At 37.0% G+C, this 72,089-nt stretch overlaps 1 protein-coding gene across 1 annotated transcript; it reads right to left on the bottom strand.

The window, feature by feature from the left end:
* Positions 1-24,708: 24,708 nt before the first annotated feature.
* On the bottom strand, positions 24,709-26,733 carry LOC149220298 (uncharacterized). Its single transcript, XM_089382782.1, has 3 exons — positions 25,417-26,733; positions 25,231-25,323; positions 24,709-25,058 (listed from the first exon to the last, which is right to left on the bottom strand). Exons 1-3 carry the CDS (start codon positions 25,543-25,545, stop codon positions 24,861-24,863), a joined length of 420 nt encoding a protein of 139 aa, XP_089238908.1. The 5' UTR covers positions 25,546-26,733; the 3' UTR covers positions 24,709-24,860.
* Between the last annotated feature and the right edge of the window lie 45,356 nt (positions 26,734-72,089).

Consider the following 72,089-nt stretch of genomic DNA (forward strand, 5'->3'; position numbering starts at 1 on the left):
AGGTTAACAGAGCCCGAAAAACAAATAAAAGTATACACCTTGGTTAAAATAACCTATTTAAAGCATGATAAAAACTTGTTAACAATTGTTGAACTGCTCAAAACACCACAATAAGGATTAAACATACCTATTTCATAGTAAAAATGAAGTATATCTAGGTCACAACATTAAATATGAATAAACTAATGCAAGAAATTAACATAAATACTCAAAATGACTATTCATTTTCACCATTTCACGTTTACCTTCAACAATGATAACTTTGAGCTATTTTTCCCTCAATCTTCTACAACTAATTATGGCCAATTCAATGGATCATTCTGAGTACCAGAGATTTTAGGTAGGAGATAAAACCCTTCTCTTTCTTTTCATGGTCCATTTTTGAGATTTAATGCAATTTTTTTGAGGTTTTGAGGGCCATGGGGTTATCAAAGAATATGCCCAAGGACCAACACACCCCCTTAGTATCGAAATCTGCGTTGTACCTAGCCAGAATAAAACTCTTGGGAGAGGTGGAATGCCCTATCATGCACTATTGACATGTGTTGGGTGTGGAATGCTAACTTTTTTATTATTTTTCCCTCAATTTTTGTCAAGTTTTTTGCATGAGAAGGAACCTAATGAATCTCTAGTTAATGTTTCAGGTGTTCATTAGCACAAAATGGAATTCATTTGGAGAGAAAGATAACATGAGGAACATGAGTTAAATGCATCAAATGATCCTGCTACCATCTAGGCACTGAAATACTATGGATTGATAAAATTCTTCTGGCTTCTAGGTATGACACAACAGATGGAATTTTTGAAATATCTTGTTCATTCGTGGGATGTTCAGGCAGAAGCATTCAAGTTTGGGGAACATCTACTTGAGATAAAGGTAGATGATATCTACTTCTTGATTGTTTTATCCAAGAGGTGTGCCCCCATCTCTCTCCTAGGTGGGAGAAGTGGTGCGAAGACAGTGAAATATTATATCGCTACCTATTGTAGACATGGTGCCCACCCAAATGGGGATGGAAATATCAACATAAAAGACGTAACCCAATCACCCTTGAGAAAGGCCATGTTCACTATTGCAAGATTGGTAGGTAGCTCAACACTTCACGTACCAAGTAGATCGTACATGTAGTACAGGGTGGAGTGTCTAGAGCTAACATTTTTCAACTGAAGTGAGGAGGTTTTGGTCAATATGAAAGAACAATTTACTAACATAAGAGAGGGGAAGTTAAATAACTTTGGATATGGTTTGATCTTAGTCACTTTTTCTCTAGAATGACTACCAATACTTCAACCTCAGTAGATCATACTCAATCCTATTGATATGAGGGCCCCACAGATGAGTAGGTGGATTGATAATATGTTCCGACATGCATGTCCATCAATGATCAACCTCTCACCAGCCTTATTTGGGTGGTTTCATTGACATTTCATCATGATTAACGACTATCCTTATGTAGGGATGGATTTTTTGTGATGATCCCAAGCTTGTGCTACCTGAGGGTGAGAAATGGGATGCTTGAGGTAAAATATTTTTACCATTTAATTTTTTGAAAGTTTTACAATTTTTTTGTGTTTTTTTGTGTGTTTGTTTGTTTGTTTTTTTTTTTTTTTTTTTTATGTTTACTGAGACTAAACTATTGATGTTTTCATGCAGATATTGGATTAAATTGAACAATGCATGCTTCATATCTTCTTCGATCAAAGAGACAACTAGATAAGGAGGCAGTGGAACTAGTACAGGTCACTGCAGTAGGATGGGATGTGCTACAGGAACTTGAGGTAGCTGAGATCCTATCAAAGGTAGAGTGCCACTTGGAGAAACCAACAAATGGAATTGATGAGATCGTGGTTGATCATATTCTAATGTGACTTCAGTGATATACTATCAGAGTACCTAGTCGTATTGGTTTATTACTGCGCAAGATATCTCGTGTAGTGTCATTCTATGATGAGCACTATTGATTTGTCTACTTAGATCTTTGCATGTAGTTTTTATATGGGCGATGTAGCCATATGTGTCTCAAGGAACAAATTTTTGTAAAACAAAACTTAATATATATATATATATAGAGAGAGAGAGAGAGAGAGAGAGATATTTTCAGTGCTTCCTAGTTTCTATTACGCTTTCAATATGATGTGATTTGAATTGAAGCTTCTTTACATTCGTTGAAAATGTCTATCTAAAACATAATTAGCAAGGGAATTTTCTAATGTGTTTAGATTTCCAGAAATATGTTGATATCACACTCCCAAAACCATGTGAAGGATGTTGGAAGTAATGCTTCCATGTAATGAGTGAGTTGTCATTGTGAGTACCTAGGTGCCGATCTAGAAGTAGTCAGTTTCCTATGTGTAAGTTGTAATAGCTATCTAGATGTGTCATTGTCAGTGATCTAGATACTATAAATATGTAATCCTGGAAATCAATAAAAGACAAGGTGTGTGATTTGTTTTGTGTGTACATTTTTTCTCACTCTCTTCAAATTTTTGACATGGTATCAGAGCCTGTTCTAGATTGACTCCTTTGTAAATAAATTAGGGTAGGAGATTATGTTGTGTGAAGTGTTTGTATGGATTTGTAGATCTGTTTGTTCTATTGTTCTAGGTGGCATAAAGCATTTCATTACGATCGTGTTTGGTTACATTTCATCTCTACTCGGTATATATAGTTAAAGACATTAATCTGTTATGAAACCAGCTCATAAAAAGATAGAAAAGATAGATCAACGCCTTAGAATTCAGCCTCTTTGAGGGGGCAACCTCCTTTACATTACACAAATGAATGATTCTTTGATGATTCAAATGACAAAACCTCCTTTCTATATATAGGAGTCTAAGGAGTCACAATATAACCCACCCAACCTAACAATAATAATATAAAGGCACAAAAATAACAATAGAGGGATTCTATGGGGCACAATAATAATAATATGGGGACAATAGGGGCACAACAATATTAATAAGGGATACAACTACAATAGTAATTGGGTAATCACTAGTATTATAGGGACCTAACATGCCCCTCTCCTTCAAAAAAGTGTTGTCCTCAATGCTTGAGTAGTTCTAGATGCTTCTGTATAAAATTCTCATCCTCCCATGTGGAATCTTCAGCGGATAAGCTCTTCCACTTGATGAGATACTCCAAAATTGATCGATTTCATAGCTGTCGAGTTCTTGTTTCCGTGACTACTTCCGGTTCCAATATAATTTTCCCTTCCTCATCAAGTTCTGGCATTGTTTGAACTGGGAGCTTGTCGCCTATAACCTTCTTTAAACATGAAACATGGAAAACGGGGTGCACTCGAGAAGCTGCGAGAAGCTCCAATTTGTATGCCATAGTACCAATCTTTTGCAACACCTTGTACAGACCATAATACTTTGGTGATAATTTATTATCCTTCTTAGCTTGCTTGAGGGACATTTGTTTATATGGTTGTAGCCATAGGATTACTCAATCGCCTACATCAAAACTTCTTTCGTTGTGATGTTGATCTGCCTGTTGTTTCATTCTATTCTACGCCAACACGAGGTTATCCTTTAAGAGTTGGAGGACTTGTTGTTGATTCTCGATGTGATGTTCCACTGCTTGAACCTTAGAATTTTATCTTAAATATGATGTGATGGAGAGTGGTTGATATCCATAAAGTGCCATAAATGGGGTCATTTTTGTTATTGTATGGAAGGAAGTGTTATACCACCATTCAACCACAGGCAACCATTTGACCCATTATGTCTGTTTATTAGAGACAAAGCAACGAATATATCCTTCCAAACATTTGTTTACTATCTTAGTTTTCCCATCAGATTGAGGATGATAAGATGAGTTATGAGCTAACTGAGTACCAAGACAAGAAAATAATTCTACCCAAAAATTTCCAGTGAAAATGGGATCTCTCTCACTTACAATAATCTTTGGGTTTCCATGTAGCTTTTGAATTGTTTCCATAAATGCAGTAGAAATTGTACTAGCTTTAAATGGATGTGATAATGCACAAAAGTGTGCATAGTTGGTAAGTCTGTCAACTACCACCATGATGACACTCTTTCCCTCAGACTTGGGTAAACCTATGATAAAATCCATTGAAACCTCCTCCCAACATTGGCTTGTAATGGATAAAGGTTGTAATAGACCTGGGGTCTTAATTGTTTCAGATTTATTTTGTTGGCAAACCAAACATTCCAGCACAAACTTTTGAATATCCAATTTAAGGCCATCCCAAAAAAATTCCTTCTTAACCTTGTGGTAAGCTTTTAAAAATCCTGAGTGCCCTCCTAAGGGAGAAGTGTGCAATTCCATAAGAATATTTTGTTTGAGTTGGGAATTTTTACAGAGGTATAAGTGATCTCTGTACCATAACGAATCATTTTGCTAGCTAAATGTATCAGATGTATTGGAATCTTGTTGTAACTTTCGAATAAGTGCCCACACTTCTTCATAATTCTTCTATTCCTCCCTTTCTTAGTTTATCCAATCTGGTTGGATAATAGAAATGACACACAACAATGCTTCCACATCCTCATCCTTTCTTGAGAGTGCATCTACCACCACATTTTGCTTCCCTTTTTTGTAGATGATTTCAAAGTCATAACCCAACATCTTTGTGACCCACTTTTGTTGCTCTTTAGAGGATAATCTTTGTTCTAAAAAGTATTTAAGGCTATCATGATCCGTTTTTACCTTGAAGTGTCTTCCCATTAGGTAGGGTCGCCATTTCTTAAGTGCATGTAGTATTGCCAACATTTCCTTCTCATAAATAGCTTTGTGTAAAAACTTTCCCTTGATTGGACAACTTTCAAAAGCAATGGGTCTTTCATTTTACAATAAAACAACACCAATTCCATTTCCTAAAGCATCACATTCCACAATAAAAGTTTTTGTGAAGTCCGGTGTAGCTAAGATCGGTGCTTGGCACATTGCCTCTTTAAGATGTTTGAAGGCCTTTGTTGCTTCTGGAGTCCAAGAAAATGCATCTTTCTTTAATAATGTTGTTAGAGGTGCTGCTATTCTCCCATAATTCTTAACAAACTTGCGATAATACCCTGTCAACCCGAGAAATCCTCACAGATGCTTTATGGATGTGGGGATTTTCCATTCCTTAATGGCTTTAATTTTGCTAGGGTTTACCTTAACTCCTTCATGAGATACAATATGACCCAGATATTCCACCTCTTGTACTCCAAAGAAACATTTGGGTCTTTTTGCATATAATTGTTTCTCCTCCAATATTTGTAGCACCCTGTCAACATGTTCAACATGATCCTTCCAAGACTTCTTGTAGATTAGTATATCATCAAAAAATACTAACACAAATTTTCTAAGGAAGGGTTTGAAATTGGAATTCATCAAACCTTGAAATGTAGAAGGTGCATTGGTAAGGCCAAAAGGCATGACCAAAAATTCATAATGACCCTCATGAGTTATAAATGTTGTTTTCAGAATGTCTTTAGTCTTCATTTTGATTTGATGATATCCTGAACGAAGATCCAACTTGGTGAAGTAAATTGATCCATGCAATTCATCTAGTAATTCATCAATGACAGGAATGGGAAACTTAGCTTTAATAGTGAGCTTGTTGAGATCCCTATAATCTAAACACATGCGCCATGATCCATCCTTCTTATGCACCAATACTACTGGAGCAGAGAAAGAACTTTGACTAGGTTGAATTATACCAGCCTCTAGAATTTCTGCAACCATACATTCAATTTCACTCTTTTGGGCATAGGGATATCTGTACAGCCTGATGTTTGGAGTAACACTTCCTGGAATCAGATGAATAGCATGATCATGATCACAAATAGGCAGGAGACCTTTGGGAGTCTCAAATACCTTGGAATTATTGTCCAAGACTTTTTGGAGATCCGGAGAAATAGATGATTTCAATGTGGAAACATCTAGCGAACATAATTGTGCAATTACACCTCTTTGTTCCTTTTCTAGAAGCTTTGTCATACCGTTAGAGCTGATTATCTTTCTCGGTTTCCCTACAATAACCCTTAATTCAACTTCCTTTCCTTCCGCAGAAAATTTCATGAAAAGTTCTTGAAAATTAAAGGCTATTGTACCCAAGGATTGTAGCCATTAGACTCCTAGTACAACATCAACATCTCCCATTGGAATGGAAAGCATTGGAGTAATCAATACATATTTTCCCATGGATAGTTTGATATTATGGCACTTTCCAGAGAAATTTATCATTCCTCCATTTGCAACCATCACTTGACACTCTGGTGCTGGATATAGGAAGCAATTCAATTCTCTTTTGTATCTTACAATGAATAAAATTGTGGGTATTTCCTGAATCAATCAACACTATCACCTTTTTCTTCTTGATTTGTCCATCTATTTTGATGGTTTGAGGAGTGGTAATTCTAGCCAATGCATTACAAGATATGATCTGATTCATTTCTTCTTTATCTAGGCTTTGTTCCTGGAGTATATCCTCTTCTTTTGACCTTTCTTGCTCCTTTTTTTCTTCCTCTTCACAATCTATGTAGAATAGTTTCTTCTCAGCACACTTATGACCTTTAGTGTATTTGCTATCACAATTGTAACAAAGCCCTTTTGCTCTTTTTTCTTCCAATTGTTGTGGTGTCAACCTTATAGGTTTTGGAAGACTAGGGGCAATAACACTTCCATCTATATTGTTGTGAGTGGTATGCTTCCTGGTTGCCATAATTTTGCTTTCCATTTTTCTTGCTAACCTGAATACCTTCTCTAATGAATCAGGTTCCCAAAGGTGAACATCATGTTGGATATTATCCTTTAAAGTCCCTATGAACACATCAATCCTATGCTCCTCTGGAATATTTTTACCCTTATGTTCAATTTTTGGAACTCCTCAATGTGCTCCATTATTGAACCCTTTTGTTTGAGACTTATCAATTGGCTAAAAAAAGTGTTGATTTTTGTATCCTCATAATGTGCTGTCAATTCTTCCATAAAAATTGCCCAAGTGATAATTTGTTTATGAGAGAAAAGCCATTGATACCATACAAACTGATTTGGTTCCAAATATAAAGTTGCAATACGTACCTTTTGTGTGTTTTGCACATTATTGAGATCGAAAAATTGCTCCATCTGTAATATCCATGTTGCGGGATCCTTTCCATCAAACTTCCTCATATTTATTTTTGGAATATGGTGGGTCTTCAATCCAACATTAGAGTCTATGAAATCATGATTAACATTTCTTTTGTTTGCATCATGAGTTTCCTTTACTACCTTTTCACCATTAGTAACTATTTCTTGTAGAAAATTTGTCAAATCTGTCTTCAAATCTGCCATGCATGTCTTCAAATCTGTCTTTAAATCTATCTTCAAATCATCCATCTTAGCTTCCACACCATTCATCTTAGCTTCCACACCCTTTATCTTAGATTCCACACCATTTATCTTAGCTTCTGTTAGCTTTTGTGAGAGTTACATTTGTTGCACTTGGTCTTGTAGTTTTGATATATCATGTAGCATTTCTTCCTCTTCTTCATGAGTCATGCTAGAGCTTTCAGGTTACTTACCAGGTGTTTTCATTTTCTTTCCTTGGGGCATCAGTTACCGATAATAATTCTCTACTATGCCCTTTGAATTCCTTCAAAGTAAATTTTCAAACCAAGCTTAAGCAAAAATTTAAAAAAATCTACACACCATTTTTCACTTTGTAGGAGCTCCATATTGCCTCTGTTGTATCTCTATAATTTCGGATCATCCAGCTCTAAAATTGCGATCTGTAGTAGCCCTCTGTGTCCTTTTTCCAATGCCACCAGTTTGATCCAAATTGGATTCTCCAAGGAAGAGTTATGCTAAATCTCCCACAGTGACCTAATTATAGACTAGTTCAGTAGAGTGAACTTGTATGACGTGCTACGTGTCCATGTTTCGACCTTTGGATCTGAAAAATATATAATAGAAACTACAGTCCCTATTTCTATAACTTCTTATGAAATTCCAATCCAATGCTGAAAGAGAAAGTTATGAAAATTTTTCCCAGGTCACCTGTTTGGAATGTAATTCAGAAGTCTGCAAAAAGACCAACTTCCTCAGATCATATCTCCGCAAATATAGCACAAAAAGCTCTAAAATTTAGATTCGAGGTTTAGTGCAATTTCATCTCAAATGGGTTTTCTTTTTCACTTCTGAAACATCACAGAAAAAAAGTTATAGCAAAAATGCCACGATGACCTATTTGGAGTAGCAAAACCCTAGAATCCAAAGCTCTAATACCAAATGTTATGAAACCAGCTCACAAAAGGATAGAAAAGATAGATCAATGCCTTAGAATTCAACCTCTTCAAGAGGGAAACCTCCTTTACATTATACAAATGAATGATTCTTTGATGATTCAAATGACAAAACCTCCTTTCTATATATAGGAGTCTAAGGAGTCCTAATATAACCCAACCGACCTAACAATAATAATATAAAGGCACAAAAATAACAATAGAGGGATTCTATGGGGCACAGTAATAACAATATGGGGAAAATAGGGGCACAACGATATTAATAAGAGATACAACTACAATAGTAATGGGGTAATCACTAGTATTATAGGGACCTAACATAATCCCAGATTAGAGCCGCGGATTCAGAGAAGAAAACTCACCAAGTGTTGCAGAGTATTTTTGCACGTGAAGGAGCCTGTCGAGACGCATTTTGTATCTAGTGCACCATTAGATCAAAATTCCATAGGCTTTAGATCTAGATATAATTTCGCATTAGATTCATATAGTTGTGAAGCATTTCCTATTGAATATTAGAGGAGGAACAACATATGTTTCCTTATTCGAGTCAACGATCTCTAAACAGATGTGAACTAGCACCTACCATCACTTGATGCACACAATAAACTTGGTAATCTAATATGAAGTTGCTTGTTTCACATCAGTTTTTCAAAGTCAGAACCCTTAGTGTATGGATTGCAGTGTTCTAAATAAAGAACCAAAAAAATGGCTTATGTGATAGCTTCTTTACAGGCAGAAGGGTGCTTTGCTAGATTTGTGTGAATTATGAGAACGCACTCTGATATTGCATCCTTGGTGTTGTGATTGCCGGGATGGTTATATCTTGTTGTCAAAGGAAAGATTTGGCAGTGTCCAATCATCATATATTCGATGATGACATTTTCCAATCAGCTTCTCTCAGTTGGATGTTTCACAACCAATTCCTCATGTCTGCAACAATTTGCACTTTGATGTCAATGGTTATGCTGATTGTATGGAGGCTTGATCTCATTGGAGGGTGTAAATTGTAGTGGGCATGAGAGTGAATGGAATAATTAAATATTGTATTGACTTCATGGTGCATTCATTAACTTCAAAGGTTTGATTTTATTAAAGGAATATAATCTGTAAACCTTTGTTTTGTTTGTTTATGAAGACTAATGTGCGCATGGTTTAATGAGACATAAGGGATTAAAGATTAAAGTTTTTTTATGGTAAGTTTTTTTGTGGTGAATTTTTTTTGCGGTGCGTGAAATAAAGTTGTGGTGATTAGTTGGTATGTATTAAAAAAAAAAAGGTTGTTCCTAAAATAAGATACAGAACCACAAAGAATAGGCCAATTATTCAATAGGCTAATGTGACCCGTCATGCTTCGAGAGTATTAGTCACAGGTAGTTCTTAATAAGGTCAAGCTGGTGTGACCCATCATGCTCTGAGACTGTTAGTACAGGTTATATTATCATTACAAGTTGTAGAATTATCTGCTAAAGACATTCTGTATCAAGAATTCTATCCTAGATAATTGATGAAGGATGTGGAGGACAGTGGATTCATAGATGGTGGCAATTCCATAGGATGGTTCAGTATCAAGACTGACCCGTTGTGCTCCAAGAGGTTGAGAAGCATCAATTCTACAAATCTCATCAATGATGGTCAGAGGCAGTTACATTTTAACTGGAGGTCAAGTGATAGCTCAAAGATGTGGTGGTGAAACAACGGTGTTTGCAAGATGCCAGAGTGGATGTGGGTGTTGATGATGACCATATCAGAAAAATGTGGAAAAGATTTATTTATTGTTGTAATGTGGGTTTTTATATTTTCTACATGTAAGAATTAAGGGAGGGTGTTCTGAGTAATGCTTCCATGTAATGAGTGAGTTTTCATTGTGAGTCCCTAGGTGTCAATCTAGAAGTGGTCAGTTTCCTATGTGTAAGTTGTAATAGATATCTAGATGTGTCATTTTCAGTGATCTAGATACTATAAATATGTAACCCTTGAGATCAATAAAAGACAACGTGTGTGATTTTTCTTGTGTGTTCAATTTATCTCGTTCTCTTTAGATTTATGACAAAGGATGGCAGATTTCTCACTGAATAGATATTTGCAAGTTGTAGTACTATGAGTTGTGAGTCGAGCCTGATGACTAAATGGAAAATACCATGTAAATAGCATTAGATAATAGCTCCACCACTATGCTATACTCAACAATGTTGTTAGGAGAGTGACCAATCCAAATCCATTGCATACTCACTAGCTTGCCATTTGGAGCAAAGATGTCCCATGCTACAAAAGATAGGTTCCAAGTACTATAACTAGCACCATCGCATAACCAATATATAGTTCGATAGAGGTCGACATATGAAAACCAAACGTAAAAGAGATCAATAGAAACCATGGGAAACTCTGAAGAACACACTGCAAACACACTTAACACACCTATGACAATATGTACACAGTGTACCATGCATGGGATCAAGCATAGAATTTTTTGAGGTACATCCCATTCTAGGCCAGTGCCAGTGGAACTCCAACTAAGTCTACTAACTCATAGGCCCCCTTTTCAAGGACTCTCTTAACAATGTATGCACTTAGCCACATCGGTTGGAAATTTCCTGGACCTAACTTATCAGCCCCCTAGTCATATAAGAGAAGTAGGTCTCCTTCTGAGAAGACATGAGGCTTGACACTCTTGCCATATTACGCCTTTATGCATATTTTATGAGATTCATTGGCTAAATCAGCATCACATCAAGTCTCATCCAAACGAGTCAAATGTAAAATAAGATCCTCCTCTCCAGAAGTAGTAGGAAGAAGTATGACAACTAGTTTTAATGATGGAATTTCACATTCGATGGGGAGGATTTCTTCCATACCATAGACCAACTAGAAGGGTGTGAGTCTAGTAGCAGTCGTAACTGAGGTTTGGTATGCCCATAAGGAAGCATAAAGAAGAAAGTGTCAATCCAATTTGTGGACCCCTACCATGCATTAAAACATATTCTTAAGAACTTTGTTAATATCCTCAACCTGTCTATTAGCCTGAGGAAAGTAGAGAGTGGAACTTTCATGTGAAAGTACCAACTTAGCAGTTAGTTCAATCATCATATGATTCTGAAAATGAATTCCATGATCCATAACTATTTCTTGCGTGACACCAAACCTACCAATAATGTGATTGAAGAAAATGTGTGTAGTTGTTTCGCTCGTGTTGTTATATGTAGGCATCGCCTCAGCCCACTTAGTAAAGTAGCCAACAACAACAATGATATATCCATGCCACCCATCCGAGTGCAGGTTACATGTCATAAAGTCCATACCCCATTTCGCAAAGGGACCAACAGCTACAATGGGATGTAATGGAGTAGGTGGAGCATGAACCTTACAATCATAGATCTAGAACACATGACACTTATGGATGACAGAAATGCAATACTAAAATATAGTAGGCCAAAAGTAACTGACGCGTAAGATATTTTGCGTGGTAGCGTAACTAGATAGATGTTTGCCACATGCCCTCGAGTGGCATTTATTCAAGACTTTGTTGACCTCCTCAAGGGTGAGGCACCTCTGTAAAATTATATGGATACAACGAAGGTAAAGGGTGTCACTCATAATAATGTAATTTTTGGATTAGTATTAAATACCTCGCTTCTCAGAGCGAGAGGTATTGGGCTAGAAAGTATGAGTCTAGAGATAAATCAGAAAATATTTGTACGATGGGTCAGATGAAGAAATAAGAAATAATGACTCATCATGGATGGAATCTTCAGATGTAGATTCTGAATCAGGGGAAGGGAGATCTTACATTAGCTCGATGAAAAATAGGGATTTCTTCAACTTGGACTTGATGAACTGCAGGTTGAACTCTTGGGTAATAACGATCCACTTAGAGTATTTCCCCCCAGCAATTGACGTGAAAATATATATGTCATACAATTGAAATCCAAAATGACCGTAGTTTTCCAAAGCAAGATGTTATGGTGAAATCTTTGGACATCTTGAACGACTACCAAGGAAAACTTTTCTACGTGAGTATATATGAATTCAATGTCATTAACGTTCTGACTTAGATAATAAATTGGATGTTCTATCCCTACATCATCTTCTTGGACAAATACCATTGCTATAATAGAAATGGTATCAGCGAGATACAAGAAATAATCGCATTAATAGTCGGGGGGGGAGAGAAGCCCAAACAAGTACATCATTCAAAGCATCAAACTTTTTTTGTGGAACGTCCTTCCAGTGGAAGGGGACACCCTTTTTCAGCAAGTGAGTGAATCCTTTTTTTAGCTCGGCGTAATTAGGAGCGAACCTCCGTAGCAAGTTAGAATTCCCTTGAAGTCTTTGTAATTGAATAAGAGAAGAAGGCACAGGGAAGTCAACGATGGCCCACACTTTCAAAGGATCAATACGAATTCCTTCTTTCAAAATGAAAAAACCCAGGAGTCGACCAAAACCAACATAGAGCATACATTTCTTTTTAGAGTTGGCCTCATGAATGGAGGAAAAATTTGTAAAGGGCTCGATAAAATTAGGCAAATATACCTCACTTATATTATCCTCTATGGAATCTGGTAAGGAGGAATGGTGGTTATGTTTTTCCCATAGCCCCTGAACTGGCATCATGATCTCCATGACACTCTCATAAGTACATAATTTGCGAGACAAAGGATCAAAAGACATGCAATAATCCAGTGATTGATCTACCCAATTAATCGAAGAAAATGTGGTAGTCACACAAGCCGAATATATGGCTTTGTAATATAGCTCAACAGGGCTAAGCAACATTCGGTCACCAAAAAATTAGATGTTAGTTTCATCAGGTACAATCGAGCGATCAGCTAGGGTAGTAGAATATGATATCATGTTAATATAAGAAACTGAAGATGAGATGTCAGGAAGGAATGGAGGAGGGAGAGAATCCTTCAACAATCCAAATTTGACATGTTGATAGGAATGTAAAGTTTCCCATACAAGACGAACACTTCCAGTAACATGAGAATCAAAGGCAAAAAAGGTGAATCAACCTATGGCTATGATCTCACCTTTATGGTCGAAATAACAACATCCATGGCATAAACTCACGTATGTCCCAGTATAATATTATAATCGAGATGTTCATTAAAAAATTTGACTTCTATGGAAATGGTTTTTCCCCCAAGTTCTACTTGGAGGTAATTTAGGATCCCATAAGGTTTGTAAGTTCTTCCATCAATATCTTTCAATGTGGAGGTTTATTGACTCAGTTGAGGAAAACCAATTTCCTTCTAGCAAGACAAGGACATAATATAGGTCACATCTCCCCTATCCACAATAGAGTGATGAATGTTCTTACCATGGATGATGACTTGGATTATAAAGGCTAACTAAGCTAGAAGTTGAGCAGTATAGTTTTCATGAGAGAAAACCACTAGGTTGGAATCTAATGGATCGAAACACCTGATAGCTAACAATAAGGCCTTATTTTTGGCGAGGTTGTTTTGGAACACCTCAAGAGTTGACATAGTTGATGGAGACTAAGCCAAGTATTCAATTATGTAATAATTTTAGGCATCTCTTGAATGAGGGTTGAAATCAGACTTATGAATAATGCCCTTCAGAGGCTTGATAGTCAATTTTGCAAGAATTAAAGGTGGAGTAGGATCAGATAAGGGTGATGTTGAACTGACAGGTTGATCAGTAGCCTGACTATTCGATCGATTCACATTACCATAGTCCTTGTTCTGAGTGGCCACCATAACATCAAATTTTAGCTTTGAGGAGGAAAGAATCAAATTTGTGTTAAAGAAAGAAGGGTCCCGAGCAACCATATGAGTCTCCTAATTTGGAAACAGGTTGGTCAACATGACTAGAGAAGTGGAGGATTTGAGAAACTAATTCACTTTAGTGTGGTGTGGACAATCATGTTTAAAGTGATCATCATTGCAAATTAAGAAAGGGTATCAAGGCTTTTGTTTCTCATCAGATGACTAATTTGTTTGTTTTTCCTACGGAGAGGAGTCTTTCTTATTGCTTCCAAGTTGTTGTTGAGACTTACCTTTATCAGATGAAACGACATTGATCTTGGAAGAAGAAGCCGCAGGACATTGGGATTGAGGATTTTAAGCAAATGCAGTAAGAGAAATATGTAAGCCCTCCTCCCACATCCACCTAAGAAATTGCTCAGCTGGGGTAAACATCTAACAAGAATCCACTATGATATGATTCAACCTCCTAAGTCATGTTAAGGAAGTGGAAACAAGGGAAATAAACCATACATACATTCAACATTAGCCTTAGGGCCCTCAGGAACTAGTCCAACCTTTTTGCCAACCAACCCCTGGGTCCCACTAAGATTTTGGACCACTTAACCTTTGGATGATCTCATGCTATGGGCGTCGTAGAAACTTAGTACACTATCATAGGCCTGCAATCCAGTGTCCAAGGAATATTTTTCACAGTGTTTTGTCAACATCCCCAGGTTTTGAGCCACTTTTTCAAGCCCATAAGCCAGGACATTTCCCAGAATTGAGTGACATCTTCAAAACAGTAAAATAACAAAGAAATGAAAGTACAAATGCAATTACTTGAATAAGACTTTGACTGGGCCCCTACTATCCATAATAGGAATTTTGTCAAACATATCATGAATATGTAATCTACATATGTAAATAATAGATCTGAGTGTAAGGGTGTCATACTTAGTTGAGAATCACTAAGAAACGTTGATGCATCAACACATCAATTACCATTTCATCCATTAGGTCATATATAGATTATTCATTCATTTACCAGTAAAAGCATGATGAAATCCATACATAGATACTGTCATAAAGCATATATATAACCAACATAATAGTAGCATAACTACCAATGAAATCACGACCATATAAACCACATATAACCAATATAATACTCATAGAATTACAAGGATAAATAACCTCATATTGATCACACTAAATCCAACCCAGGATGGGACTTCCACATTCCATCCGACCGTAGAATGGCTGAGCCAAATCTCTCTTCATCCCTTCACCCCCGTGCCATATTCCAAGCATGAATGTGGGATCTCATTGAACCCATAAACCAAAAACCATCTAGGGTTTCCAAAGGCCATCCACCTTAAGCCATCAAACAATGATTCCATTTCATGGTTGGACATCAAAAAGCCATCATCAGATTAGTCTCTATCCAAGCCTTCCAGGGTTTCCAGAGCATTTTCCTAACCAAGGCTTCTAAGAATAGTAGCTCAACCCACATCTTATTCCAGGTTTCTAGAGCATTTGTCCAACTAGGGATTCCAAGACAAGTAACTCAACCCACAACCTTTTGTGGGCTTTGAGAACATTTTTCCAACCAAGGCTTCCAGGACTAGTAACTCAACCCACCAAGGGCTTCTAGAGTGTTTTTCCAACCAAGGATTTGAGGACTAGTAACTCAACCCAAGTTGTTACAGGGCTTCTGGAGCGTTTTTTCAACCAAGGCATCCAAGACTAGTAACTCAACCCAAATTGTTATAGGGCTTCCAGAGTGTTTGTCCAACCAAATCTCTAGGAACTAATAACTCAACCCAAGCTAAATGAAACATGAGAACCAACCATAAATGAATAAATGAACCCACAACACCATGGCTATCTAGGAAATGGAAAGGCTAGGAAAATCCATTATCAATCTAGACAATCCTCCATGCCAATGACAGATCAAGACTAATAAACCGCATGCATGCCAAAACTAGTGAGGAAAACATACATACAACTTGGTACCTATAGGAAAAACCCGTTGTAGCTGTTGATCCCAATGTCCTCTTGTGCTTTCTTTCTCTTCCTTTTCCTTCTTGCTCCAAAAATCCAAGTATGCCATACCCTCCAAGAAAACCCTAAGTATCCTAAAGTATGAGAGAGAGAATAATGAGAGAGATCCAAAATTGAACTAACAAAAGGTTATAGTGACCAAGTGCACCCATTGATCCTTAGAAGCCTTTTTATCAATGAGGCCTCTATTTTCTTCATTTTCCATTATTTTCCTTCATTTTCCTCTTCACATGCAACCTGTGACCTTTCACCTCCCTTTTCTCCTAATTTCCATTATTTTCATAAATAAAATTCCAATTAATTCCCCATGCCTTTCCAAAGCCTTTGTGATTTCCTTTGCCAATTTCCTTAGCCATAATAAACCAAATGAACACCCAGTAGGTTGTTTTTCTCACCATCTAGCTTGTAATACGTGTCCCATGACCGTGGTCTTATATTTCTTTACCTATATTTTTAACCAAGGTTGTTATAGAACCCTCCCCCTTGGGGGAACACCATCATCAATGTCCAATGACACCTATAACCAGCAATATCGTTGAAAACAAAACATACTTCCCATGGAGCTTTATAACAAAACTCGTTACAATATTTACAATAACCATCTGCTAAAACATGATAAGCATACCATTTATTGGAGCTTTATAACACAACTCATTATGGTATTTATAATCCACATATACTTATACACATTTTCTTCAACCAACAAATAACCATACTCTCTATGGAGCTTTATAAACTAGCTCGATACAATATTTACAATAATATACACATATATACATTTGATTAACCAACAAATAAAAGGATATGATGCCCATATCAATCAACAATGGAATCGATAGGCTCACACCTCCACCCTCAAAGGTAGTACTAGGATTCACCTCCTTCTTAGGAAGTCCAAAATCCACTGTTAAAGTCAAAGTTGCATCCAATGTCTAGCGCTACAATCTTGCACCACTTGTCTTCTCAGTGAATAGTTACTGGCTCATTGTTCTAGGGAGCACTCCTAATGTGCATTTGATTCCATCTAGAAATGATAATGACCAATAAATATCCATCCCCAGTATTCTCTTCTTTGCTACACAATCCCTCGAGAAATCTATTCACCCCCTTCCATGCAATCACACACCTTCCAAGTTCTACTAACACCCCCATATCAGGTAGTCCATCCATTTGCAAGGCTTCCTCGCATCAGAAGATACAAAAACCAACGCATATCCCTGCCTCAAACCATCATACCATTCATAGCATGCTCATGGAAATCAATGGACACTCTTGGGTTCCAGTGTCCCACAATGGCCTTGCTCTTGAAGTTCTTTACCATCATACTCCTGCCTTTTCTAATTTCTTTTTGTTGTTTTTGCTAATTATTGTAGTCAATTTCAACCACCAAACCAGGCATTTCATGCTTTCCTATACCAAGCACATAACTTCCACTAGATTTAAACTAAGTTGAAATAAATTCACATCATACGTCATTAGTAGCTCATCTATAAGGTACACTTGAAATCCTGTTTACTTCCTATTACAACGAGTCAAACTAGCATCTTTGAACAAATCATCATGTACATCAAGTTAGCTCCAAACACAACTATCATAGATCAAAATCATAAATCACCTGTAACCATCATAAAACAAAATCATAGATCACATGTAATTATCATAGACTATAATCATAAATTACATGTATAATAAGATTGAAATAAAATATTGATACTTATCCTTCATCGATCCTTACTTCTTCCTTTGTTCTTTCTGTACACACATCGGATTGGTTGCCACACCCAGAAAACACCCAGTTCCTTTTGCTTTCCATAATCACATACACATACATAATGCACATCACAACACATACATCCACACACAATTTGAGACACCACACAATACATGTATCTACACTAGACATAACACACATACACGTACACCCAGTGTACAACACAACACAATACATATGCCTACACTGGATATACATCATGACACAAACACCTACACCTGGTGTACTACACAATAAATATATGTACATAAAGTATAGCATAATGAATACACATGTCACTATGCCACAACTACACAATCTAGACGCATAGTACCACATGCCCACAACATAGCATGTAGGACATGCACACAATACCACACGTACACCAGTACCTCAGGTACAACATGTACACAATATCACCTATACACAGCACCACCTTCACAATGTGTACACAACATCACATGTACATGACACCACCTGCACAGTGTGTATGCAATGCCACATTTACATCATACCACCTGCACAACATGTACACAATGTCATACTTACGCAACACCATATGCACGACATGTACACAACACCACTTGCACACAACACCATATCTACAACACGTACATGACACCACATGCTCACAACACCACTTGTACAATCATGCACACACCACCAAATGTACATAGTGCCAAATGTACAACATGCACACAAAATTATATGTACATAGCACCCTATGTACACAGCACTGCATATCCAACATGTGCACAACACAATATGCACACAACCCTACATATCCTTCATGTGAACAATACAATATGTACACAACACCATATATCAAACATGTACATAGCACCATTTATACCCATCACTGCATATGAAATATTCACACAACACTATTTGTACCACCTTGTACATAACATTGCATAAACAACATGTCCTCACACTATATATACACAACGCCATATGTGCACAACATTACAAATGCAACATGTACAACATATACAACATGTCCACACAATATATATACACAAAATCATATGTGCATAATATCACAGATGCATCATCTACAACATATACAACATATGCACACTAGTAGTACCACACATTCAAAACCAAATTTCTCTACCAAACAACCTTTCTTTCAGTGTCTCTCTTCCATCCATGCTTATCCCAACATCCCACAGACCACACTACTTTCATTTCGTTGATGTATCCCTTGGTATACCTTGCCCATAACATAAACATAATATAATCACATAATATCAACCCATAACCACATGATACTGACCTCATATATTTTTCAAGGTTACTCCTCACAATTGATTCTTCATATGACCAAGAACCTCTTCATGCCATTCACATGAATAAGCAATCATTCTTCCACAAGAATTATCCCTGATGACCTTGTCAGACAATGACATAGATACATGGATACATACATACATATACATAAACATTAGCATAAAAAATCATGATCCTGTCAGACAACGATATGCATACATACACATACATACATATAAACATCAACATAAAATAATAATGATCTAGTCAGTCAATGACATACATACATACATATGTACATATAAACATTAGCATAAAATAATCATGATCCATGATGACCCTGTTAGACATGACATACATACATACATGTATACACATATAGACATCAACATAACCATTATCACAACATAATTACTAGATATCATAAGGTCAAGGTTGAGAGAAATCCCTTTATGCATGCATGAAATGCACAACATCGAGAACAACCATTCCCAACATAGTCAAGGCATATGATGCCTCAAATCCATTCACATTACCTTTCTTTATTAACTTTCCCATGATTTTCTATTTATACCAATGGACCCAACGAGCTCTCATCGAGCTCCACTAGACTTCCTCTTTCCCATCTAATTCCCAAGACTCTCAAAACATAAAAGGCAATACCAAGAAGAAAACAAGAATAAACCATGAAATGCCAATAGCAATACGACACCACAAACAAAGTGTCACGGTTGTGCACTAGATGCAATCAAAACTGCAATCACAAAATATCAAATGACAAAAGATCAAAAGCATAAGACTAGAAACAAACACCATGACTCAATCCCCATGGTTCCCAGTACTTCCAAGGGAAATCTCAACCTGAGCCTTTTTCAATATTTCATGGTAGTTTCTTTTCCATGAAATTCCTTGCATCATACTACCATCAACACATAACTGTCAGTGCATAAATAAACATAACAATATAGTGGTTACCTTACCTTGTCGTGCCAAGCACATTGCTTTCAACTGAGCACATCCACACCATCTCTCAAGGGACTCTAATTCCCCTGACATATCCACCTATCATTAGAGGCTATATAATATACTTGTCAAATACATGTTCATGAATCTAGCACATATCCACATAAATTCAGACAATATTAAGGTTAAGAACACTTCTTGTATGCGAAGCACTCATTCGTTTGGAATTAGGGTTCCCAAACATAGTCAAAGGAATTCTTGCCCAATTCCTTTCTTCGACCCTTTTACTTTTTTGGAATCGAGGTTTACTGATGAGACTAGGTATTGCACCAAGAATGCTACAATTCCCATGGCTACCAGCTTTACTTATCAACCCGGGGTTTGTACAAACTTGGATATGACTATGCTATATAAACAAATAGAGGTGAAGCCACTGCCTATTGTCACTGCCCATCTGGCAAGCGACCCCAGGGGTTCCAAGCCAGACTTCTATAGGGCAGGAAGAATCTTGATTTTGATGGAAGGAGAGCAAACGTAGTCTAGGGGAGAGATATTCTACTGCAGAAATGAAGAAAACAAAATGCAAGCCTAACTCACACCAAACCCTAGCCAACCTATTAAACAACTATGCTTAGCAAAATCAGAAATTAACACTAACCTACTGCTGCTATCCAGAAAGCATCAAACTAGACTAAGGGGTAAAAAATGAAACTAGGTTAAGTTTGTATGTGAGAGAAAACACAATCGAAGGTCAAAACTAGTGGGAAGAGGATGTGAAGGAGTGACAAAACATGAGGATCGTTAGATCAAGTGGGGGAATGGAAAACGAATGGATGAGATCAAACAATAGGAGGGTACGTAGGAAAATCGGTAGACATGGTGGCCTAACAGGATGGACGACTAGGATTAGATCGCGTGGGCAGTCGGCAGATGAACAGCGGAGAATGAAGGTAGAAGAAAATGTGCAAAAATGGTATCAGGTGAAGCGACAAATGTCAGATCTGACAGGGAATATCAATGGTGGAGCTTGTAGCACGAAAATAAAACGTGCAGAAAGGATGAGTGGGTTTGGAGGGCAGTAAGTGGAATATCACACGCCATCAAAGCCGTAAATGGTTTTTTTGAGAATTCACATGATTAGCCTCCCCAGTCGACATGTAGCACGAGGAAACTAATCATATCGCGTGCTCTCAGCCCAATAACAGTTGAAAGGAAATCCACGCAAAATGGCAGGAGGGCCGTCGGATCTCGCAAAGCAGATATATGGCAGAGATGTGGACAAGAAGGTTGGTGAGCAGGTGTGTGACAACTGTCGGATCTTAACAAGGCAAATCAACGGTGGGGTTTTAAAGGGTGAAAAGGTCAAATACGAAGAGTGGATTTGAGCAGTGATTGGATGATTTGGCTTGTGAAAGGTGTTTGACGGTTAAAAACCATTTGAACATAGATGAATAGCTTCCATTGAGCTTTTCGTGTTGCAGGGGAATGAAAGTAGGGGTGAGGTATTAGATAGAGGGTGAAGGAACTGATGGCCAAGAAATGTGTGAGTGACCATGAAATGAACCAAGTAACAATATGATGAACCACGTGACTACATTAAATGGAAAACCCTCTATGAAAGTCAAAACCCTGTGTTTTTGGGTTGTTGTAGGGTTTCTTCCTCACAACATAGTCCCAGAGGAGGGGCTGAGGCTGAGACACCTGTGAGAAACGTTGTGGATATTTTTCTTTGCCAACCTACTAATTAAATGAAGGCATAAATGGAACAAATTGAAATACAACTACTCTTCTCTGCACTACTGTAATGAAATTGCACTATCCAAGCAAATGAATAGAAAATAGGAAGCTACATAAGTCAATGAGCAGGCAAGCCATGAATCTGCGCTGAACCACTGTAATGAAAATCCACCTATCTAACCATATGAGCAATCAAACCATGCATCTATGCTATTTTTGTACTAGACATGAACTACTTAAGTTAATGAATAGAAGTAGGAAACTATGCTAACATAACAATACAAGAAAGAGGAGCTTTGGCTGCTAGGGTTAGGCCCTAACCCAAGAGCATCATCCCTCTAAGTTAACTCAGTGCTGGCTCAAATTAGAACTCATCTTCATTATAAATAAAAAAATTGTATTACACCAGAATTGTTACAAGTTTACAACTAGACAAAAAGTCTGAATACTAGCTAACTGACTGACTGACTATTGGTTAAATAACTAAAAATACTGAGGTCCGAAGCCTCTCTATTTATACATATGAAGTCTCAATGCCTTCCCTCAAAATTAGGGAGGTACATCTCCCAACTTAATGGTAACTTTTCCTTTCACTTTCACTAGCTCGACTGCCTTCTAGTAGGGAGGTACTTGTACTTCCACTTGCCTGGCTGTCCTTTAGTACTTCAGATTTGGTTGTTTGTGCTTTCAGCTGATGGAGGGATATTCGAATGGATGGGCGGTAAGTGAGGAGGATTTACCTCTTGTAATTCCTCTCCCTTGTCCCATTTGAGTTTTTACCAAGGTCTTTTACCATACTTCCTTGCTTTTACCTTTTATTCCTACATTACATGCACATTAGACCACAAAGAAAAATATAATCAAAAGTTTGCAATAGGTTGTGAGAATAGTTGGTTTGACTAAGCTAGGAGGTGAATTAAGGCCAATTAAGGCCCATATAATTACTCAATGATGAGACTGATCATCACCCCTACTGAAAGTATTGCTCATCCTCTGAGAAACTTAGTGGCTCTGGTAGCCTCTCTAACATCTTATTCTGTTGTTGTGGTCTTTTCTTCTTGTTTATATCAATCTGCTTTCCTTTCATCTTCTTCCCACTGATATTCTTTGATTTTTAAGCTATGTGCACTACAACAAAACCAGCGATTTGCGCCAGATTTAGCGCCAGATTTTAGTTCATTTTTTTTGTAATTGTGATGAGCAACCTGGAGCTAAATCTGGCTCTATTGTACAATTTTTAAAGCGTCCTTTTTTGCACCTGATTTTGCATCCTTTTTCACGCTAGATTTTGCATCATTTTTTACACCAAACTATGCATCATTTTTTGCGTCAAATTTTGAACCAAGATTTGCATCTTATTTTATGACAGGTTTTGCTTCTAGTTTTGTGTCATTTTTTGCATCTATTTTTCATTCTCTTTTGCTTCCTATTTTGTGTCATTCTTTGCTTCCATTTTTGCACCATCATTTGCATCAAGTTTACACTGTATTTTGAATCCAATTTAACGTCTTTTTATGCATCCATTTTGTGTCAGTTTTTGCATCTAGTCTTACGCCAGGTTTTGTATCTAGTCTTACACTAGTTTTTGCTTCTATTTTTGCACCAGCTTTGGTGCCTATCTTTGCGCCATGTGTTGAATTTGATTTAGCACCAAATTTTGCATCCATTTTTGTGCCCATTTTTGCATCTTTTTTTGGACCATTTTTTACATCCACATTTACGTTTGATTTGTCTCCTTTTTTCCCATCTCATTTTGCACCATATTTTGCGTCATTTGTTTCATCCAATTTTGCATCATTTTTAACACCATCTCTTGCATCTAATGTTACATCATTTTGAGCATCCAAATTTGCATTTATATTTGCATCTTATGTTGAGTCATGTGTTGTGTCCACCTTTGCATCTTATTTTGTGTCTAATGGTACATTCAATTTAGAGCCATTTTTTACGTCTACTTTTGTATTTGTTTTTGCACCAAGTTTTGCATCCAATTTTAAGCTATTTTATGCCCCTTTTTGCACCATTTTTTTGTGTCTACTTGTGTCCAATGTTGCACCATTATTTACACCGACTTTTTCATCCAATTTTGCATTTTTTTGGTGTCTAGTTTTACATTGTTTTCACCATCCAAATTTGCATCTTTTTTTGCCTCATTTTGTGTCCACATTTGCATATAATTTTGTGTCTGAGTTCGAGCCTAAATTTGCATGTGATTAGGAATCATTTTTTACATCCAATATGGCATCCTTGGTTTCACCTTTTTTCAGCCCCATTTTGCATCTTGTTTTATGTCTTTTCTTACATCTTTTTTTTTTCCTTTTTTGCACCCAAGTTTGCATCCCAAATTTACACCATTATTTGCATCATCATTTGGCATATTAATTTGTAACGTTTTTTTCTTCTTTTTAACGCTCAACTTTGCATCTTATTTTACATCTAGTTGTTGTCTTTTTTTGCATCTAATTTGGTGCCCATTTATGTGTCCTTGTTTTTGCCCAATTTGATATCCTTTTGTATGCCATGTTTTGTTCCCTTCTTTGTGTCAACTATTGCACAATTTTTCACTTCTAATTTAAAACACTTTGTATGTCAATTGTTTGCATTTTGTATTAATTCCTAGTTTAACATCCAATTTTACTTTCAATTTTGCATCCATGGTTACATCCGCATTTGACTTCTTATATAAAGTATATTTTTCTTTACATATATGACCCCCTTTATAGATTCATAGTGAAATATATGATAGTTTCTAAATATCATTAAAGCAGATATCACAATTCAAAATCATTTGTAAAGAAATTTAAGAGAAATTGACAACATCCATCCAAAAAAATAACAGTGTGTCATTAACAATTTTCAAAACATGTATAAAATAGCAACATAATACTAATAAAATCAGTATTATTTTTAATCAAAACAAGTAAAATTCAAATATGATTAACAAATCAAAATATTTCATGAATATCATTATTCTATGATAAATTAACAACATACATAAATCAAACTCATCGTATGATTACAAAATCAAAATGTCTCATTGATATAGGGTAAATTCACAACACCCATCTAAACATAACAATGTCATTCTACACAATAATTTCTTCATAAAAAACAATGCATGTGCATGCCTAGCTACCACCACCAAGATCATCCTCATGATCATCTTGACCATCCTCATTACTCTGATCCACATCATCACCAACACCGCAACTATCATCATCATCTCCTCCTTCACCACCATCATCCTCATCCTCATCCTCATCATCTCCTGATATATGTTGAACATAATTTGGATCATCGTCTTGGCAATCATTACCTATAGCATTCTGACAAAAAAAATCAATATTACATGTTAGTATTAATTACATAACACAACGCATGTTTTTGTTATACAATGTTAACCATAAAATGAGGTAAGATATAATATCTAATAGTACTAACAAATAAAATGAAAATATGGTTTAAAAGTATATTGGAAATCCAACTCAGATTACATACCATAGAGTCCATCCAAACAACAAATTCAACCCATCTCTTTTGCTGCAGCACCTCCTTTTCCAAATGATTTGGAGGTCTTCCATATTTTAGTTCCTATCAATCAGTAAATAGGGAGAAATTAGATAACAATGACTTTCTTCTAGTACAAAATTTATTAAAAAAATATCACATGTTTAATATACTTACAAAGGTTGTTATCAGTGCTTTTAAACCTTTCTGGCCACTACGATGAGTGACTTTTGTTTTGGTTAACCTCGCCTTGGATGCCTTGTCCTTAAACATAAACCAATTCAATTTATTTTCACACAAATACATGTCTAAGATACTTATAAGTATTAATACATTCTAAATAATGTTTAATGAAAAATTCAATACCTGAATGCTCTCATTGCCGGCTTTTCTTTGTGCATCCAACTTCTCATATGATTTTACAAGTTCTTTCCATACTTTAAAAGGTATGTCAATAGGTCTTTGTTTCAGTCTTTGATCTTGAGGCATTTTTTTAATTTTTCTTGTTTGGTTAAAAAAACTGAACAAGTAATTCACATCAATGGCATGGGGACTCTATGGATATGTGTAAAAAAATGGCTATAAAGAAAACATCCAAAAAACATATGAGCTCTCCCTTTGATGGTCACTTGGGGCATATGGCTGGAAAGGAACAACTCCATTTTCGAAAATCAAGGACAATCCTTTCTCAAAGTCCTTCCTAATATTTGCTCCAAATGTCTTAAAATGAAAAACAAAATTCAAACGTCATCCTCAAACATCTCCCTTAAATATAACGTTGGACCATAAATTCTTCACTTTTATTGTTATCGGCTCTGGAATGATTTTTCTATATGCAATTATACAATGAAATATGTGTGCACTAATGAAAAAACATTGAGTTTCATTTTTCATAATCACAAACAATGAAAAAAGAATCACACGTAACTAGCATCATTTTGGAAATTTTATATTTATTAAAAATCTTTAACATGTTTTCCTCCCATATCTCATAAAAAGGTGTGAAATTTTTTATATACTCTCCAATAAGCCTAAGGATCACATACCTTTTAAAACTTTGCATTACCATTATATGTTTCTCCTTGAAGATATATAATATGTTTCTTCTTTAACATATATATTATGTTTCGCATTTCTTAATATTTGACAAAATACTAAAGTTGAAAACAATGGTCATTGTCTCAATCATATTCCTGGTGATCTTGTTCAGCATAAAACAGTTTGGTACAAGCAAAGTAGGCATGACATTTTCTCTGGCACTCATGATATGGTTTTTCTCTATTGGTTCTATTTTACTTTACAATATTATTTAACATGACATGACAATTTTAAGGGCATTCAATCTTGTTTATATCTATTACTTGTTCAAGAGGAACACTATCAAAGCATGGATGTCCCTAGGAGGTTGCGTGTTATGCATAATAGGAGCTGAAGCTATGTTTGCTGATTTGGGTCACTTCTCAGTAAGATCCATCCAGATAGCCTTCACATGTGTAGTATTGCCATGCCTAATATTGGCTTACATGGATCAAGTTGCATATCTTATGAAGAATCCCTCTGTGGTGGAGAACGTATTCTCTGCTTCAATTCCAGATGGTTTTATCTGGCCAGTCTTCATGATAGCTAGTGTTGTTGCCATGATTGCAAGCCAAGAAATGATCTCAGCAACAATTTCGTCTATTAAAATGTCCATGGCCCTAGGATGCTTTCCCAGATTGAAAATAATTCACACATCCCGACGGTTCATGGGTTAGATCTACATTCTTGTCATCAACTGGGTTCTAATGATAATGTGTGTCTTGGTATGTGATTGTTTTAAGAGCACGGTCGAGATATCAAATGCATATGGCATTGCAAAGGTAGAGATGATTATGGTGACTACAAGCCTAGTGACTCTTGTCATGGTTCTTATATGGGCAAAAAATATATTCCTTGCGATTGGATTTCCTGTTCTATTTGGATCAACTGAGCTAATTTATTTTTCTGCAGTTTTGATGAAAGTGGGGGAAAATGGTTGGATAAATGGTTTTTGCCACCTGCTTCCTTCTTGTGATGTACATTTGGAACTATGGAAGTGTTCTGAATTATCAGGAGTTGTATATCTTGTTGGTCACGGAGATGTCAAGGCTAGAAAGGATTCATGGTTTCCTAAGAAACTGGTTATAATCTACTTCTATGCTTTCATGAGGGCAAACTGCAGGGCAGGCCCTGCAAGCCTCAATGTACCTCACACCAATCTCTTGCAAGTTAGCATGACATATACTGTCTGACTTGAAGGTTTCCATGAATCAAACATGCTGAATGTTTTTCAAGGACCAAGTCACAACATCAATATGGTGATGGATAACAAAGATTTCCTTGAAGGTGGCAGAGATGAAGTGAATTTTAATGTGAAGTTAATAATCATAAGTTTTGTTGTCGACCAAGATCTTCATTACTTAGTCCTTGATTTTGTTTGATAGAGAATAATAGCCATTCCTACGATTAATCACTGATATTTATGAACAAAGACACCATTCTTTTTTCAATGAAGATGATAGGTGGTATTTTATATGCATGGTTAAGCCTAAGATAAGCCATGTTTTCTACATAAGAAAGTTATATTAAGTTATATCCATGAAAATGAAAGGAAGATGACATTGCATGTTTCCTCGTATAGCTAACCATCGCTCAATAACATTGGATGCTTCTCCACCTCATTCATTACATCATTGCTTAAGAACCTTGGATGCTTCTCCATTTTTTTTGACATCATGTATTGATTATGTTGTTGTTGGAGGTTTTACACTAAGTTTTTCAACATCGAGCTTACTAGGGCTTGCACCACCGGGGTTATTAGTAAGAATATCATGAGGTTTGCATAGCCATGATTATTAGAATCAAAATAGTAGGATTTGCACTAAAAAATAGTTCATAGAGCTTTCCTGCTGGGGAGAAAATCACAAGTTCAACTTCTGCAGTGCAGAGCACCGAGAGCTCGTAAGCTTTCTTCAGCAATCCACCTACGTTTGGAAAATGTAGCCTGCCTGCTGGCGATGTTCTCAATCCTCTTCCTCTGCATCTTTCCCCTCACTATTCTTGTATGTCCTCTTTCGTTTTTCCCTCCAAACAAACCCTCTCAAATTGAGAAAGCAGAACAACTCACTAGATGAGAATCCGAATCCAATTATCGCTTCTAACAATAACCCAATACGATACCAGAAGTGATTACACAAAACCTCATTGACTCTTCATTTGTTTGGAAAAGAGCCAAGCATATACTTCTGACGAGGGTTTCCGTCTCAAGTCTGGCTCGCAGGACGTCGCTTAGTCAATTGCAAGAAAAGTTTTCCACCTGCCTGTCACATATGGTTTGTCACACTATATATTAAAATCAGGGACAATCCTTTCTCGAAGTGGACAATCCATTTGAATGCATTGATCAATGCTTTGTGCAACGCTGGTAGAGTGGACCATGCAAGGAACTATCTAATGGAGATGAAAAAATTTAAATCCTGATATAGTTTGCTATAGGACATTCATTGGAGGCCTATGCAAGTTGGGTATGGTGGATGAGGCAGTGAATCAACTGGCGATAATGATTAGAAAGGGTCTCTCACCCACATATGCTCTGTACTATTCACTCATCAAAGCTTGCTGCAAATCAAAGAAAGTTCAAGCCGCTACCCAGATACTGAACAAAATGCTTAGGGAACGTGTTGTTCCAAGTCATGCAAGTTTTATCTATGGCATGCATCATCTTGGGAAGGTAGGAAAAAAAATTGAGGCATAAAAAGTTCTTGAAGAAGTGATAGATTGTAAATCCTCTGTACATGTTAAAGTATACACAGAAGTAATGTCTGCTCTATTTCAGACCAGTGAAGTGGAAAAATCATTACAATTAGAAGGCAAAATAATTAGAAGAGGTTGTGAAACTAACTTTTTGACTCTGTAAAACAGTGTTTCTCTAAGGGAAAAATTGATGAGGTATCCAAGATTTTAGAAGGCATAAACCAAAGATATCCGGTACAAGGTATTACATTATGAAAAAATTGAAATGGTCAGATTTATTGTTTTTCCAAGGAGACCACTCTTGCTTGAAGGAATGGAGAGGGCTCTGCTCGTAAGAAAGTACTGAACCAAGACCATTGTCAAAAAATGTTGAACCAAGAGTATTGTTAAAAAGCAATGTTGCTTAGTTGCATGAAAATTTAATTTTGGACTCTTTGCTGGCAAAATTTCATATAAAGGTATGCCCTTTTGCCTTATAACATGATGATTTTAATGAAAATGGAGGAAGGGAATCAACTTTAGAGAATCAAATGAAGTTAAAAAATATTAGATTATCAATTATAATCCATAGGAAGGGAGGAAAATAAAGGGTATGGTTGTGCTTAGCCTAAAACGTTTGCCTCTCATTTGAGAACTTTTCAAAAACTCAACTTTATTTCTGAATCTATAAACACAACTCTAAGTTTACATCTCAATTTACAGGTAAAGATTCGGTTTAAAGCAAATCTAAAAATAAGAATAAGCAAATCCAGAACTAAGAATTTGAAGCATTATTATTGTGGCAGAGCAAGGCAACTAAAATTTGAGTGTGTGGGAACAAAGTGGGATCTAGAACATGGAAAACTCACCAAAAAAAACAACAAATATTGTGGAAAGCGGAAAAGAGGAAAAAGAGCATCATTCCTTTGTTAATTCTCATACAGAATACAAATTAGATGCATGGTGTGAAGGAAAATGAAATTTACAAATTAGATGCATATGACCATAACATGGGATGTCCCCCAACTTTAAATTTTGCATCATGCAGACATCAGGTAGCAAGCCAAGGAGCATCTCGAGCTGTTCAGGACATTTCTGTACCTCCCCCCCGACAAATCCTGAATCCTGGATATAGGAGTTGCAAATAAAGTATGGAGCTTCTTGAAAAAAAATGTTAGCAATGGGTACTAATGCTAGTTTTAACTTTAACCTGCTTGCAATGAATACTTGGCAAATCCAAGTGTATCTTGAGGTAAAATTTGTTGACAATAGAACAGGATGGTTTTCCTGCTGTTGATACAAATGGCTATTGTTGTTAAGCCTAATTTTAACTATGATATGTTGCCAGAAGACATGTCCCCAAAATTTGGACAAATCCCTCAGACCATAGGATGTGTTCCTCAATCCCAGGTATGCATCCTCCTACAACATGGCATAGAGCAAAATATGCTTAACAGAAGTAGTCATTCACATCAATAGCAGGAAAACCATCCTGATGTGTTTCCAACAACATTATCTTGTGATACCCTACACACCACCATATTGGGTAAAAATGTAAAACTAGCATGTGTAGCCCCAATGCCAACATTTTTTTCAAGAAGTTCCAAACCATAGCAGACAAGACTCTAGATACTAAAATGACAAGAAAAGTTTACAAAACTTTGAGAATTGTCAAGCCTGTTTCAGACTCTCAGATATCTTGTGGGCTATGCCTGTCCATGAATGCACGTGAGAGACCAATAATATATAAGAAGGCAATGAAACAATCACAAAAGCACCTACACTCAAAATTCCATTCTGGAAAGAAGGAAAAGACTCACTAAGGATACCAAGGGGTGCAAAATTCTAGATGTGAGGAATAGCAGTTACTGAGGAATACGGTTCATCTATTCTTACTGTTACAGATAATGCATTTACCAGATTGACTCAAGGTCTATTTCCTAGTGTCATGGAACACTGTGTTTTGATGATGGCTTTTGGTCTTGTTCCCATGGAACTGTAGTTGCATCTGGCTTAATCAATATGAAAGGGCTGCCCTGTGCGCGATTAGGAAGAAGTTTCCTTTCTTTCTCCTCTGGGTTATGTTTCAAAATTATAACCATCAGCTATCGGCATGTTGAAGGGAACACACACCTTTCAAGCAGAGCCCATTTTTCTGCAGGATTGTCCATAGGCATTGTTGCAGGTAACACCCCTTCATACAGAAGCCAGTTTTCCACAGAGGAATGGTGGTTGTTCAGTGACTCAGGGACTCTCTGTGTAGTCACAAGTAGTATCAGCATTATAACATATCCTTTCAGAATTCAAGTATATCTTCTCACTGGAAAGCAAAACAACCTCACTTCAGAAACAACAAACAGTGTAGATTAGGGTGAAATTTGTGATCTATGATCTTCCTGATATATGCCATTCCCTTTCTAATCTTGATGACATTTTACAGGTCTGTATGAGCAGAAAGAGTTCTCTCAGTGCTTAATCATTTTGAATTTTTATGGCTTCTCATGTTGGTCCCCATGTGAGTATCAGTTAATACTGTTGTCAAATTGTATAAAACAGATAGACAGGAGGACTGAACACAGAAGGTCTACATAAACCAGTTTTGCAGTGCTTCCTTTTGCTATTCATAAACAACTTGCACTGTGGGAATGTACTACCTGCAAGGTTGCGTTGTTTGTTTCATGAAAGGCTGGCCGCTAAATGGCATTGGGAGCCCAGTTGTTTACTTTCCAAGTTAGTCATTCCTATCAGATTTACTTTGGCTAAATATCGTAAGTTAACACCCCATCTTTTGTGTCATATGAAGTTGAAGTTGAATCTTTAGAGTAACAATATTCTCCAAGCTTGTTTCTTTTGTTCAGCAAAATAGATTTCTAAGTTTATTGTTCTTTGTGTCATTGGCCCATAGTAAGGTTGCTTATTTAAATAATTTATCCAAATTATCATTTCTGTTATTAAACAAAAAATATTGTATAACCCAGAATTGGGCCCACTGGAGTTCATTCCCCCGTTAGGTCAACATAAAACCTTTGTTGCATAGATCAATGGGCCATGCAACATTGGGCATATCATTTTTTAAATTTCAACTACAGAGTCTCATAATCAACTAGAAGAAAAATCAAGTCTATCTTTCAATTGCTTGAACCAGGACTATATCACGGATATTGCAGCAATAAAAGAAATAATTCCAGTCTATAGAAAGGTAGCATAGTAATAACATACTTGAGTTTTCGGGGTGCTTCAAACAATCTCATCCTAAAGATAGGATTCCAGGTTGTTTGCAGATTTTAATTGGTGAGGTTGGCTCTAATTTTGGAACTTTGTTGGCTCTGCTGCAGGTATCATTTTGCCCCAAATCTTCACCAAGCCTTTTTCATGGACTCACTAAAGGACTCTCATTTTCTGCATCCTTCATATGAGTAAACCTTCGACCCAGCACTGGTTTTCAATACAAACTTTCAAAGAGAGAAACTGGCAGTTTGGATTAGGTTACAAGACCTCCTTCTATAATGAACAGAGATGACCACGGAATGTGGCAAAAGTTCTCCCCTTCAGCCGGTGTTAAAGAAAACAAAGATCTTCTCTCTGAAATCTCTAACGGCGTGCTTGGATGGCCTAATCTGACCAAAACTACAAAAATGTACCATGAGTTTTCCTCTACGTTGTTATATTGTGAAGGATAGTGTTTCCCTCAATTACTAACCGTTCCAATAGCCCCTGCTTCCTGATCCATTAGTTTTGACTTCTCCAGACACTAAAGAGCATTAACGATTCTATTCCATTACACAAAGATGAGCTGGAAGGGAAAACCCTTCGGAGCACAGTATTTCATGTTGAGGTATCAAATTCTTGGTTCCATGGAAATAGAAACCGCATGAAGATATCTACGAACCACTTGAACATCAAAAATGTTCAGTCTCAAAACTCTGAAGTAAATTTGTAAAGAATGTAGCATTAGCTTTCTTGGCTTAGTGAAATCCCTAATTTTCTATCCTATTTGCCTGTCTTAAAAATCTCACGAAAACCTGTAAAGATTGTGCCATTGTGTACGCTTAGCCTCTAAAAGCCCTAGCTTTCTATCTTCTTCTGTGTAATTTGAATAGAACACCATCAAATCCCAGAATTATCAATTCCCATTCTCCAAAACTTTTAAATGTACGGAACTGAGACAGAAATCATTCAATCAAACCACTCGAAATGCATCTGAATGCTGATCCATTAACTTAAAGAACTTCTTCCCAAAGTCTGCCATTTTTTAAACAAAATTTTGAGCACAACCTTGTCTAGTCCATTTATAGAGAGCGTTAGTTTATGAAATCTTGCCTGTAAGCCAAAATAGAGTCAAAATTTTCCATTGAAAGCTCAGAATAACTGAACCAGAAATAACCCTTGTGAAATTTGTTGCTTAAAACATTGTTTTGAGCACGGCCTCTTTCTTCAGATTTATTTTAGATAATACGGTAGCTTATTTAATGAATCCAGAAAGTTGAAATATGGAAAATTTTCCCAATCAAGAACTCTAAATAATTTCATTAGGACAAGGCGTAGAGGATTCATGACGGCGACAAGAAAATAATGGCGCTTTGCAATTTTAGCACTCTCTTGCAGAAAAATACCTTTTCTGAAATCGTTTTGACCACGAAGAAACGCAGATGAACTGTTGGAAGTCGTGCACAGAGAGATCTGGTGGCTCGTGGATCGATTCTGGGGCAATGTTTATGCGATTGCAAACCATGATTGTTCATATGCGAGCTACTGAGCTTGTTGAGAGGGATACGCACAATGGCGCCAAACTACCAAGAGGATTTGAATTTAAAGGCGGGATAGAATATCTACCATCCGATCATGTCATCGACGGCCATATATTTGTGTTTCAGTAAAACGGATTTTCAAAGAATTTGAAATATTATACATTTTATAGAATTTGAAATATTATACATTCTATTATTTAAGCTGAATAATAGTTTTACTTTGGAAAAATAATTGGGCACATCAAATAAAATATTGATGCGAAGGACATAGAACTCCGAAACAATAATGCACCCTTCTCTTACTCCAAAACAATAATGCATCCTTCTCTAGCTGATGTGTCAATGCTTTCTTTGAAGTGGAACTTAAAGAATTAAGTAATTATTCATTATTAAATTGGGATTTTATATAAATTAATTGATTATTTATTAATGTTAATTTCATTTTATAATTTTATAGTAATTTTTAATAGATTTTTGTTAAAGATAATTATTTGAGCTATTATTGTATCAAGATTTTTGTTGTGTCTTTTATTATTATATTTTAATCCACTTTAAACATGCTCAAAATATGTTTTCATCTTCATTTGTGGAGATTATCTACTTGCATATTCAAAAAGTTTTGATGTAGTTTTTGCCTTGAAAAATGATTATTGTGATTGTAATGGTGAGAAATTATTCTATAAACAGTGTTAAGTGTTATTTAGAATAAATGAGAAATTCTTTTTGAATATATAAGACTAATCTTTGAGAGAATAGATATATATTCCCTAATTATCACATAAACAAGGGGTTAATCTTGCATTTAGTGCTTTATCTCTGTAGAGTTTCGCTAAACAAAGGGAATACCTCCTCCTGCGTGACTTCGATTGTCCCTCCCTCTTACAGGATTTCAAAGCATTAAGAATTGAATCTTCTTTATTTTAAAGATGTATTCTTGTCGAATATACCAAAAACATAGTAGGATTCTTTCATTATTGACAAAATCAAGCACATGTGCAAGGGAAGTATCCATCTATGGATGGTTAACAAGTTCATTAATAACTACAAGCAAACGCTTCAAACTATGTATTTAATGATCTCTAGTCATCATCTAAAGAGTTCAAGAATCAAATCAATTCCAACCTAAGTTCTAAGTATATGGTAAACCTCTACTCTAGAGGTTCTATTATTGTAAAATTTCACAACTATGGAAGTTGTGGCAAGGTCTCAAAGGAGGGACTTTCTTTTTGGGGCAAAACTAACCTTTTTTCAAAAGATAGTTTCTATAATTGAATCCATCTTCAATATCCATTTCTTCAACCCCACTCTGGATTTGAATATTGAATCCCCCCTACTTATTTTGGGATGAGATGATCTTTCAAAAGCCAACATAAATATATTGGGGACTTACTACAATATACAAACTAAGCAAGGAAGGGTATACACACATGTGTTATAATTTGAATTGAAGTTGACTTGAGCAAAGGTATAACAATGCATATTTAATTAAATATTGGTGATTTTAACAACCACGTCCATTAGATTAAAATAATGATAATGATACTTTATGTGTATCTATATGCAAAGACAAAATACTTGAAAGGCACCTTCCCAACAACAAAGGTCATTATAAGAAAAATGGAAAAATAACAAGTTGATGGGTGGTATGATTGAATGAAGAATCAAAGGGCAAGAAAGAAGAGACATCCAAGTTTAGTCCTAACAAAAGATTTTATGGCCCCTTCCAAGGAGTGTGTTATTAAGAGGGACACAAACATGATCATGGAGTCTGTGCTAAAGTCTTATGGGAGAAATAGGAAGCATGTGAATGAGATATTATGGATTTCAAAAGAGAAATCATGTTATTTAATCCAATAGAAGCAAGGGGATTGGTGCTACTTGAGACTCCATAAGCTCTAAATCAATTGGTGAAAGCAAGAAGTCTAAAAGATAAATGCAAAGAAAGGAATATCCATCTATGTACAAATCTACAATAAATAAATTCAAAATTATACAGTGTTTCCATATAGACAATGTTAGGTCCCTATAACACTAGTGATTCCCCCATTACTAGTGTCATTGTGGCCCTTACTGTTATTGTTGTGCCCTTATTGTCCCCATATTGTTATTATTGTGCCCCGTAGAAGCCCACTATTGTTATTTTTGTGCCCTTATATTATTATTGTTATGTTGACTTTGATTATATTGTGACCCCTTAGACTCCTATATATAGAAATGAGGCTTTGTCATTTGTATCATCCAATAATTGTTCTTTTGTGTAATGTAAAGGAGGTTGCCCCCTCGAAGAGGCTGATTTCTAAGTTGTTGATCTATCTTTTCTATCTTTTTGTGAGTTGGTTTCATAACAGACAACCTAGGTTCGAACCCTAAAAAGTGTAGGGTCTTTGTGAGTGTTTGTGAGGGAATGTGTTTGACATCACATAATTGGATTCCCTTCATCATCAAAGAGACATGTGTCCCAAAAGTCAATTTGGTTTAAGTGGATGTTAATATGATACATTGTATATTTTTTGAGGGTAGTAGCACAATTGGAAAAAAGCATGTTGGCAAGCCCTTGTGTATCCAAGTGATCGAAAGTTCAATCCCCCAGACATATCTCACCAATTGAACTTAAAAAAAATATGATACATTGTATATTGCAAAGCCATTAAGTTAAGTAATGACCTTGGCTAACCCAAATATTTAATTAGAATTTAAGCTCAAACACAACATTAGAAATGAAACCTTCACTCTACATCTAAGGATATAGGGGTCAACATTGGATATTGGATACAAGACAAGGTGATCAAATGTATCTCTTGGACTAGCATTTTTTACAAAGGAATACAATTTTTAATGCTTATATTAACATGTATGTATAATATAATAATGAAATAGTCACTCTTTAGTTCATGGATAAAAGTGTTGGTGTGGAAGGAAATCTCGAGGGATATGTCACTATAGTCATAAAAATTGCATTTATTGTGGCACATGGAGAACTTATTAATTGGGTGTAGCTTTAAAAATGGATAGGAGTGTTATCCTCCCCACCTAACTGCAATTCCTACAAATGACATATTTAGTGATTAATGAGTATATTGTTGTAATAATTTTGAACCCTGTGTTAAGAAATCCCTATGCAATCCAATTTAACTTAGGTACCATCCTCAAAATGAGGAGAAGTCATTTGTGGGTTTCCTTAGAATGTGTATTTCAAGGAAGAATGTGTACTTTGTCGATATGTTGAAAGGTTTTACGGTCTTTGTGTTTTAGTGTACCATGTCATGTTTGGCATTGAGCGTTGGGTGTGTTGGAAGCCAACTCTTGGTAAACTCAAATACACTTGTCCTAAGGAGGGAGTTGGGGTTTTAAGGTTCTTTGGTTGTAAAATCTTTCAAAGTCAATGTTTTTCATCCTCTTCTTGCATATTGCAGCCTCAAGGCCATTCGATGAGTTGGTGGTCATGCTTAAGGTTTTCATCCTATTCTTGCATTGTGCTTAAGGTTGATTGGTACCTTGTTCCATGAATTATGATCAACTTTGGGTCCTCTTTCAGTAGACACCTCCTAGCCACAGTATTAAAGGCAACATATTGGTTTCCTTTACTAATTTTAGCTTGTAATAAATTTAGATGTAATGGTTGTCACACGCGTTCATATACAACTACCTCATAACAAAGCTAACACAAGCACTTCTACCCATGCCTACATCACATCACAGAGGAGGAATCAATCAATATTATTCAATATCCTGCATTCGAGTATCCCTCCTTTGAGGATTCAATCCAACATTTATGGAGATCAGGTCATCCATTTACAATAACTAGCTTTGCCATATAGCATGTTGATATTCCTATTGTCATGGCCGAAAGTACCACCGACATATATCTTAAGCAATACGAATAAATAATTAGAATGCTTCAATGGATTCAATTCATCCTATAATGCATAATGCATATATTAGATAACCCGAACCATAGGCTCTACCGTTTGAAAACAAAATCATTTATCATACATAATCAATAATTCGTCTGCCACAGTTGCATGACACGTTAACATGTGTATCTTAGGGATTATGCACAATTAATCAGAAGCGCAGCATTGGATGCATAGCACAAATAACTTGTACCATAGTTTATACAGTCGAGCCTTAACCACAGTTAACAAATTTGCATAGCGGCTCAAGCACGACTATTCACTATCTTAACAAAAGACAGGTTAACACCAATTCTACATAAGATCCACATACTGTGATTGTAATTAGAATTTCATTTGTGTGCATCCATAAAATCATCTCATTAACGCCACATGCAGTGCATTTAAAACTCAAGCAAATTCTCTCATATGCTAAGGAATTTATAACATAGAGGGTAAGAAACCAACATACAAAACAATCCACGCAAGTGAGTCAAACTAGATCAAAAGAGAGAACGACACTTGGAAAACAGAGCACCGCTACCCAACGTAGAAATGACTCTTCAGTTCACCACCGAGTCGAGGTTCTTGCCATGGATCAACCGCCTCCAATTGATCTATGCAATGGGTATTTAATACCTTCTTTCATGATATGGTTTCCATTAGCGGTGTCTCGCTTTTATGGATCTTTTTATCCATTTGCGTAGGCTTATCTCATAAAAGCTCACCTTTCTCTCCCATGAGGATTTTCCTCATAGAAGATTGCCTTTCTCTCCCGCACAACTTTTATGTTTTTCTCAATGGATATTTATCTCCAATCCATCCAACTTATCTAGAATTAAATTGAGAAGCTTTACCATGAAAGAATTATCCTTTCCCATTCACCAATGTGATTTGGCAAGAATCTCATCTCTTGGTGTCTCGCTTTTCCAAGTGATTAATTTATTAATAATGTATTTACTTTTTATATTACACATCATACCTAGCTTTTCTCAGCTTAGGTTTACAAAGTTTGACACACAAGGGAGGGGTGTTACATTTTGGATCCCTCTCTTTCCTTAAGATCCCTCCAACTGTAGCTAGAGTTCTTAGATGACTGTAAGGAGGAAGCCCCTATTGGAAAGGGACAGACAGTTTGAAGGTGTCTATCTTGTTGGTAATTCCTATATCGAAAAGTTGTATTTTCATAGTCCAGGGGTTGGGAATACACAATTCCCATCCACTTGAGCTCAATTTTATCTCGCAAAACTTCATTGGGATCTACCTAAACACATATGCAAACATAGGTGAAAATGCCTTTCAAAAGTCTTTCCCTGTCTACTTTGACGAATCTTCCAATAAAATTGCCCACTTTTTCTAAGAGATCTAGATGGGTAAAGTGAATGGGAAAACTGGGAATCTTACCCATACTAGAGTAGTCATCGGCAACATAGTGAGAGGATTGAAGTTGGGAAACCATGGCTTCACTAGAAGACCAACTCATCCCCAAAACCATGGACCTTGGTCAAGGATTTTTTTCTTATCCTCAAGACATTTGAAGATCACCACAAAAAAACATGGGTCTACATCCACCCAAACCGGCGTTCATCCAATCCTATCATAATCGAACAGAAAAACGCTACTTTTTCAATAGAAAATGGGGAATAAAAGTATCACCCAAGGATAATGACCATCGCATCAATCATAAGGGAGGAGCAATAATTTGACAATCACACGTCCTTGATTTCTGTTGATTTAACTCTAAACACTTACGTAATATTCTCTTGCTTGGCGAATTAAACACCACTGCATGGAATGGACGAGGATTGAGCCGAACCCTGGATGAAGCCCACTTCATTCTCATCTAAACACAAAACTATATATACGTCAAAGCTATTACAATAGATTCTGACTGTCAACACCTCGAGGTTCTGTTTATATGTGGCTACCTTTTATGGTTACTATTGAATGTGTGATTGGCAATAGTAATGGCAACTTAGGTCTGCCAAATTTCCTTCGATTCCCTCACTACATCCTAACGCAAATAGTTGTTCAATGCCTTGGTTGTCTTTCAAAACTGGTAGGCAGGGTCTTCTTTGATATTTCTCGATGGTTTTAATTCCACTACAATCACAACTTTCATTTACATAAACTTCATGTTTTCGCACGAGCGACGATTGTTCCAAGGTGAAATGTCACTTGGATGGTTTCAATGTTGTTGACCCATCATAACTAACTAACGGATATGCCCATTACAATTTTATACCACCCCATTATCAATATCAATTATGCATGGGAACCAATTAAAGCAACTTTTCACATTAATTTTATATGAGCATGAGAACATGTGTTAACAAGCAGCCCATAAAGCCTCATTTTGAATGCCATAGTCACTTAGAAGGAATTCCTCTTGTAGTAGCATTCTCCCTACTAAACTTTGCTAGTGCTAACATTAGAACCACTATTACAACAAGATATCTTTCTAGTGTTGACAACACCATTATAGTAAGATACCTCAAGAGAGACAGAAAATTTAAAAAGTATGATAGTAATACGTATCCAGAAGATGGTATTGAAACTAGTAATTGTTCACGAATCCATAAGATTGTAAGGTCATTCTCATTATCATAATCATTGTCATCATCATCACCATCATCCTTGTCATTGTTATTGCCATCATTACATTATCATCATAATCACCATTCATGCCATCATCATCATCATTATGGACATCGTTTGTAATTGTTCATAATTGTAGATGTTGTAAGAAATATCATCAACCCAAAAAATGTGATCAGTGCTAGAAAAGGGTTGTTTAGGACACATTGATATACGTAAGAGAAATAACAACTCTATTTTTGACAGATGATCGATGATGATCATCATCACCACCATTATCATCGTCATTGTCATTTTTATCATCCCCATCATCATCATTAATGTAATTTCTATCGACATTGTTGTAATCATGCATCATCATCATTCATGCCATTATTGTTTTTGATGATGACCTAGATGAAAATGATGATCATGACACCAAAGATAATGCTTATGATTATGACAATGACAACATCTAAAATTGGGAAGATTCGCCAACGTCATTAGCATCATCATCATCATAATCATTGCCATCATCATCATTGTCATTGTAACCACTATCGTCTTTATCATCATAATCACAATTCATGTCATCGCCATCATCTTCATTTTCATCATTGTCAATATTATTGACATTGTCATCAATTGTTCATAATTGTCAATGCCATAAGGAATATCATCAATGCAGAAAATATGATGAGTGTTGGAAAAGGGATGCAAAAGCGAACATAGAAATGGGGGCAACAATAGAAGTAAAATTGGATGAAAAGTGGATACAACATAAGTAGATGCACAACAACATGAAAAACCTGACACAAAAGTGGATGCAAAAGTAGATTCAGTTGTCAATGCAAACTTGGATGCAAACATGAAGGCAAAAGTGGAAGCAAACATGGGTCCAATGGTAGGTGTAAAACTTGGCACAAATTGTGGTGAAACAAATGTGGATGCAACAACGGAAACAAAAGTATATGCAAAAATGGATGAAACAAAAGTGGATGCAATAGGGGATGCAAACGTGGAAGAAAATGTGGTTGCAATGGTAGGCGCAAGATATGGTGCAACAAAAGTGGATGTAACAATAGACAAAAAATATGCAAAATAAGATGCAAAAATGGATGTAAAAGTGGAAGCAAACATTGATGCAACAGGCAAAACAAAATTGGATGCAAAAAATGGATATAATGTAAGTAGATGCAAAAGTAGATACAAAATGAGATGCAAAACCCAATGCATAAACCTGACATAAAATTGGATGCAAAAATAGATGCAATATTTGATGCAAAAGAGGATGTGAACATGGATGCAAAATTGGAAGCAAACGTGGATACAACAGTGAGTGCAAAACATGGTGCAGATTGTGGCATAACAAAAGTGGATGTAATGATAGATGCAAAAAAAGAATCAAAGTATGATGCAAATGAAGATGTAAAAAGGGATGCAAAAAGTGAAATTTAAAATGGGTGCAACAGTGGATGCAAAATTGTGTGCAAAAGTGGATGCAATAGAAGTCGATGCAAAAGTAGATGCAAAACGAGACACAAAACCTGATGCAAATCCCGGTCCAAAATTGGATACAAAAAGGGATGCAAAAATAGATGTAGTAGTTGATGAAAACCTAGATGCAAATGAGGATGCAAACGTGGATGCAAAATTATAATCAAAAGTGGGTGCAAAAGGAGGTGCCAAACTAGGCGCTAATTGTGGCACAAAAATATTAGATGCAATAGTGGGTACAATAATAGATGCAAAAGAGGATGTAAATATGGATGCCAAACAAGAGGGAAAAGTGGATGCAACAAAAGTAGATGCAAAATTTTATGCAAAACTAGACACAAAACACGATGTAAAACTTGGCGCAAAAGGGATGCACAAATGGATGAAAAAATGGATGCAAAAAATGATTTAAAAAAGGATGCAAAAAAGGATGCAAAAGTCGAAGCAAAAGTTGATGCAAGTGTAGGTGCAAAAAGTGGATGCAAATGAGGATGCAAAAGTATGTCAAACAAAATTAGGTGCCAAACTTGATGCAAAACTTGGAACAAAACCTGGTGTAAAGGATGACACAAAACTTGGCATAAAATTTGGTGCAAAACGTGGTGCAAAACCTATTGCAATACCTGGTGCTAAACTTGGTGTAAGATTTGGTGCAAAAATTGATGCAAATTTTGTGTCAAGTTTTGCACCATATTTGATAAATGGATGCAAATAGCACCAAAAATGGGCTCTAGATGCAAAAAAAGAAGTAAAAAGGGACGCTAATCGCTGGTTTTGTTGTAGTGGTGGCAGTGTGTTATCATTTTTAGTAGGCATGCATATTATCATTTCTTATCATCCGAAACATATCCTCAAAATGTGTACTTACTTTCCCTTGGACAATAAGATATCTAAGTGTCAGCTGAGGATTATTTGCAATTAAATTATGGGTGTTGATTAAGGCCATGGGATTTTGATTGTTAAGCTGCTTCTATGTCCCTGAGGCCACTTAACTCTTTTGTTTCTTGCTACTCTTTCTTTTTTGTTCAATGCCTTCTTTCTCTTTTGTTTTAGCGTCAAGTTTCTTTGTTTTATCCTTCATTATGTCCCTCTATATTAGCTTCTTTTGTATCCATCTCCTCCCCATCTAGCTCTGTATCTGCCTTTTCTTGTTTTATCTTCTCCTTACTGACAGAAGGACTAACATCATAGAGAAAGGTTTTGATGTCATCCTCTGTTGGTAAGTCATTGAAGATTGTCCATGTTATAAGGGTCCTAAGGTTTTGGAGGGCGTAGCCTTTTTATAGGAAACTGGCCACCTCTTTACTTACAAACCAACTACCTCTTAACCTTTACAACTTTTTATCGAATGATGCAGATGAGTGAGTGAGTAGGATACTTACCTATGGCCTTAATGCCACGTTGTAAGTATCAAAGATCAGAGGTGTTGTCGATGTTTCCTGACTACAGATCTAATGCTGCTACTGTTGTTGTATGGTCATCTTTTTTCCTCTTAAGCTGTCTGTTTATGGTATTTGTGACTATAGATCTGATGTTGCTGCATGTACAGAGGGAGAAGGAGTGTTTGTGAAGGCAGGGATGATGGTTATGGATGAGGTGATGCTATGGAAAACATAATCTTCTCTTGGATTGAAGTAGTGAAGTGAGAAAACAATGGAATTTATGGAGGGATGCATGGTAAGGAGTGGGGGAGATGAACATATGTGAGGCAGGGCCCCCTTTGGATCTTCTCTTTGCTCCTTGATTGTCTCTCTCATCGTCCTACAAAGAACAATTTTTTTTTTTTTGAAAAACACCTAGGCTGCCTCAGAGAGGTTTTCACCCTAAGTATTTGTCCTGGGCACCTCAAGGAAGGTTTTCCCCCAGGGATATTCTTTTTCTTTCCTATTTCTCATCCTTGGGCCACCTCATCGAGTTTTTCAACCCAAATATGGGACTCATGCACCTCATGGAGGTTTTCACGTGAATCCTTATTCTGTTTTTCTTTCTTTTTCAGTGACCTGATGAGGGAAGAGTTGAAACTTTCTCCACCATCATCATTGTCTTATTGATGCTATCAATGAACTCTTGTTTAGATGAAGGCCTCTTGTATAATTTCAATTTGTGTCCATTAACTAGCAATGGAATGGCTTCTTCATCTATAGTCCTGATTCGCATTGAACCATTACCATGGCATCTTTCCACCACATATGGTCATGTTCTTAGCTTTCCCTTGAAGTCTTTGTACCTTGAATCATATAATAAGGCCCACTCTCCTTCTTGAAATAGCTTCTCCTTGATATTATTGTCATGCCAGATCTTTCTCGAGAGCTAAATTATCTATGTATGGTGGAGGGCCTACATTCTAAGTTCATCTAGGCCATTCAAATGGAACAACATTTCTTTTGTGCATGAATGAGATCTAAATCTAGTTGGGCTACCATCCTCAATGTGTTATATTCGCATTCAATGGAAAAAAAGCCCTTTTTTCATAGACCAGCTCATAGGGTGTAAATCCAGTGGTGGTCTTCCATGTTGTATTATAGGCCCAGGTGGCCCCAACTAGTCTCTTAGCCCAGTCCTTTTTGCTGCTATTCACTACCTTGGTCAGGATGTTCTCCAGTCCTATGTTGGTCACCTCCACTTGCCCATTATCTTGTGGATGATAAAGAGTGTAGGTCCTAAGTTTGATCTTGTGATGCATGAGTAGTTCTTCAATCATGCTATAGGTGAATTGTCTGCCTTGGTCTGTGACTAGTTCTCTAGGGTATCCAAATTTGTAGAATATGTTCTCCCATAGGAACTCAGCCACCTTTTCTTATGTGGCTACCTTGATTGCTTTGGTTTCTTCCCACTTAGTCAAGTAATCAGTGCACACAATGATGTGTTGCTTTTGCTTGGAATGAGGGTTTATAGGCCCAATGAATACAATGCCCCACTTGTCAAATGGCTCGAAAGTCACTTGACGCTGCAGGGGCATTACATCCCTTGGAGTAGGGGCACCGATAACACTGACTAACATATTTCTTCACATCCTGATGAAGAGTAGGCCAATAATAGCCTGCTTGCAACACCTTGAATGTTGTCCTCTTTGCTGCAAAGTGACCTCCACAAGGTTCATCATGATAGGTCAGAAGGATGTTAAAGACTTCCTCTTCCCTTACACATCTTCTCAAGATATGATCTGGACCAAGTTTTAACAGATTACCCCCAATCCAAGTGAAGGGGGCAATTTTCCTAATTATCTTACTCTTCTCTCTAGAGGGTAGGTTTGGTGGGAACTATGCTGACACTAGATAGTTTGTTATATCAGCAAACCATGGGGAGAGCACTGAAATAGCAAACAAATGCTCATCTAGGAATTAATCATCCACCATTCCTCCTTCACTTGCAGGCAGATTCATTCTAGACAGAAAGTTAGCAACAACATTTTCTTTACCAGGCTCATCAACAATAGTTAAATCAAACTGCTGTAATAAAAGTAACCATCTTGTGATTTTAGCATTTACATCTGGTTTTTTCATTAAATATTTAATTGCAGCATGATCAGTATGCACAAATGTCTGATAGCCTGTAATGTAATGCCTAAAATTTTTCAGTGAATGCACAATAGCTAGGAGTTCTTTTTCTATCACAGTATAGTTTAGTTCACCCTTTGACAAGTTTTTACTGGTAAAGTAGATGGTATAAGGCAATTTCTCTTCTACATATCCTAAGGTTGCTCCTATGGTTTTATGTGAGGCATTAGCATGAATGTGAAAAGGGAGGGCCCAGTTTGGGCTTCTAAGGATTGGTGCAGTGGTTACCTTATCCTTTAAATAGTGAAGGCCTCTTGACAGCGTTTTGACCATATAAATTCAGAATCTTTGGCCAATAATCCAAACAAAGGAGAGGCTAGCTTGCTGAAGTCTTTTATGAATCTTCTGTAATATCCATCTAGCCCTAAGAAACTCCTAAAACATCTATCTAAATTTGTGGAGGAGGGACCCTTTGAATGATTGCTACTTTGTTTGGGTCCACCTATAGTCCTTGCTAAGATATTGAGTGACCTAGCACAGTCCCTTCAGTCATTAAGAATTCACATTTTTCTGGACTGAGGGACAGGTTCATCTCAATGCATTTGCGTAATACTTTGCCTAAGTTAGTCAGGGCCTCTTGGAAATCACATTCATAAGGTGTAAAATCATCCATGTAGATCTCCACAGTGTCATGAACTAATTCAGTAAAAATGCTTAGGACTGCTCTCTAGAAAGTGGTAGGAGCATTACATAGGTTGAAATGAAGGACTCTATAGGCAAAATGATGCAGGGGCATTCAACCCAGGAGAAAATCATTGTAATTAATTAGACGTATGATCCAAAATGGATCCTGAAACTCTTTAATTCTTCATGAACTCTCTATAATTTATGCCAAAGAATAAAAATCTTGTGAAGATCAAGCTTATCAGAGGAATCCTCATGACAGTTTCTAACTGCGATCAACACGGAGCAATGAGCGTCGTCGATCAAGCACATAGAGCAGCAGACCATGGTAATGTGCGCTCTCGCAAATTAGCAAAGTCAACGATGGTTTGAGCCAACGAGAGGAGGAATCTGATATGAGATTAGTGACAAGTCGCTAATCGCATATCGCAAGGCAAACCCCTCAAAGAAGGAGAGCCACATGCGCCCGAACCCAAAAATTCAGGAAATGCAGCAGAAAGTGTTCTGGTTCCATCTAAGGTGGGATTCCATAGAAACCAGTAGGATATTAGAAGGGCTTTGAGTGGTAAGCGATTTAGACCGAGTCCGACCTGATGCCATACAGCGAGTGACATGCGTCCGGTGGAAGAGAGAGAAAACTGCTCACATCGGACGGGTAAACGTCGAGCAAGTTATCCACCTGATATGTGCAATGATCATAGGATCTAGAGGGTCTAGATCAATGATGGAGATGCAACCTGATCGATGATCAGATTTGACAAAGTTATAAAGCATATTGTGTGGGATTTCGAAGTCCGACGTGGATGATGAGTTGGCAGAGATTCGTGTTTCGCGGGCATTCTTGGAGTAAATGGAAATAATGACCGTTTCAAATGATCGAGTGGTTTCGGTGAGCCCAACACGTTCATCCATTAAAGGAATAGGTGGCCACCTCCCTATAAGGCATTATGTAGTTACTGTAATTCGAACAAATAGAGGCAGGGAACTAGAAAGCTGAGAAGTAGAAACAAACAGTCAGGAAGCAGATTGGCTTTAAAGCCATATACTGACAAAGAGGAAGGAAGGTAGCCCAAGAAGTAGTAAACAGACCTAGAAGTAGAGAAATCAGAGCCGAGCTGACCTGAAGAAGCAAAGGCAGTAAGTGAGCTAGGGTTAAGATAGAGCCATAGAGCCAGAGAGCTCTAATAGGCTTCTAAATAGCCACGAGGCTACAGTAAAGTTGTAGCACAACAAGAGATCGAATGATCGAGTTGTGGCTAGTTGTCTGAGGTGTGTCGAAGACAAGAGAAGGAGTTCCAGAGACAAATGATAAATTCTGAGGGAGTCAGAGAAGCCAAAAGCTCGAGAAGCTCAGAGCATTGACTAAAGGAGTCAAGTCTAGAGAGGCCTAGACCTATCTGCAGAACAAGGATAGCCAGGGGTAAGATGGCATTCTAAGCCCATTGGTTCAACTATAAACCAATGGAGTTAAGTGTAGCACTTGTACAAAAGTTGAAGCCATAATCCCACAGAGCCTAATCGAGTTCATTAGAGCTCAAGGAGATGTAGCCCAAGATATCAGGGTGAACTCCATATTATATTGTTGTCTTATGGGTTTGTTGAATTTCTGCTTTATTTACTGTTATTTGTGTTTCACATCAGCATAAGAAAATGAACATAAGCACTAAACAGTCAAAAACAAGTACAGGCATACACCTATATTTTCAAGAATTTCTTAATTCCGCATTGGTTAATCATTAAGACTTGGGAAAATTTAAAGCTTTGGAAGTGGGAGAGGTTATTGTAAGTTAGACAAGAAGCCAAAGAGCCCCATTTTCAGATCAAGTGGTATGGGAGCTTAAGATTGATTAACCCCACCTTCAATGAAGGTTGTATCAGGATGCTTGATTGATAGAGCAAAGATTTCTTATCTGAAAGGTGTTTGGGCAGTCAAGGATTGATTGTCTGATTGATGGTATGCCTGTGTGCAGACTGACTATTGTTTGAGTTTACAGAGGTGAAGGGAAAGCTATTGATAGTTTAGTCCAGGAAGAAGGGTTGAAGGCATTCTTCTTATCCCAAAGGACCTCAAAGCAATCCTTGAAGCACAAGAGGTTTGTTACAAAAGGTTGCTTGAATAAGTTATTTATTAATCTTGTTTGAAGTTCTTTTGTTCATTGGCATAATGACAACTTCTACAAGTGAGTCCTCAAATTCTTCTTTCTCCACAAGAGTCTTTGATGAAGACATGAAGAAAGACATGCCCACCATGACGGATATGGTGAGGGAATTGTATGAGGATGGTAGGAAGAGCAGCATACTTAGAGAACAGTTGAATTCTGTGGAGGAAGAGAAGTAGTTGCTTTCTGACAAATTTCAGGAAATGGAAAGGCAACTTCATATTGCAAATATGAACCTAAAAATGATGCATGAGTTGGAGTCAGAACCCTTTATTGCCAAAGAAGCCTTGGTCAAGTATCAACTTGAAGAAGAGGTAAACCATTCTAGTTTGTCTTCAAATTCCTCTAAGAATACTTGTATTGGTTCTTTTAAGAACATACTAAAGGCATAGGTTCCAAGCTAATGTCTAAGATGGGCTATGAAGGAAAAGGCTTGGGAAAGCATGCATAAGGTATTGTTGAACCAATAATTGTTGAGGAAAGGCCTAAATATTTGGGTCTTGGCTATGGATAGTCTTATGGAGAGAATTCCAAAGCTGCCATGAAAGCGAGTGAAATAGTACCAAGAAGGAGTTTCATTTCATGTCCTCTACCTCAGAAGTGTGAAATTTTCATCCAAGAGGAATGCAATAGCTTGAAACATCAATTGCAGGATGCAAGTGTTCAGAAGCACACACTTGAACTAGAGAGATGGGGAGACTCTAACAGCCTTGAAGACTTTTATGGTGTTCCAAAGGGAGCCACTTCTTCATTTACTTCACCTCCTCATGAAGGTAATAAGGGTGAAAGAGGTAGGTATAAATTTGGTTCTAAACACATTCCTTTTGATTTTGCAAAGCATGATGAATTTCCACATAAGTATGGGAAAAGAGTTGCATGTTCCTTTTGTGTTTTGGATAACGATGATGTTTCTAGATGTTGGAAGAAAATGGTTGCATACACGAAGCAGAAGAAGTAAAAGAAGCAAGTAGCCAAAGGTCCATAGGACAAGGAAAATAATGCTATCAAAAGGATGCACATGTGTTGCACTTACTACCATAAGTGAGGGCATCTTGCTGAAAGGTGTTGGACTTTGAATCCAACATTGCTTCCACCAAAGCTAAAGGAGAAGGTGGAGAAAGAAAATGGCAGGGATGGAAATAAAGATTCCATGATTGATGTGTTTCAGGATGATTCACATATTGATGCTGATTTGCAAACAAAGGAGGGACCTTTGAAATGGATTGGTAAGAAATGGTTAGAATTCTTATCCAATTAAGACTGCATGTCTATTCATGCATCTATTTGCTTTTCTTTGTGGAATAAATACAAGTTGCAGGATCTTACCAAAATGGTAAATGGGAAAAAGTTGAGTAGGAGACTCACTTTGTTGCTGTGACATTATGATGATTTCAGCTTCGAAAGTACAATGTACTTAAGCAAGGGTTGAAGGATGAAATGCATGCATGAGAATGGTGTGCATGAACACAAGGATGCCGATGATTTCCTTGTATTTGAACATGTATTTGTAATTAACACACAGGGTTGATTACTTTTTTCTAAGTATGCATGTGATGTTGACTTGGGAGAAGTTAACTTGGTCTCCAAGATGGAGATAACGATGAAGCGTTCATCTTTTGAAAAAGAGTCCTAATGGTCTCTTTCTACATGCTTGACTTGAAGGGTCATTTGTTTTTAAAGGCATGTTTTGTGCGCTTGTTATCTAGTCCATCATTTGTATGCAGATATAAGACATGGAAGGGTTCACAAGATATGAAATATGTTTCTTTGTTGAAATAGTAGTTAGTCCATCTAGTTGTTGTTTGTATGCCTACTGTTGTTAATAGTTGTTGTTGGTAGCTTTTCAAACAGGTACAAATGAAATTTTTGTGGAGCAGATGTACTTCACATTCGTTTGAGCCACCTTGGATCAAGGATCAAGGTAAGGAAATTCAAACTACCTTCTGTAAACTTCACAGCAGAAGTTTTGCATGAAGTCAAGGAGGAAAACAGTTCTTCCCGAGATGACCAACCCATCCAAGAAGGGAAGTGGTCAGAGATTTTGGTTTAGAGGCACTATGCAAAGGCAAGTGTAGGGAGGCTGAAAGAACAAGGTGCTATTACTCTCATTTACTGCTCAGATCAGTATATCAATCTTTTGGTGGACCAAAATTTCTTTTAGTGGCAAGGCATGATCCAAAATGGATCTTGAAACTCTGGAAGTCTTCATGAAATCTCTAAAATTGATGCCAAAGATTAAAAATCTTGTGAAGATCAAGCTTATTAGAGGAATCCTCATGAAAGTTTCTAACTGCGATCAGCACGGATCAACGAGGGTCGTCGATCAAGCACATAGAGCGACAAACCATGGTAATGCGCATTGTCATGAATTAGCAAAGTCAGCAATGGTTTGAGTCAACTGGGGGAGGAATCTGATATGTGATTAGCAACAAGTCACTAATCACATATCATAGGGCAAACCCCTCGAAGAAGGAGAGCGACATGCGCCCAGACCCGAAAAATCAGGAAATGAAACGAAAAGTATTTCAGTTACGTCTGAGGCAAGATTCCACAAAAATCGACATGATATCACAAGGGCTTCGAGTGGTAAGTGGTTTAGACCGAGTCCCGCCTGATGCCACACAGTGAGTGACACATGTCTAGCAAAAGAGAGAGAAAACCACTCACATTGGATCGGTAATTGTCGAGCAAGTTATCTGCCCGATATGTACGATGACTGTAATATCTGGAGGGTCCAGATCAATGACAAAGATGCGACCTGATGGATGACTGGATTTGACAAAGTTATAAAGTAGATTGTGCAGGATTTTGAAGTCTGAAGTGGATGATGAGTTGGCAGAGATTCGTGTTTCATGGGCATTCTTGGAGTAAATGGAAATAACGATCATTTCAAATGATCAAGTGTTTCTGGTGAACTTGACATTCTCATCCGTTAAAGGAATACGTGGCCACCTCCCTATAAGGCATTATGAATTTACTATAACTGCCAAAAGAAGGGATTTGAATGGACAAAGTCAGGGAACCAGAAAGCTGAGAAGCAAAAACGAACAGTCAGGAAGCAGATTGGATTTAAAGCCACAAACTAATAGAGAGGAAGGAAGGCAGCCCAGGAAGCAGTAAGAAGACCTAGAAGCAGAGAAACCAGAGCTGAGCTGACCTGAAGAAGCAAAGGCAACAAGTGAGCCAGGGTTAAGACAGAGCCACAGAGCAAGAGAGATCTAATCGGCTTCTAAAGAGCCACGAGGTTGCAGTAAAGTTGCAGCACAACAGGAGATCGAATGATCAAGCTACGACTAGTTGTCTGAGGTGTGTCGAAGACAGGAGAAAGAGTTCTAAAGAAAAATGCTGAATTCTGATGGAGTCAGAGAAGCTAGAAGCTCGAGAAGCTTAGAGCACTGATTGAAGGAGTCAAGTCTAGAGAAGCCTAGACCTATCTGCAGAATAAGGACAACCAGGGGTAAGATGGCATTCTAAGCCCATTGGTTCAGCTGTAAACCAATGGAGTTAAGTGTAGCACTTGTAAAAAAAATTGAAGATATAATCCCAGAGAGCCTAATCAAGTTGATTAGAGCTCAAGGAGACGTAGCCCGAGATATCAGGGTGAACTCCATATTATATTGTTGTCTTATGGGTTTGCTGAATTGCTACTTTATTTAATGTTATTTTTGTTTCACATCAGCATAAGCAAATGAACATAAGCACTCAACAGTAAAAAACAAATACAAGCATACACCTATATTTTCAAGCATTTCTTAATTCCGCATTGGTTAATGATTAAGACTTGGGAAAATTTAGAGCTTTGGAAGTGGGAGAGGTTCTTATAAGTTAGATAAGAAGCCAAAGAGCCCCATTTTCAAATCAACATAAGGGGTAATGTATTTTTAGGAATTTGGATTCCTAAGTGATAAATTGATGTAATATTAGGCTTTTGAGTGCATAAAATAGTCATTAATTAGATAATGTGAGATGTTTGTAAATGCTCTCAATTAAATGGGAACATGAGTGGGAAATAATGACAAAAAAGTCTAAAGTCAATTAGAACTCTTTAAGTAGTTCCATGATTCGAAGAACTAAGGAGAGCTCTTAGGAATTAAATGGAGATTAGAAGTGGACGTAGAGGATAGAGGATTTAGGAGTCAGTTCAGTGGATTTAGGAGTCGAACTAGGATTAGTTCAATGAACCTTTCTAGTATAAATGTAAGCCTATGGGCAGAGCTCAAGAGAGGCCACAATATTGAAGAAAAGGCCTGTGCGAGACATATAAGTCTCGAATGTAATCATTTGTTTATATATATATATATACAGAGGTTTATTCCTGATTGTGTCAGTATGTGTGAAAGAAGTATTTCATCGATGAATTACTCATGAATTGGTAGGTTCTATAACAAGGTTGTAGGCAGAGTTCTGAAGGTCGTGCAGAGGAGCAAATGATTTAGAGGAATCATAAAGGGGTCTTTGAATCCAAGCGAAGAGACAGAGTGTAGCTCTGAAGAGGAGTGAAGTGAGAATTCACTGAAGAGTTAAGCTCATAGAAGTTGAGCAATGGAGGTGGAAGGTGAAACCTTGAAGAAATCCCAAATCACAGAGAAACGCTGAAGAAATAGCATAAATTCTAAGTAAAAAGAAGAGTCGAGAAGTAAAGTATCATTGCATATGAACCGTTAGATCACAAAGATCAGCGGTCTTCACATAAGAGGAGAGCGCAGGAGATAACTGGTGAAAAGGCGGCTTTATAACCCTAAGTGGTATTTCGAGTGGCAAAGAAGTGGTAAATGGTATCGAAGGTTATTCCTCCGATTCCATTAATAAAGTTACACATAGCAACAAGGGTGTGGGAAAACTGCTTTATCGGGTGGTTAATCCCCGTGCTCGTGGTCTATTTGAAGTCGGGGTGAACCATTGGATCTATTATGCATAGATCAATGGTGGAAGATTAATATACAAGTCGTTTGATTGGAGAAGAGTGAAGGAAAAGAAACTTGCGATAATGCAAAGTGGCGATAAGCGGACTCGATGAAGTTATGAGCGTGGTTTTATAAAGTTTGAAGTCTGATAGTTCAATCACATATCGGAGAAGGCGGAGATCAGAAGTTATAGCAAAAAGGCTCGAAGGTGTAGACCCGATGATTCTATAGAAGCGGATGTATAATATTTGAGACCCGTTTATGTGTTTGGAGAGGAATTTCATGTAATTCCCTTGTATTCCTTTGTATTATGTTAAAGTGTTGCACCAAGTGGTTTTTAAGGCAAAATCATATATTAATGATTCTGATAGTCGCATATCGGAATCGGAGGGGTGATGAGGCATGTATGTATGACTTGCAGAGGAGCTGATAGCTGATTGCGATAAATTTATCCTTGTTAAATGTGCCAAGATCGTACCAAAAGCGGAAAAGGTATGGTTTGCATGTATTTCCTTTGTAAATGGGTCATAAAGGAAATAGCGCCAATAGAGCATTTTTATGCGATAAACATATGTTAGCCAAGGTTTTAAGAGGGAAAGGTTGCATATATGTGGTATATGGGTTAATGAAGGTTCATAAGTGTTAATGAGTCTCGAATGGAAGGAGAAAGATTTATATTGAGTTTAAAGTCCCGATAGGAGGGTTTAAGCGGGGTGATTGAGTTCTGATAGAAAGGAATAGTAAAAGAGGTCCTTAACCATGTATGGTTGAAGTTTGACTCCTTGGTGAGTCAAATACCTGGGACAGATGTATTGATGCATGTTAATGCATACTGTGGGCATGTGCGGGGGTAACCCTGTGTTAGAGTGGTATCAGAGAAGAATTGAAGTTGAAACAATTGGTTAAAACAGAACAAAGAAATTCTATGAGAAAGAATTGAGAACAGAATATATGTTAAGGTGTTTATGCAGGCAAGAGGAAGGATCATATTCTAATCTAATAAAAGAAGGCACACAGAGATGATGTGTAGCAGAACTTGCAGATGCAAGAAACAGAGGACAGTCCATTCAATGTATAGGTGGAATGGTGAAACAAGATCATGCTGAGATCTTGAAGGTGAGGTAATATGTTCTGTTTTAAATTGAGAATGTGTGTTTATATACTAATGCACAGGTGACAACAAGAGAAGTTGTGAGAGGAAAACCAAATGTGTTCTTGAAGACAGAGTAAGGAAAACACTCTGAAGGAAAAGTGGCAATGAACCTAAAGAATCCAACAAGAGATTAGACAGAGAGGACAACTGAAGTGTTCTCAAGAGAGAGTGAGAGATCGCATAAGCCTAGAAGGAGCAAAGGTGCTGCTCAAGAGGAGGTTCCAGACAGAGGACCCTTGCTTACCAAAGGATTGAGTGAAGAGAGCTTAGAGAGGTAAGATTGTAGTGAGGAGGACTAATTGTTGCAGAGGCTTATTGCAGATGAGTGAGGAGCTCGTGAAGAAAGAGGATAAGAAGATGACTACTCATAGTCATAGCAGAGGTTCATAGAGAAGCCACAACAGAAGAAAGATGAAGAAAGAGGATGCCAAGGAAAATGGCAAGAGGATGACTCCAGAGGAAATTGACAAAGAGATTGCAAATTTAAAAGAACAACTCGATGCATTAAGGAGGATACTTGAGGAAACCTAGAGACTGGGTTGGGTCCTGAGGAAGAAGCCAGTGGAGTGGCATGAGATGCAAACAAGGCTACAACAAAAGCAGGTAAAGTGTTTAAGGGAAAAACTCAAGGAAGTTGAGGTGGAAATGGAAGAGTCCATTTTTGAACTAGAACATGGAGAAATTCTGGGAGAAAGTGAGGATCAAGACTTGAAGATTGAAACTTCAAGTGACGCCAAAGGGTCACATGGTTTAAAATCTGACAATTTGTGTATGTTTGCAGGTGAAACATGTAAAGAAGGACAATAGGGAAAAATATCAAGCAACCAAGTGAAGGGCTTGAAGATATTGAAGAGGATACCATCGAAGAATTTCTAAATCATATAAAGGATTTAGAACAACAAGGAGATATGATGGATGAAGCATCCAGTAAGACCATAGGGTCTTATGTTTTTAAAACTAATGGTTTGTGTATGATGGTAGGTATTGTAGGACAAAAGCAACCTATTGAAGATATCTTTAGAGGAGATGAAGATTTAGAAGTAAAAGGTGACAAAGAAAACTTCTCAGAAGAAGAAGAATTTGGCTGCATACAGAAGAAAAAGTCTATGGATGAGTCTATAGAAGTTGTCATAGAGATGAAGAATCAGGATGTTATTCTAATGAAGAATGAAGGAACACTGTTTCAGAAAGGTAATCAAATGAATTTGATTAATGTTATTGATGAAAAACAAATACAAGAGAATGTTAATGCAAATGGTGAGACAAGGATATCTCTTGGGGAAGATAAATAGTAAGAGACTGAAGGCAAACTTGGAGAAGAGACTATGTTAGCTGAAAACATAGTAAAGGATCATCAATTCACCATGATGATAGGCACAGTAGAAATAGCCATAGAAGTTGTTGAGACAGACAATAAGAAAGAAGGACATCTACTAAAATATGTTAAGGAGGAAGAAGTCTATGCAAAAGACTTAGAAAAGGAAGAAAGAACACTAATAAAGGAGTGTTTTGCAGAGGATGAGATATCTTTTGAAACTGTCAGAAGTATGGAAGAGTATCTTTCAGAAGATAAAAACTCTAAAGTAAAAGAGAATGGAGAATGTCTCTTAAATGAGAGAAGCAATGATTTATTGCAGCGGAAAGAACTTAATAATGCATTAATATTTGAAACTGTGACAACACAGGAAGAATTTCTTGTGAAAGAAGGAGATGAAATTCAGTCTGAAGAGCTAATATGTGAAGCAACAATTGAGACTATTGAACCTTGTGATTTTCAAATTGATAATTTCTTTATAAATGCAGGAATTATGAGTGATGATGAAGTACTTATGAAGTGTCACAAAGAAATTGCATTGTTGGAATATTTGCTGGAAAATTCAAAGTATGATAGTGTGATTGTAGAAGAAGGAGTTCACTATAGTGGACAAGAGTAGGAAGACATCATTAGAGTAGATGATGTGGGGGAAAGACTAGTTGACAGTCTCATGAATTCTTTGAGAATTTAAAGCAACATACTAATGTGTTGATAGAGGAGAAAGAAATAGAAAAGCAAACTGAATTGTTGCCAAAGGAAGATAAGGCACATAAGCCTCATGTTTTTAATTTTAACAAGTGTTTTGTAAGTGAAATTTTTGTTGCAGATGCTAGAGGAAATTTGGCATAGATGAACAGCCAAATAAAGATGATAGAAGAGGATTCTGTGAAAGGATTTAATTCATGGAACAAAGATAGTAAATTACTAGAGATATTGTTGGAGAGTCATGATTCAATCATGAAAGAGGGTAAGCATGATAGGGAGGTAGCTAGCATAGGAGTCATAGCAAAAGTCATCACAAGAGTCAACATAGAAGTCACCATAGCAAGCAAGGCAAAAGTTGGAACAAGAGCAAAAGAAGAAGAAAAAGTAAACCAGCAGCTACAAAGAGAAAGTAACCAGCAGCAATTTAAAGAATTAGTGGATAGCAACAGCAACCTAAAACAAAGAGAAGGAGGCAGAAGTAAGAAGCAGAACATGGACCAGTCCAAAGATGTGCTGGAAAAAGAAATTGAAGAAATGTGGCAACTGATGATGAAGCATTCCAAATGGAGGAAAATGGTAGTAGCAGGAAGCAAGATCAATCAAAACTTGAACCTGATTGACAAGAAGAAGAAGATGGAGCAGAAGACAGCAGAAGTGCAGTAGCAGCAAGGGAACAAGACATTTGGACAATTACAACACAAAGTGTGGGATCCAGGAAGATAAAGATCAGAAGACACATGATCAGGAGATCATGAATATTTTCTACTTTGGGAGTTTGATGCAGGAGCATTCAACCCAAGAGAAAATCATTGTAATTAAGTAGACGTAGGGGGTCATGTATTTTTAGGAAGTTGGATTCCTAAGTGATAAATTGATGTAATATTAGGCTTTTGAGTGCATAAAATAGTCATTAATTAGATAATGTGAGATGTTTGTAAATGCTCTCAATTAAATGGCAACATGAGTGGGAAATAATGACAAAAGAGTCTAAAGTCAATTAGAACTCTTTAAGCATTTCCATGATTCAAGGAACGAAAGAGAGCTCTTAGGAATTAAATGGAGATTAGAAGTGGACATAGAGGATAGAGGATTTAGGAGTCAGTTCAATAGATTATTTCAACAAACCTTTCTGGTATAAATGTAAGCCTACGAGCAGAGCTCAAGAGAGGCCATAATATTGAAGAATAGGCCTGTGCAAGACAGAGAAGTCTCGAATGTAATCATTTGTTTATATATATATATATATATATCTATATATATATATATATATATATATATATATATATATATATATATATATATATATATATATATATATATATATATACAGAGGTTTATTCCTGACTGTGTTAGTATACGTGAAACAAGTAATTCATGGATGAATTACACATGAATTTGTAGGTTCTGTAACACGGTTGCAGGTAGAGTTTTGAAGGTCGCACAGAGCAGCAAATGATTTAGAGGAATCATAAAGGGGTGTTTGAATCCAAGTGAAGAGACAGAGTGTAGCTCTGAATAGAAGGAGTGAAGTCAGAATTCGCTGAAGATTTAAGCTTAGAGAAGTTGAGCAATGGAGGCGGAAGGTGAAACCTTGAAGAAATCCCAAATCACAGAGAAACGCTGAAGAAACAATGTAAATTCTAAGTAAAAAGAAGAGTGGAGAAGTAAAGTATCAATGCATATGAACCGTTAGATCTCAAAGATCAACAGTGTTCACATAAGAGGAGAGCATGGGAGATAACTTGTGAAAAGGTGGCTTTATAACCTTAATTGGTATTTCGGGCGGCAAAGAAGTGGTAAATGGTATCGAAGGTTAGTCCTCCGATTCCATTAATAATGCGACATGTAGCAGCAGGGGTGTGGGAAAACTTCTTTATTAGGTGGTCCCGTGCTCATGGTCTATCCGAAGTCAAGGTGAACTGTCGGATCTACTATGTATAGATCAATGGTGGAAGATTAATATACAAGTTATTTGATTGGAGAAGAGTGAAGGAAAAGCAACTTGCGATAATGTGAAGTGCCAATAAGTGGACCCAATGAAGTTATGAGCGTGGTTTTATAAAGTTTGAAGTCCAACAGTTCAATCACATATCAGAGAAGGCGAGATCGGAAGTTATAGTAGTAAGGCTCGAAGGTGCAGAACCAACGATTCTATAGAAGTGGATGTATAAGATTTGATATCCACTTATGTGTTCAAAGCAGAATTTCATGTAATTCCCTTGTATTCCTTTGTATTATGTTAAAGTGTTGCAATGAGTGGTTTTTAAGGAAAAAACATATATTAACGATTCCGATATGCAACTATCAGAATTGGAGGGGTGATGAGGCATGTATGTATGAACCACGGAGGATCAGATAGCTGATTGTGATAAACGTATCCTCGTTAAATGTGCCAAGATCATACCAAAAGTGGAAAAGATATGGTTTGCATGTATTTCCTTTGTAAATGGGTTATAAAGGAAACAGCTCCGATAGAGCATTTTTGTGCGATAAACATATGTTAGCCAATGTTATATACCTAGGGGGGATAATATGGGGTACAAAGGGAGGTACCCAAGGGAATAATGTAATAATGGGATGGGCCATAGTAATAAATAAGGTGGTTAGCCCATATCATGTAAGGGACCACAAGTAGTTAGTAATAATGTAATGGGCCCATGGTATTAGTTTGATGGTATGAGGGAACCATGGTAATGACCCATGGTATTGTATGTATGAGGTCTATATAGAGGCTAGAGACTCCACATGGAGAAGTGTCAAGGAATACTGTATGAACAGGCATATGGCTTGTGGAGTGTTCTCCTTCCTTAAGGAGTGAATGTATGGTGTTGCCCTACTTAAGGGTTTTGATTAATAAATAAGAATTTCTATCTATTTCTATCTTATTATTTCTGGGTATATTTGTATTATGATATATTTTCATATCAGATATATAACAAGTGGTATCAGAGCACTTTCTTGGGCAAAAGTGGAGATTTTTTATTTTTTTATTTTTTTATTTTTATTTTTTTTTTGTATTTTGTAGAAACTTTCGAAGGCGGTGAGTTTGCAGATCAAATCTATACATTTTGGAGAAAAATATAAAAAGTCTAATTGCATATCTGAATTCTTTGTGAAAAAATACCCGATTTCAAAAAAAAAAATCGGCCGAATCGAAGTCCGGATGAAGGAGATATCGCTGATCTAAAAATCAGTGGTGTTGCAGACAATTTTTCGGGACGGCGAGTTTGCAGTGCAGATATGTGTTATCACTCAGGTTGTTCCCTTTGACTCCTAAGGGAATACGGCCGAGGTAACCACAAGCCAATCTTTGGATTGCAGTTCCTAGCCTACCTGCAATCAGAGAGGGCTCTCTCTTTCTGATTTAGCTTTGTTTTGGGAATTTTAGGCTAGCTATGAAATACTGAATTTTGTTTGAAGTTTGGTTGAATGATAGGCTCTAAAGAGGGGCACGCAATGTTCAGAGAGTTTTATTCCATTGGGCAATGGGAGTCCATGATTGTATGTTGTTTGGGGTATGTGATAAGGATAGTGTTACTGCAGAGCCAGACAGGTATTCATGAAACAGACTTTTGATTTAAAGGAAAAACAGTAAGAACCGACACAATGAAAGGCAATGAAGATTTCTTTCACTGTGAAAAAAAGTATAAAGGGTTGAATATTTATTCAAGAGAAGTTAAGAATTCCTGAATAGATTTCACCATGTAAACTTAGAGAAAATGGGAGCATTTAAGAATTCCACATTTATAACTAGTTCTGAAGAAAACATAATTAGCAACAAAGATTGAGTTTACGGTGCAACAATGGAAAAATCCTAAAATATTCTTTTTTCTTACTGCTAAGAGTATTAAACATATAATATAGATGGTTTCAGCAAACAGAGAAAATACAAAACACAGTTCAGAAGAAACTTATTGTATCACGAGATAACACGGGAATCCTGCAGTAGCCAGCAATCTCATCACAACATGTCCAAGCAATGCCAAATTGAAAACACCAATAGCTTCTTGTATCCAACTCCGAGAAGATACAGTGGAGCACTCCAGAATAAAATCAACAACCCCAAATAAGTTATTTGTGGGGATATATATACAAAAGTGTTTCACAAAATATCTGAAAGATGAGTCATTAACTCATAACTTTCTTACCAACTTTCAAAAATAGTAGATACAACAGTTATTGCCAATAAAATAGAAAAACAACAGTTGTTCATTTCTGTCAGAGTTCTTTGACTTTGCAGCCAACTAGGCCAGCCGAGTGCTTTGCATCCATTTTGAGGAATTTCACCTTTTGCTGCTTTATCACGGCGTGACTGCTTTAGCCCCGTCATCCGCACTCGTTTATTTGTGCCAAGTCATTATCCTTGTTACCCAGTTGCTCTTTCTATTGCCGCCCAGGTAGATTGAAAATGTGAGTCTTTTGAAAATGCTGACTCGAGATTGATCAAAAACACTATAAAAAAAATTTGATTTATCAGAGCAACGTTTCTATCATGCCTCTCCACCAATCTTCAGTAGGCAATTGGTGTCTCTGTATTTTAATCAGAGTTTCATCAGCTTCAGTATATTTGTAGTAATTTGGAGGCACTTCAAAAAGGTGCTTGATCTCATGCTCAATAAAAAACAAAATTTCCAACTTTTCATAGAGAGTCTACCCAGATGGGGGCCCTGTTTCCTCTGAAATGCTTGCGGATGCTGTTATTTGATTTGCTGCATAATTGTTGACCCTCTTGGCATAATGTTCATGTGATAATAATCTTCCTGCACTAGTTACCAAGCTAGGAAGACCTCTATTATGCAATGCTGTGATTTTTGCAATAAATTCATTTACCTCTGTCTGCATTTCTTGACACCTTCTGTCCAATGTCTGCACACAGTTCCTCAAGGTGAGCACCCTCTTTATTAGTAAAATGGTATCAGTTCTATCTCTGATACCCATTCCTGCTAGCTGAAGGCCAGTGCGATTGTTGAGGACTTGAATCATTCTATTGGCTATTTCAGACATATTCCCCAGGGATGTCTGGGCTCTTTGATTTTCTGCTTTTTCCCTGCTCAGGAGATCCATTTGCTCATGGATTGTTTCAATGGACTGCCATTGGTCTATAATGGATTGACCAATGTTAGCCCATAGAATCTTCTTGATTTCACCTATAGTTTTATCCAGAGTAAGTTCTTTTTCTAACTCCTTTATCCTTTTCTCAAGAGCTCTTATCTCCCTTACTCTTTCAGCCAAATTCTGCTTGGATTTGTCATATTTCTCTTCAAGCTTGGCTAACGTTTCTTTAGCCTCTTTCAGTTCAGCCATCTTTACTTCTAGAGCTTCAACCTCCTTCATCATATTCTGCATGCTGAGGCTGGGTACCTGTTCTGATGCTGCTACCTATGTTGTCCCTTCTGATGCTAGTGCTGAGCTTGAAGGGCCTGCCTCCGATGTTTGCCCAGTGGGCAGAGCTGGTGGAGCTATTATTTGAGGAGTATCCTCAATATTTATGATTGCTGGTGGTGGCCAAGTTGCTTGCTCTTCCTGTCTTCGCTTTAGGCTCGCCTCCAAAGCACTCTCTGTTTCCACCAATCTCTTATGTAAGGTCAAGAGTAGAGCAACCACATCTTGGTCTTTCTTTTGTTCTGCAACCCCTTCAGTCTGAGGGTGATGGGTAGGTGGTATCTTGATCTGCTTTCTCAAAGCTGCTATATCCTCATCCTTTTTCTTCATCAAGGCCTGCACACCCTTAGGATCATTTGGATCATGTCCTAGTTCTATAATAATTTCTTCCAAGGACTTGATTCTGTTGTCCTTGGCTTGAGATGATGCCTTTTCTAGTTCCAGCTGAGCAGCAGTATTGTGTAGAGAATTTTGTAACATGTGTGCCAACAGAGTTTTATCAGCCAAGGTTGAGTAGACAATCTCCCCGGTTTGCTTGTGTAGCTCAATCTGATCCATGGGGTGGATGTCTTTGGCAAACACTTCCAAGTTAGTTCTGATGTAGTCTGCCACTGACTGAGGATGCTGCATGGTAGGTCTAAAATGACTAAGAGTCATTTTCCCTTCTTGAATATCATAGGCTAACATGAGTCTCTCCTGATTGGTTGGTGCCATTCTGAGTAGTTGGTTATAGAGCTGGTATCTAACCGGCTCATTTCTTGCTTTTATGTCTGTGAACTGCTTTTTGATACTAGATTCTGCCTTAGTTTGCTGCCTTGAAGAACTTACTTCTGCTCCTACTTGCATTTCTTGCTCTTGCCGTAAGGAGCTGGCCGATGTTTCAATGCTAGGAGGGAGCATAGTATCAGTTGGTCTTTCAGGCATTTCCTCCTTAGAGAAGGGATTTAGCCTCTATCGCTTTTCCCCTAGTTGATCCATTGAAGTAGTGAGAGGAGTTTCTTCTTACCTATCTCTTTTCCTCATTCTTTCTTCATTTGCAGGTGTCTGTAAAATTGTAGTTTCAACTGTTACCTCCTGCCTTGGAGGGATTTTCTCTTGGGTTTGCTGCTCTGTGGAGGCAGGTGCCTCAGCCATTTCTTCTTGCTGCTCCAAATTGGGAAGTGACTCCTCTTGTTGTACCTCTTTGCCTTTAGCTATGTTTGCTGCTTGACCAGCTGCTTGGGCAAACTGCTGGGGAACAGTGGAAGATGAGGCACTTCCTCCAAGATGCCGAGTGGCTGGAGACCAAACCTATCCAAAATGTTCCAAGTCAACTGCTTTTTCTAAATTCTTAATTGCTCTTTCTGCTAGTTCTTCTTCATAATAATTGTCCATTAATGTGCCTTCTTTCCACAGCAATTCAGAGTTATGACCCTTCAGCAAGTTTGATGTTAGGCATGCCATTTATAAACTTTGTGCTCCCAATAACTATCAGCCAAGATAAGCTGATAATAAATTTGAAGATGAAAGCTATATCTGTGCCTAGACTAAGTATTGCAAACTCAAAAGCTAGGCGCGAGAATAGCCAAAAGAAAGTAGGAACTAGAAGGCCGTCTAAAGATTCAAATGACTGGAAAGAAGTCCTACAGATTTATGAAGCTAGAGAAGAGAAGGTAAATAAACAATCAGCATGTATTGAAGAAAATTGGTCTATAGAACAGAGAGACATCTACCAAAGACTTCTAAAAAGTTGCTCGGACAACCCGCAGCAGTTCTGCGAAACTGAAAGTCCGATGCAAGAAATAGTCACCTTACATGACAATGGAGTGAAAGGAAAAGTGATTCCTTGTACACCAGCCGATGAACAAGAAATGAGGAATCAAATTCAAGAACTACTAAAGATGCAGCTTATAGAACCCAATGAATCTCACTATGCATGTTCTGCATTTTTAGTTAGAAATCATTCTGAGATAGTAAGAGGTAAACCTCTGATGGTTATAAATTATAAACCTCTTAATGCCATTACTCAGAATTTTAATTATCCATTGCCAAGACCAGAAGTAATTATGAAAAAGATTCAGCATAGTAAGGTGTTCAGTAAGTTTGACATGAAGTCAGGATACTACCAGATCCAGATTCAACCAGAGGACAGACATAAAACAGCTTTCATATGTCCAACAGGATTCTATCAGTGGAAAGTTGTTCTATTTGGTTTGAAGAATGCTCCAGCCTTCTTCCAAAGAAGGATGGATTATATATTTTGCTAAATATGATTTTATAGTTACATATATAGATGATATTTTAATTCATAGTCCGGATGTACATACTCATTTGAAACATCTAGAGATTTTTCTGGAAGAAGTTGGAAATCATGGAATTGTTTTGTCAAGAACTAAGATGTCCTTATTTCAGGATAGCATTGATTTTTTGGGGATAAATGTTGCAAATGGTTCTATTCAAATGCAACCCCATGTGCTAACAAAATTAACACAGTTTCCTGATGAACTGAAGGACAAAAAGGCAATTCAAAGATTTATTGGAGTTCTGAATTACTTGCACAAATATATCCCACATCTCTCAGAAAAGACAGCTCCTATAAGAAGATACAGCAATGGAGGATGGTCAGATGAAGCTACTAAAGCAGTAAAGAAGCTCAAAGAAGAATGTCAGCATCTACCAAAGCTTCAACCACCAGGTGACGGTTTATTAATTTTACAAACTGATGCTTCACTTGATTTTTGGTCAGCTATACTTCTAGAGCAAAGAAGAAATAGTAAAGGAGAAATTGAAGAAAACTTGTGTGGATATGCTTCTGGGGAGTTTACAGCAAGTCAGAAAAACTACTTCATAGCTGAAAAGGAGACATTAGCTATCTTCAACGAAAGTCAGCGGTTTGAGGTATATCTAACCCCAGTTAAGTTTTTAATCAGAACAGACTCCAAAAATTTTAAGTATTTTCTGTTAGCAAAGATTTCAAGACAACTTGCAAAAGGCAGAATTTTGGCTTGGCAAATCTGGTTTCAGCAATTTGAGTTTGAAGTTGACTGGATACTAGGCAACTCAAATTTCTTGACAGACGTTCTAACCAGAGACATGAGTAAAATGTTCATAACCTGTAAATATTTAGTTTTTGAGATTCCGGGCAAAAGCCCTGCAGATGATAGTTTTGCAACTTTTGTAGACAGATTTAGAATTTTAGAAAATCATGCAAGCTGTGTCACAGATGAAATCAAGAAAGTGGTTGGTTTCAGATTAAGGAGAAATTGGTGGATCAGAAGATGCCAAGCATGGCAGTCAAAGGATTTGGGCATATCTTTAGGCCTTGATGAAAACTTGGTAAAAGTCTTTTCTTTACCAAATATGAAGGTTAAGCTTTTCTTTAGAAGCTTATCTGATTTATGGTCTAGTGTCTACACACAAGAAATGATCTGGACACTCAGAATTTTGAACTATTATCAGATCATGGGAAGTGTTGATTTTGCCCTAAGTCTTTTCACAGGTGCCAAGATTTTGGATCTAGAAGAAATTCCCATAAAAGAAGAAATGATAAAATATCTGTTTTCTTTAAGAATTCCAGATATATTTGAAGAACTTGAATCCTCTTTCCTTCAAAGGATTGATGAGAATTACGCAAATACTGATACTTTCCCTCAGTATGAAATTTTTGAGAAATTTGCAGATTGGAGAATCCAAGAAAGAGAATGCAGAAAAATCCAAGTTACCAAAGTATCCCAGTGCATACAGAGATCTGTGCAGTATTTGAAAACATATGCTTATCAGTGGGATTTTCATAGTTTAAGAATTAGAGTCAGCATAGAACCAAATCCTTTTTCTCAAGTATTCAGTCATTAAAGGATTGGTAATTCTGAAACTGGTAACAATCAGGAGTTAATCAAATAGCATGCTGAATGGTTCCACGAGTTTGGAAATTTAAGACTGGTAGAGAAAATCCAAATTCTCAATAAAATGGATAGTCTACAAGGACAGCCAAAAGATTTAAAATTTGCAATTAATCAAAAGGCATTAATCACCATCTCAGTCTTATCTCTAAATTGGAACAATAATGTCATCCACATTATTAGTTTGATGATTTCAAAAAGGATATGCACGTCAATGATTTTTGAGCTAGGATGGCAGCATAGAGACTATTTGAGTGAAAACTGCAGGCTATGGATTCAACATGCTATCGAAAGCTCAACCAATATGTTTCAGATATTCAAATGGGAATCATTAGATGGTGTAGAGTTGGCAGTACAAAGATCACCTGCAACACGTAATGCTTTTAAAGATTCCTTCCTTGATATTGAAATAAGTGCTCTTCCTTTTTTGAACAAATGGGAAAAACAAGAATTGATGCATACACCACAACAGCCAGGACTTCACAAGATCAAAACAAATATCATAAAAGGAGAATCGTCATCTGCAGCATCTCGCCGTATAATAATGTCGCCAAAAGAAAAAGAAGAAATGACAGATGCACAAGATCCAAATGAAGGAATCGAAGAACAGTATGACCGACTTATGAATCGATACCATCAACAGCTCATCGATGAGTACGAACCATCTACCGGATCGTCATAAGAAGATTTATGGGAGAATAGGAGTTCGATGGGACCCTGGTAAAAGAATCTCTTGTCAGCAATGTAATAGTGTTGGTTACATGTTGTGACAAGAATCTTTTGTACAAAAGAAAGATTGAGTAGACATCGTCGGTGGAAAAAGATACTGACAGGACCCTCAATTATTTCTACTTTATTTCATGTCTTAGCTAAGTTTAGATTCATTTTAGGTCTATTTAGGAAGGAGTCTTCATGAGTTCAGATCATCGTTCGATGGAGAGCATGTGTGTTGTAATGAACTCTGAGACGCTTCTGTTGTAATAAGCTTTGTATTCTGTTCTTGCTTTTTATTAATATCGAAGCCTACTGGGCCGTCTGTCTGAGGACAGTTCTGCACGTCTGAGGATAGTTTCTGAATTCCGAAAGAGGTTGAACTGTAAGGCGCTGGAGTAAAGACCCGTGAAAAGAGGTCATGCGAGACTCGTGCAAGTTCCCTGAGGAGAAGAGCTAGAGAGTCAGACTTTTATTTCCAGAAAGCTGCGAGATTTTAAGAAGTAAGTTCTGTATACCAGCTTCATCTTGTCTATATTATGTTAAATTGCTCTGTTGAACGGTCATCCCCTAATTTGGTATCAGAGCCATACCTCGTTCCTAGGAAAACATTTCTGTGACAAAATACATTCTATAGACAGAATCTGAAGAAAGCCAGGAAGCCTTCGAAAAGCATCTTTGTTTTACATTGTGCTGAGTAGATAAAAGCTCCTTCAGTCGACTTCTGGAATAGATTGTATCAGTCCATTATGGCTAGATTTTTGAGATCCTTTTCTACCATAGATAAAAGATCGATATCAGAAGTAGAAAATAGATCTGTTGAGACAGATATAAATGAACATGAACAAGTTGAAGATCCCGAAAGCTGGAACCCTCCTGCCTTAGATACTAAAGAAGTCTATCCGGTTCCAATGATGTTTAAGCTTTCAAAGAAATATTACTTCAAAGAAGTTGAAGTCAAGATCAGAATTAAAGGTCCACATGCATAGATAATAGGGTTAAATATATTCTCAGAAGATGAAATAATTTTTTTTTAAAAATATGCTAAGGAAGGAAGATTTCATTATTTACATTTTGGAGCAATAAGGATTGGTTTGGCTCCTCTGTTTAGACATGGATTAAATACTCCCTGCATAGCAGAATTGTTTGATTCAAGGCACAATGAATATGATCATGCCAGAATAGGAACAATACTTGAAAATCTGATGTCTGGTTGTCAGTATGGAACAATTTATCCTGATTATGCTATCAGTCTGACAGATATTCATCTTAAAGAATGTTGGAAAGCCTTGATAGGAGTACAAGGATTGTCTATGGCAGATGAAAGTGAATTTTTGTCTGTAATTGTTCAAACTTCCTTTCAGTTAACAAATACAGTACATCCTAAACTAAAACAGCCGGTGTTGAAAGATTGTGTGACAGTCGGGATAGGAAATGCACAGATTGAAGGTGTGCATTATGATAAAGAAACACTACCCGATCACTGGTACATCCAATATAAGTCTTTGGCTTCAGATAATGCAAGCAGTAAAATTAAAAGATTGGCTCTTGAAGATGGAGGGGTAAAAATTATTCCAAATCAGTCTATTTACCCAAGAATTCCTAAGCCAATAGTCTTGCCAGAGAAACATGTATTACCAGTAGAAAGTCCAGTCCAAAGTGGAAGAAAGTCTTTTTACAGACAGTTGACCATACCAGAGGAACAACCTTCTACTTCCACAAGTACACCCCGGTCTGAAAAACAGTTGTATATACCTGAAGAAAAACCATTTTTAGCTGTAAATAAAATGTTTAGAACTCATGTACATACTTTTCCACCTATGGAAGAATATAAGTATGCTAACAAAAGATTTGTTAGAGGGGGAAAATGGCCACCAAAAACAAAATTTTGTGTCTCTTCATCATTGTCAAAACAACCCGCTACAAGAGCAGACTGTGCACCTTTGCTAGAACATGACTCTCAAGATCCCAATGACTTGGAGCAGGTCTATCAAGTAGGAAATTATTTGACTACTTGGTGTTCTCATGCCGAAGATGTTCTAGATAATTTAGGACAACAAGCAGAATTGATAAATGCAAATCTAAAATTGTTGTATGAAGAGCAACAGGAAGAAAAGAGAGAACGAGAAGAGAGAAGAAAAAGAAAAATGAAGAAAAAGGCCAAGAAAATCCCTAAATTTCATGTAGATATGTCAGCCCCGAACTACTGGGATTTAGAAGAAGAACAAGAAGAAGAAGCACCAGAAACAAGTGCTGGAGAAGGGACTTCCAGAGACACTGGAAAATTAACTAGTGGATCTTCTAGAACATTCAAGGCAGAAAAACCTTTTGAATCTAAGAAGGAAGTCATGACTTTAGAACAAGCTGCAATAAAGTTTCCATCCTTTATTATGCCATCAATAAAAAATCAAAATAAAGCTCACATCCTGAAAGAAGCTGTTAAGTATCCTAGAATCGAAGAAGATCTATTTGCTACAAATTCTAGTGGTTACATTCTAGATCTAGATAACTCATCCAATCCGGGAGAGTCTATTAGAATCTGGATAGGAGCCTTATATCAAATGCAGGTCACAACAAAGTTAGACAATGTGTCTATCATGATTCTAGCAGAAAAGAGGATGGCAGGAATTGTGTTTGATTGGTGGATGGGAGGTTCAGAAGCAGAGAGAATAGCGGTCATGGAAGCTGGTTTAGCTACATTAGAAATGTTGTTGAAAACTCAGTTTGTGCCAGAACCAGTAGATGAAAAGAAACAGCTATTGACTGACCTTAGCCGTATGGAATTAAAAGATCTAAAATATTTAGATCAATTCAGTAAAGATTTTATGGCTAGAGTCTTTAAAGCTAATCTGTTCAATGACCTTGCTCAAAAAGTTTCTTATTTATCAAAATTACCAGGAAACTTAGGAGATCTGATAATGAAAGATCTTGAGGTTCAAATGAAAAGTTTAGATCAAGTTTATTGGGTTGATCTTCTGTTTAGAGTGTCAGAAAAAGTCAAATATTTATGTTGGCAGAAGAAGGCGCATGACATCACCCCAAGCTCAGATGTCTGCAAAACAGTACTACCATGGACGCCTTTTAAATCAAAGAAGAAGAAATACAAAAGGTATGGTAGATACAAACCCAAAAGAGTATCGAACCCGAAGAGACCTTTCAGAAAATTCAGATATTTAAAAAAGAGAACTGCTCCAAGGAACAACAATTGTTGTTTCATTTGTAAAAAGGAAGGACATTTTGCCAGAAAGTGTCCCCAGAAATCATCTAGTAAACTCAAAGCTTGTATAGATATTGAAGAGTTTCAAGATGATTGGTCTGTAGTAGAATCTGATGAAGAAATTTCTGATGTATATATTCTTACAGAAGTTTCAGATAATGAAGATGAAGATCTTGTACAGAAAATGAATATTTGTTTGAATTGTTCTGATGATGATTTTTCTAGTGAACAGCACTATAGTGAAATTGAAAGTTCTTCAACTGTTGAGTCATCAAGTGAGACAGAAGATGATTCAGAGGAAGAATCCAATTCAGAGGAAGAATCCGAAGAAGCAGAAACATCAGAAAGACCAAACAAAGGTAAACAAATTTCATTACCTTTGCCTCAATTAAATTCTTTCTGTCCATTTGAAAAGAAAATTGCACCATCAACTAGTGTACCACTGCCAGAGGTTACGAAAAATGAACAAAACACTTTGTTGAAAAAGATTGTGAAAACAGATAGCTTGATTTATATCCCAGTGGAAGTACAAGTCAGAAATGAATGGGTTTCAGTAGATGCATTTGTAGACAATGGAGGATCAAATAATCTAGCTCGACCATATTTGTTCAAACCTCTCTGGAAACCATTGAAAAATATACTATTATCAGAAACAATTGGAGGATCTGTTCAACTAATTCACTATGTAGATAATGTCTCTTTAAAAGTTGGAGGGAGTATTGTTAAATTCTAAGCAATTCAGCATTATGACCCTTCAGCAAGTTTGATGTTAGGCATGCCATTTATAAACTCTGTGCTCCCAGTAACTATCAGCCAAGATAAGCTGATAATAAATTTGAAGAAGAAAGCTATATCTGTGCCTAGGCTAAGTATTGCAAACTCTGAAGCTAGGCGCGAGAATAGCCAAAAGAAAGTAGGAACTAGAAGGCCGTCTAAAGATTCAAATGACTGGCAAGAAGTCCTACAGATTTATGAAGCTAGAGCAGAGAAGGTAAATAAACAATCGGCATGTATTGAAGAAAATTGGTCTATAGAGCAGAGAGACATCTACCAAAGACTTCTAAAAAGTTGCTCGGACAACCCGCAGCAGTTCTGGGAAACTGAAAGTCCGATGCAAGAAATAGTCACCTTACATGACAATGGAGTGAAAGGAAAAGTGATTCCCTGTACACCAGCTGATGAACAAGAAATGAGGAATCAAATTCAAGAACTACTAAAGATGCAGCTTATAGAACCCAGTGAATCTCACTATGCATGTTCTGCATTTTTAGTTAGAAATCATTCTGAGATAGTAAGAGGTAAACCACGGATGGTTATAAATTATAAACCTCTTAATGCCATTACTCAGAATTTTAATTATCCATTGCCAAGACCAGAAGTGATTATGCAAAAGATTCAGCATAGTAAGGTGTTCAGTAAATTTGATATGAAGTCAGGATACTACCAGATCCAGATTCAATCAAAGGACAAACATAAAACAGCTTTCATATGTCCAGTAGGATTCTATTAGTGGAAAGTTGTTCTATTTGGTTTGAAGAATGCTCCAGCCTTCTTCCAAAGAAGGATGGATTATATTTTTGCTAAATATGATTTTATAGTTACATATATAGATGATATTTTAATTCATAGTCTGGATGTACATACTCATTTGAAACATCTAGAGATTTTTCTGGAAGAAGTTGGAAATCATGGAATTGTTTTGTCAAGAACTAAGATGTCCTTATTTGAGGATAGCATTGAATTTTTGGGGATAAATGTTGCAAATGGTTCTATTCAAATGCAACCCCATGTGCTAACAAAATTAACACAGTTTCCTGATGAACTGAAGGACAAAAAGGCAATTCAAAGATTTATTGGAGTTCTGAATTACTTGCACAAATATATCCCACATCTCTCAGAAAAGACAGCTCCTATAAGAAGATACAGCAATGGAGGATGGTCAGAAGAAGCTACTGAAGCAGTAAAGAAGCTCAAAGAAGAATGTCAGCATCTACCAAAGCTTCAACCACCAGGTGACGGTTTATTAATTTTACAAACTGATGCTTCACTTGATTTTTGGTCAGCTATACTTCTAGAGCAAAGAAGAAATAGTAAAGGAGAAATTGAAGAAAACTTGTGTGGATATGCTTCTGGGGAGTTTACAGCAAGTCAGAAAAACTACTTCATAGCTGAAAAGGAGACATTAGCTATCTTCAATGGAATTCAGCGGTTTGAGGTATATCTAACCCCAGTTAAGTTTTTAATCAGAACAGACTCCAAAAATTTTAAGTATTTTCTGTCAGCAAAGATTTCAAGACAACTTGCAAAAGGCAGAATTTTGGCTTGGCAAATCTGGTTTCAGCAATTTGAGTTTGAAGTTGAGTGGATACCAGGCAACTCAAATTTCTTGACATACGTTCTAACCAGAGACATGAGTAAAATGTTCATAACCTGTAAATATTCAGTTTTTGAGATTCCGGGAAAAAGCCCTGCAGATGATAGTTTTGCAAGTTTTGTAGACAGATTTAGAATTTTAGAAAATCATGCAAGCTGTGTCACAGATGAAATCAAGAAAGTGGTTGGTTTCAGATTAAGGAGAAATTGGCGGATCAGAAGATGCCAAGCATGGCAGTCAAAGAATTTGGGTATATCTTTAGGCCTTGATGGAAACTTGGTAAAAGTCTTTTCTTTACAAAATATGAAGGTTAAGCTTTTCTTTAGAAGCTTATCTGATTTATGGTCTAGTGTCTACACACAAGAAATGATCTGGACACTCAAAATTTTGAACTATTATCAGATCA

The sequence above is a fragment of the Pinus tabuliformis genome, chromosome Q (assembly GCF_031772625.1).
Source record: "Pinus tabuliformis cultivar Carrire ecotype Pingquan chromosome Q, CPIR1, whole genome shotgun sequence".
NCBI classification, from domain to species: domain Eukaryota; kingdom Viridiplantae; phylum Streptophyta; class Pinopsida; order Pinales; family Pinaceae; genus Pinus; species Pinus tabuliformis.

Bases quoted from the DNA above. Each gene is read 5' to 3' on its own strand.
- LOC149220298 (XM_089382782.1), bottom strand. From the start codon at position 25,545: ATGTATTTGTGTGAAAATAAATTGAATTGGTTTATGTTTAAGGACAAG. The intron at 25,324-25,416 runs GTAAGTATATTA...ACTGATTGATAG, and splicing joins AAGCACTGATAACAACCTTT to GAACTAAAATATGGAAGACC. The intron at 25,059-25,230 runs GTATGTAATCTG...TTTTTTTGTCAG, and splicing joins TTGTTTGGATGGACTCTATG to AATGCTATAGGTAATGATTG.